The sequence below is a fragment of the Hyaena hyaena genome, unplaced genomic scaffold, assembly GCF_003009895.1.
Source record: "Hyaena hyaena isolate Hyena2069 unplaced genomic scaffold, ASM300989v1 scaffold_118, whole genome shotgun sequence".
Classification (NCBI taxonomy): Eukaryota; Metazoa; Chordata; class Mammalia; order Carnivora; family Hyaenidae; genus Hyaena; species Hyaena hyaena.
Genome location: NW_024080751.1, coordinates 647188 through 716242, shown reverse-complemented (window position 1 = coordinate 716242; position 69055 = coordinate 647188). Strand labels below are relative to the sequence as shown.

General features: G+C 64.1%; 1 protein-coding gene across 1 annotated transcript; it reads right to left on the bottom strand.

Moving 5' to 3' along the window:
• Nucleotides 1-18126: 18126 nt before the first annotated feature.
• On the bottom strand, nucleotides 18127-67134 carry KCNQ2 (potassium voltage-gated channel subfamily Q member 2). The gene is made up of 17 exons (XM_039237078.1): nucleotides 66839-67134; nucleotides 49899-49989; nucleotides 49041-49167; nucleotides 48513-48688; nucleotides 47696-47821; nucleotides 44689-44799; nucleotides 43870-43965; nucleotides 39289-39383; nucleotides 38058-38087; nucleotides 34870-34938; nucleotides 31705-31734; nucleotides 27816-27869; nucleotides 24508-24731; nucleotides 23872-23980; nucleotides 23446-23577; nucleotides 19298-19421; nucleotides 18127-19058 (listed from the first exon to the last, which is right to left on the bottom strand). Exons 1-17 carry the CDS (start codon nucleotides 67132-67134, stop codon nucleotides 18354-18356), a joined length of 2595 nt encoding a protein of 864 aa, XP_039093009.1. The 3' UTR covers nucleotides 18127-18353.
• Nucleotides 67135-69055: the final 1921 nt, after the last annotated feature.

Sequence of the window (69055 nt, the reverse complement as noted above, 5' to 3'; positions counted from 1 at the left end):
TCCTCAGCACAGGCCTCGGCCGGAGGACCAGCAGGGAAGCTACGCCCCTGAGGGCCGAGGTGACTGTGCGTGGCGCTGGCCCAGGTCAAGGAAAGGCTGAGAAAGCTGGGGTCCAGGCAGAGGGCTTGCGGCTTTCAGCTTGGCCTGGGGGTGTCCCCCAGGGTCCCGGCCCACAGGGCTTACGAGCTGCGCGCCTGAGCACACAGGGCCCCCCCGCACCACCACCCCAGGCCAGGCGCTTGCAGAGAACAGCAGCCAGGGACGCTCGCGTGCCCCCGAAACGGTGGTGGGCGCGGCCACCTCCCAGCTGCACCCCTGCTAGAGGTGTCAGGCTGACGTGCTGCCCCCTCCCCACTGAGCGCCAAGCCCGTGCGCAGCTCCCCACACCTCCTCAGTCTCTGGAGGCTGACGGGCTCCTCCACTTGCGCCCCCACCCGCGGCCGCCTGCTCCCCAGGGCTTGCCGAGGGCGCAGACGGACTGGGGGGCTTCGGGACTCACCACGGGGCTGCGCCTGGGAGGGACCCCCTCCCCTCAGTCTGGGGTGAGCTGGCGAGGGGCTTCCGTGGAAGGAGGTCAGCGCCCTGAGTGCAGGCCCAGAGGGGGGACCCAAGGCCCCCTCGCGCTGGTTGGGATGGGGGAGGACAGCCCAGGATTCGGGGACAGCGGGGCGCCCCCACCTCTCCAGCCCGGAGTGCTTGCAGACTCAAGCATCCGGGGCGACCGGACCAGGGGCAAGGCAGACGGCTGGGGCCCGACAGCTCGTTTTGCTCACAGGTTTGAAACAAACCCTTGCCCGGAGCCTCGTGTGGACCCCAGTTAATTAGCCGAACGTGAGGTTTTGCCCGAGTCCAAGTCCGAGGAGAAGGTCACGCCTCCCCACCCCACGCCCTCCCTCCTCCCCTGCTCTCAGCAGAAAGTCAGTCCTCTTTCCCGACCTCATCCCTGACCCTCTGGGGCCCATCCTCCAGCCCACAGGCTGAGCGTGTTTCCATGGCAACCTGCACGCGCCTCCCACTGTGGGCTTTGGGGGGGGGGGCGCCTGGGTCTCCCCAGAGAGGGGAGCAGAGGGAGGCCCCAGGAACTAAGCCCAGCCTCCCTGGGGACTGAGCCTCCAACCTGCTCTTAGCCACTGCATCTTCTGCCTCCTGCTCACGACCTCACGTGTTCATCCCAGAGGGAGCCTGGAAACAGGGAAACTGAGGCACAGAAAGAGTGGGGAGGACTTCCCGTTTAGCAACGCCCACAACCCCTTCCGAGGGAACTGGCAGTCTCCAGCAGAGTGTCCCCGGGACAGGATGGCGGCTACCGGCGCTCCGAGCGAGGGTGCTGGGCGGGCCTGTCTCCTCACCTGGAGCCCCTTCGGGGGCGATGGCTGCGCTGCCCAGGCAGCATCTGCCACCTGGTGTGGTGACACTTCTGTCTGGTGGCCGCTCTGGTGTCCCGGTGTTCACCTTGGACACTGCGGCATCCCGGAGAGGCTGACTCCGTGCAGCTGGACCGGCGTCAGGGAGGGTCAGCCCCAGGCCTGGCCGCACGGACACCGGGGTCCCCTGTGTGCCGGGCACGGCCCTGCCCCAGCCTGTGCCTTCACCCACCTGTGCGCACCCAGCGTGACAACTGACAAAGGGTCCTCCGGGCCCCTGGATGTCCTTCCCGGGGGGCGAGGGGTAACTGTACTGTTTCGGACACACACGGGCCCTGCATGTCAGGTTTTGATAGCAAAATCATTATTTCTGATGCAAATTTCTCAGCCCACAGAGATTGCTGGAATGTGGCTGAATAAAAGTGGGGGCCATCTGTGCTTCCAGAATCCCAAGCCCCCGCCAGCCTCTTCACTCTTCTTCCTCCCTCCCTGCCTTCCTTCCTCACCCTAGAGCAGCCCGCTCACCTCCAGTCCTGGGGGCAACCTCATTTCCCCAGTGGCCCTTGACGTTTATCAGAGAAAGAAGGAAAAAGTGGGCATATGCCCGTGCACCCAGCGATCGGAGCATCTGGCCTTACCTGGTCTCAGAGAGAAGCCCAAGCCAGCAGCCAGCGCCCGTTGCCCGCTGCCGGACCCCAGCCACACCAGCGTCCCACACCCCGGCCTCCTCGTGTTTGCATCTGGGAGCCCAGAAAGTGAGGGGAGGGACGCTGATTGTTTCCTCTGTGAACCCAAGGAGGGAGGTGGGGCTCCTCAAGGTGGGGGGGTGTGCAGAGTGCGGAGGGGGCTTCGGGGAGGCAGGCTGAGCTGGGAGGGAAGCTCCTTCCGTGGGCTGCCTGCTCTCCCTGTCGTCCCCTTCCCCAGCGTCTGATTTGGCTCAGGTAGGACCTCATTTAAGTAGAAGCCCATCTCGGAGCTCCCGGGGGACTCGGCCGGTTAACCAGCTGACTTTCGCTCAGGTCACAGCCTTGCAGTTCATGGGCTCAAGCCCCAAGTCGGGCTCTGTGCTGACAGCTCAGAGCCCAGAGCCTGCTTCGAATTCTATGTCTCCCTCTCTCTCTGCCCCTTCCCTGCTCTCTCTCTCTTTCTCTCTCAAAAATAAATAAACATTAGAAATTTTTTTAATTTAAATTAAAAAAAAAAAAAGAGTAATAGCCCATTTCATGTACCGGAGCAAGACGGGCTTTCCCTCTAGGCGTTTAGTGCGAGGCCTCCCTGCTGGAGAAGGCAGATGCGGACCGTCAGCTCTGGAGAAGCACTGAGGTCCCACCCCAGGCTGCTGGCGGGAGACCCTGGCCCAGAGGACGCCAGGACCCCGCTGGCTCCAAGCCCCCACGTTGCTAGGAGGGGCCTGGGGTCCTGCAGCGCCCCCGGGAGGGGAGCTTCTGGGCTTGGAGCCGGCTGGCCGTGCTGTGGTCGCCACCGGCCCTGCACGCACCGCCGGCCGGGGACTGGACACGGCTGCCCGGGCCTGGTCCTTGTCCTGAGGGCGCGTGTTGGACCGAGCTGCTTGGAGCGTTGGCAGGAAAGATGGATAGACTGGAGAGTGAGGGCCCTCCTGGCACGATGCAGGGGAGGCCCTCGCAGGACTGCGGCTCTCGCGGCGCAGGGCAGCACGGTCCTGCCGGCCCTGGGGGGCATCGGGGCGGGCGCCCAGACACCCCAGCCTTTGAGCCCTGGCTCCCAAGCTGGCAGGTCTGCAGCCGGATGCCTGCCCACTGCCACTGTGTGGGGCCATCACCCCAATGTCCCTGTGCGGGGCTGTCACCCAGGCCTCTCCCTAAAGGGACAGGCCCATCTGCCCTTGACCCAGCCCCTCTTTCAAACGAGGGGTCCTGCAGCCAAGGCACCCCTCCCGCTGGGCTGCGCCTGTGGGCTTGGGCACCGCGGCCCTCACCCCAGTGTCTAAAAAGGCACATAAGCTATTGACCAGATCACGGCTCGCTGCCTGGAGAATAGAACTGAGTCACATGCTAAGCAGCGCGGCCCCTCCTGTCCGGGAGGTGAGGGCCAGCCCTTCCTGCGGCCACCCACGGGGGACTTGGTTTCCTGAGGCACTTGCCTGGCCGGGGACCCGGCCTCGGCCTCCACCCGGCAAGGCTGGGTCTTGCCGCCTCATCAGCCTTGTTATTTCATCCTGTTCTATTTCCTCGATGGAAAGATGACCGAAGATTTGCTTGGTGTTTTCAAGTTATAAAACCCCCAGGTGAGGCCTTGACCATTTCCACAGAGAAGCAGGACTGGAGTTCTCTCCCGCCGCCCTCACCTCCTGCATCCCGTCACCGGGTGGGAGTCGGAGCCACCCGGCCCCTGCAGCCTGCGGGGGGGGGGGGGGGGCGGGGGGAGACTCCGCCAGCCGGCAGTGCAGCCTCAGCAAGCGCTGGGCCCTGCCTCCCCCTCGCCTTCCCTACAGGCCGGCCCGGGCTGGCCTCCTGGCAGCCTGGCCTCCCTAGGACAGATCTGCTCCCCACACACAGGCAGGGGTCGTGACCTCATGAGACTCCACAGGCAGGGACTGCACCGAGAGGCACAGAAGGGGCGAGCCAGCCGCCAGCCGGGCCACAGCCTGGGCCTCACACCTGGACACTCTCCCCTCCCTGGAGCTCGGGGGACTTGCCTGCAGAGCCTCACTCTGGGCAGTGGCAGCGGCCACTTAGGTGCCAAAGAACCACTTGGAACGTTCTGTGTGGCTCTTAACCCATTTGTGGGACCAGGCTCTGAGCTCTGTGCTCTTCTCTGACTCGGGGGTCAAGGAGATTCAAGTCTGGGGCCCCTCTCTCAGCACCCGGACCGCACCCAACCGTCTGGAAGCCCAGTGGTTCATCCCAGTGCCGGGTAACGCAAACACATCGAGAACTCCCAGGTGCCAAGTTGCAGGAGTGACCACGAGCGGGGGTCTGTCTCCAGGATGCCCTGTCCCTAAGGCGCTGGCCACTGGGTGCTAATGCACTGGCACCCACTGCCACCACGGTCACTGGGCGACGGGCCCCAGGTTTGGTCTGAGCGCCTGAGCGCCAGGCAGGTGCCAGGTGCCGTCGTGCGCCGGGAGAGGCGGCCTGACATGCGGGACTGGGTTGAGTCTCTGCTGTCGGCCCCGCCTGCTGCCGTGATGACCACCTTCCTGTCGGCACCTTCAGAGCCAGCGCAGTACGTGCCCAGATGACCTGAGCAAGGCCACCAGCCAACCAGAGCCAACGACGTCACGGGACGGCAGCGGCGCGTGGGTATCGCACACGGGCATCCAGCAAGCACAGCGGGTTCTGGGCCCTCAAACAAACCCCAGCAGAGAAATCGCACAGACCGTACGCAGTGCACACGCAAGTAGAAATTGGTGACAGAATGACACGGTGAAAACCCCCAAATATCCTCACCCTCCAAAATAACCCCACGAAGGAGGAAGTCTCAGGGGAAGTTTGGAAATATTTTGAGCGAGAATGAAAATGAAAAACGCCGACCACAGGGCTCGAGGGAAAGCTGTGGTTGGGTGCTTGGCCCCGGGGGACGGCAAGCCCTCAGGAGAGCAGGGCGAAGGGGCGAAGGTCAGAGCCGAAATCAGCACGACTGCAAACAGTCAGAGAGAGAGGAGGAAGGCGGGCATTGAGGCCCCGGGGGGGGGGGGGCAGGAGGGCCCCACCCCGTCTCGAGGGGCCTCCAGCTCCCCAGAGGCACAGACTACGGGGCGTCCCGCTGAAGCGACGTCAGAGCAGCCCCGCGCGCGGAAGCTGGAGCCTCCCCGGAGAACTCCAGGCCCGAGGGGCCGCTCTGGAGGCAGGAGTAATGTCGATTCACAGCGTCACTTCCAGAGACAGAGTACGTCCCTCCCGAGTCTCGGCCCCCTGACACTGCCCGACGCGGGAACCAGATGCCGTGCATGCGCCAGCGCCCGGGAGCACGGGGTCCCGCAAAACGTAGAGCCTAAGATGTAACACAGCATCACGGCCTCACATCATCCCGGGCACAGCGCTGGGAAGAGGAGGCCACGCGTCGCCTCAGTGGATGCAGACAAGCGTCCTCGACGAGAGCTTCCAGCAACCCGGGACCGGCCTGGCTCTCCAGCTGCCTTCACGGCGCCCCGCTCCGCTCCGTCTGCGCCCCCGGGGGCCGGGCCCTGTGCATCCCGCGATTTTGCATTTGCGTATCTGTCGCTGCACAACACATTACCCCGAAACCTGTGGCTTGAAACTATGACGACGAGGGGTGCCCACTGGCTCAGTCAGCGGTGTGTGCAGCTCCTGATCTAGAGGTTGTGAGTTTGAGCCTCGTGGTGGATGAAGAGATTACTTAAAAATAATAAAACCTTATATGGAAACTAACTTGACAATAAACTATTTGTAAAAAAAAAAAAAAAAAAGGTTTCCATAATAAAAAATTAGAATATAAAACAATAATAATAAAACCTTAAAAAAAAAAAAAAGCCACAGTGACTAGCATGGTTGTGTCTCACAGTTTCTGTAGATCGGGACTCTGGACAGGACCTGGCGGGGACCGTGGTCTCTGCCCCCCGTGTCCAGGGACTCAGCTGGGGCTGGGAGCATCTGAAGGTTTTCCTCACAAGCTGGCGACTGGTACTGGCTGTCGGCAGAGCCCCGAGCTGCCGCCGCGGACTGGGGCCACTTCCCGTGGTCTCCCCTGCGGCTCTGGCTGGGTTTCAGAGGGGAGCGTCCCGGGGGAGAGCCAGAGGGGAGCCACGATGCCCTCACTGTCTGGCCATGGGACTCAGGCAGCATCACTTCCGTGCACCCAGGTCACCGGGGACAGAGTGTAGCCCCCACTACGGGGCCCGGGAGGTACCCTGGTGCAGCCGCTGGTAGACAGGATCACCTGCCCGTGGGTTTGTCCCGTGGGAACGCACCTCCTCTCTGTAAACCTGTCTGTGCCTCCGGCCCAGTCAGCGTGCCCGGAGCGTGGTGGGTGCTGGCCGGGGCTCCCGGCCTCGGACAGTCCCCGGAGGGAGCGTGTGTGTGTGTTGGGTGCAGTGTCCCCTCCCCTCCGAGCATGGACCTCGCCCTGTGGAGGCCACAGCCAGGGGCGCCTGTCAGCCGCGCCCACAGTGTGTGCGGAGGGTGGGTCTCACGTACACGGAAGGAGGGACTCAGGGCTGCCCCGCAGATCCTTGCTCTCAGGCTGTTTTTAGAGTTTGGTGGGCAGGGCTCCCCAAGCCCCGGCTGGCCTCCCCTGTGCTCTCGGAGGGAAGCCTGAAGCTCCCAAGGTGGGTGCAGGGACCCCCTGAACCAGGGAACCCATTCACCCACCTTTTCCCAGAAACGCTCTGTCCCACCCACGTCTTCAGGGCCGTTGTCTGTGATGTCACTGACACTCATGCCCAAGGGCAGAGCCAGGCAGGCCCCGTTCAAACCCGCTCTGTAACCTCCTGGCCGGCCACGTCCGCACTCTGCCGTCCCTGCCCGGGCGCCTCTGGCGACACTCAGGTCCCTCTCCTGAATGGGGAGGGGGCTGGGAACACAGGCCGAACAGCAAACGGAGAACAAAGGCGTTGGCGGGCGGGGAGGGCTCGTCCCCAACGCTGAGCTTGTCCCCTTAACCAGCCCCTGTGTCCCCACGCCCCCCACCGCATCTGAAGCAGGAAGTGGGGGAGGCGAGGCTGTTGGGGGGGAGGGTCCCCTCCTAAGCAACTCTGCAGGAGCCGGGGCGCTGTGGGCACCCCCACCCCGTGCACTCACGTCAACCCGTCTCCGGCCCCGGCTGGATCCATCTAGGGGGGCAGGACTCTCCCCGCGGAGTTGGGAGGCACAAATCTTGCGCCTGCTGCATACACAGCAGGATCCAGGAGGGGCCAGCGGAGAGGAACAGCTGCGTTAGCCTGCAGCAGGGAGGGGAGCGGGTGACTGTGGCTCACTGGGCACCCGGGGTGCTGGCCCTGGCACAGAAAGGAAAGCCCCCAGCAGCCCTGAGCCCTGGAAGGCGGTAGGGGCTGGGCGCTGACACGGGGGTGGGGGAGCACCAGGGAAAGTGACCCAGGACCAGGGCCCATCGGGCAGACTTCATGGAGGAAGCAGCCCTGGGGCACACCCCGGGCAGGCGGCCCCCCATGTGCTGAGGCGGTGGGGCAGGGTCCAGGCCCCAGGTCCTCCTCCCCCAGCACTGGGTCTGCACCTGGGGGGCCTGGGGCTCCAGAGCCTCCCCTGCGCAGGGCAGGCCACGGGCAGGGTGGCCCGCTCACATCCTCAACGCCTGAGCGGCTTGCACACAGGCCTCTGCGCAAGCAGCAGGGAGGAAGTTAACACAAACCAAGTCCAGTGCAAATGTCAGACCAGCCGTGGGACGGGAGTGAGAGGCTCTGAATGTCCAGGAGAACGTGGCTCCGGGGGGCGTTCCTCCAGCGCCTGGGCCGCGGGGCGCCGCCTCCTGTGAAGCCGCAGGGGAGAGACAGCCTCAGGCCTTGTCGCCTCTGGAGCAGAGCCAGCGCCCAGTCCAGGGAAATTCCGGAGAGCCTCCCTCTAAGAGCGGGGCTACAGACGACACCATCAGGGTCTGCCGAGTCCAGACCCAGAAGACAAAAGCTAACAGGTACAGAGTGACATCTGACCCAGAGGTGACAAACCGAAACCTGAATTCGCTGCCCTGGGTGGTAGTTGGGTCATGAGGAAAAAACCAAAGGTATTGGTGGACCACAAGCTGCCCAGGACTTAATATGGCTGCATCACAAGAGATCTCCTACCTGGAATGCAGGAGGGGACAGGGCCAGTGGCCTGTGCAGGGAGGTGGGCTCCACGCCGAGGAGGGTGCGGGTGACTGAATTACCACAAGGCGGCCATGGCGGGTGTGAACACTTGGCCCTCTGAGGTCAGTGGACAGACCGGGGCAGCAGAGGCCGAGGGACCACCAGTCTCGGGACAGACTGTGTCCCAGGGCTGACTGTGTCCTGGGTCAGAGGATGGAGGTGACATCCGGGGAAGGGCCACAAAACCGCCGCCAGGACCACACCCTACTGCCCCCGAGCTCCTCCGACCTTGAGCTCTGTGCGTCCCTGAGCCTCCGGAGGAGCTGGGGACAGAGGGTGCGTGTGGCCACGGCTCCTCAGTGCCCTTGACGTCCCCTGGCCGACCGCTCGCCCCAGTGGGTCCCACGCAGGGTGGCTCCAGGCGGGGAGGCACCTGGGATAGCCCGCATCTCCTGAGCCGCCCGCCGCTGACCCCTTCCTGCCCAGCCTGCCTCGGGCCACTTCCATGTGGACGTGTCGGGAACAAGCCAGGCCAGATGTTACACCTTCCTCTGCACAGAAGGAAAAGGCCAGTATCTTGAGCTAAACGATTTCATTTTGAAATTGAAAATGAAATTACTTTTTTGCATCTTATAAAACCAGATAATGGCTGCAGCCAGGAATGAATTCCTAAGGACCCAGCAGGGCGTGGCTTCCAGGGCTTTCCTGGAGTCCCCCCCTAGCACGTGCCCAGGGACTCGGGCGCCCAGGCCAGGGACAAGCAAGGGACCCGGGCCTGGCTGGAGGGAAGCCCTCAGAGCTGGCGGGGTCCTCAGAGCACAGGATAGGAGAGAATGAAGGGGCCACATGTCACCCATAGGATGCAGGTCCAGACAAGGGAGGGACCCTGAGCAGGGCACTGCGGGGGCCCCCAGGAGGAGGCAGGCATGTTTTGGGAGGAGGGCAGAGGCAGGGAAGGGCGGGAAGGGGCAGCCCAGGGAGAGGAGCCAGGCGGTGAAGGCCCCCAGGAAGCTTGAGGTATGACAAGGCTGAGTGGAGACTCTTCCCCTGCAGGCACTAGGGAGCCACAGAAGGCTTCAGAGTAGGGAGTGCGTGGCCAGAGGGGCAGAGGCCTTGCAGGAGGAGACTGGGGCCGTGAGAAGAGGAGGAGAGGGCCAGCCGGGTGGAAGGGTCACAGAAAACCTCACAGGACTCGATGAGCAAAGGCACCCGGACAATCCCAAGACTCCCCGGCCTGGCTCAACAAGGGAGCCCCCGATCCCAAGGCCCCGCACGCCCACCCTGAGGCCTGCTCAGACCCACAGGACCTGGGGCGCAGCCGGGGGTGCGTGTTTCTATAATACAGGACACCTCGGGGGCACTCTGTCCAGGAGAGGGGGTGGGGCTGGCTGGTGCTGCGAGGAGGTGAAGGGCGGGGGGAGGCCCGGCCCCCAGTGGAGCGGGCAGGAGGGCACGGTGCCCATGGGGGAAAGAGGGGGGAAAAGGGTGCAGCCCCTCACACAGCCCCCTCTGGCCTGTGGACCCCCCATTCCACCATGCTCCCCATAATGGTGCTTTCAGAGGAGAGGGAGCCGGAATCTTGGGGTGCTGCTCCCCACCCCCCGGGGCTCTGCGGGAGCAGAGCCGGGCCTGGAGCGTGTGAGCAAGGTCAGCAAACAAACCCGAGCTCCTTCTCCTCATCCACTTGCTCAGGGACCCAGCTGCGGGCCGTCAGGAGAAGGTCAGGGGAGATTTGTTCCGGGAGCTTCCAGAAAGTGAGACTACAATAACAGGTTTGCGGGGGAGGGGCAGCTCCAAGGTCAGGGGACAGGCTTGGGTGGATGCCCCGTTCATGCCCCGAACGGTCCAGGCGGCACTAAGGACCCAGCGGAACTGCTGACCCAGGGTCGGCCGGTCGGGCCAGCCTGTGACCACCCCCCCAAGCCAGCGCTGCCCACTGGTCTCCACAAGGACCCCCTCCTGTCGGCTGCTTCATGGGCGTTCCAGTCCCGTCCAGATCCCTGGAGCCCTGCCTCCCGTGTTGCGCGCGCACACACACACACACACACACACACACACACACGCACACACACACACACACACACACACACACACGAGCTGGTGAGGTGGCAATAACCCCTCGGCCAAGGCCACCTGGAGACGGGAGCTCTCCTGGCAGGAGCGCACAGCTGGCCTCATTTCCGGGTTGTGTCTGACCTCTAACCTCACTCACAAGTGGGGGAGGGGCAGGGACTTCACCCGGAGTGAAGGTTCAAGAATCCCAGGCAGGAAGCATCAGTCCTGGCCTGGCCGCAGGGCTGCGGCCGGCTCTGCGGGGGCCCTCCTCCCGGTGCACGCTGCCACCTAGCGGCGTCCTGGACGCTGTGGCTCCAGAAAGGGCGGGGGGGGGGGGAGCGCTCCAGGGGGCTGCGGGCAGCGGTACTCGCCCACCGGCCGCCCTCGAGCCCGCGCCCACTCACTGCACCCACCTGCACCCATCCTGTCCTTCCGCTGACCACGGCCCCCCGGCCCCCTCCAGACGCTACGCACACTCCTGGGTGCCCTGGGGACGACATCCTCCGACAATCAGAGGCGCCTGCAAGGTGCCCTCGGTGTGGTGGAGCCCCAGGTGGAGGGTGGGGTCACAGCAAGCAGGGGCGGTGGGCTTGTGTTTGGGGGCATCAAACATCCTCAAAACCTCGTCAGCCACTTGGCGTTGCTGACGTCGCTACAAAATCGTCTTCTGCCCCGTGAGCTTGTCCGGGGCCGGGGTCGGGGGAGAGAGCGAGGTGTCAGGACTGGGGAGGCGCCTGTGGCGGACGGGCCGAGCGAGACCGCCAGCACTCCTGCCTGCGCCCCACAGTTAGTCCCCACAGGAGGGAGAGCTGGGCCCCCCAGGGGTCAGAGCCCAGAACCCCGAGGCCCTGCACCCCGGCCCCCAGCCTCTGGCCCATGAGGACCCCCTCCCTGTGCCCCAGCCGCAGCACGCCCAGCCCACAGCCTCGGACGCCAGTTAGGAAGCCAGCTGCCCTCACCCCTGCCCCCGCTCCAGACTGCCCAGATCTGGCCCAGCCACCCGCAGCCGTCCCCGTCGTCCCCCACGGTGCCGGCCCCAGCGTCCAGCACCGGACAAGGGGACCCCTGAGCCCAGGAGACAGCAGGAGGCAGCTCTGTGCCTGGCGTACTGGGTCAGGGCCAAGGACACGCAGACAGTCTCGGAAACAGAGGGCGGCTCAGCTGGGGGCGGGCTCCCCTGTGAGTTCCGACGGCTTTCCCAGGCAGGCTCGGACCACACGGACCACACACCGGCCCCCGACCTACCTCTCCCGCCGTGGTTTCCTCCTGGGGGAGTGTGGGGATCTGTGCTCCCGCTGCACTGGGGGGGGGGGGGGGGGGGGGGGGGGGGGGGGGGGGGAGGAAGGGTGCGCACCGGCCGCTGCCGGCCTGAAGCAAGGCCGTGCCGCCACGTGGGCCGGGTGCGGAGTGGCAAGAGAGGCCTGGGTATGTGGGGAGCAGCAGGGACTGTGGGCACCCCCTGCCCTGCTCTTCCCCACCCTACTCTGCGCACCCTGTGGTCTGGCAGCCGGCGTCCACCCGGGCCGGTGAGCCCTGCAGAGGGCAGGACCTGGGCTGGCTGGGCCGCTGGGAGCTGTGGCCGGGCACGTGGCTCCCAGCACAGAGGCCACATTCTCTGATCTTCCCTACAGATCGTGGCTGGGTTTTAGCCAATGGAAGGAAGCAGAAGCTGTGTCCCTCCCATGCCATATTTGTCATGAAAGACAGATGTGAGTCCATCCTGTTGGACCCGTGGTTACTTAGGGCTTCTCTGTTCTAAAGAAACTGAGACACTTCTTGGCACGAGAAATGAGCCAAAGACCACTGAATGCAAGGGAATAATGACCTTCCTCTCCCGTGGCCACGGTGGGCGATGGGGTGGTCACAGGCGGGCTCCTGCCGGCAGGGGGCCGGTGTGTGAGAAGGTAGTGAGCCCCCGCCCCGAGCCCACAGGGGGCTGGGTTCTTCACCCAGAGCTGCAGAGAAACCTGGGCAGAGTGGATGGTGCTGGCCGAGGTGCCCAAAGGCCATGCAGTACAGGTTCTGGGGCTCCCGGGACGGCTCTGGAGCCCACGGCCTCTTGGCGGGGACGCAGCAGGACCCTGGTTGGTGCTGAGGGTGGACAGAGACAAACCCAGGCCAGCAGACGGGAGCCCAGCTGTACCCGGAGCCAGGTCTAGTTCTCCCCAAAACCCAGACACCTCAGCCCAGAACTTTCTGGAAGTCTTGCAGCACAAGGGCCACTGGTTGGTGGCCAGGCCTTCCAGGACCCTCCCAGGCCCCACTGCCACAGGGCCAGGACGTCCGTGAAAGGGCCGTGAGGACCGTGAGCCTCGAGCCCCACTGAGGCCGGCGAGTCCGGGGCCCCATCCAGACGGGGCGCTGCCTCTAAGGCCCGTGTAGCGGCTCCTGCAGCGCAGCCAAGCCCGGGAGGCCCGGGGACGGTCCCGCGGGGTGACTCCGGAGGGCGGGGGCGGCGTTGCTGGAAACACTGAGCTTGCCTCTGTCTCAAACCCGACTGGAGCCGGGCCCTCACCTGGACCCCCTGTCCCACTGCACCCCCGCACCTCAGCCTGCTGGGCCCGCGCGGGGGCCGGGGTGCAGGAGGTGGGGGAAGGGAGACTGGGAAGCCGCCAACAGCAGGCCCTACGCCAGGTGCCAGCAGCAAGGCCCACGTCTGCACGGGATCCACGTGCATGGGGCCCACGCCCGTGAACGCGGCCCATGTGCTGGGACGGCCCAGAGGGCTCTCAGGCCCCAGACCCCGGCTGCTCCTGAAGGCCCAAGGGAAGGGCCACAGGCAGGGGCCTCTGCGGGCTCAGGCCCGGGTGAGGGAGCGTGAACTCCTATTGTCTTAAGCCACGACCTGCAGCCCTTTGTTATGGCAGCAAAGGACACTGACAGAGCCCAAGGCCTTGACCCTGGGAGAGTGCGAGTCCCCCCACACCCTCCCATGGGAGCACAGTGGCCTCACGCTGCCTGGCACCTTGTGAGCAGGGCCACAGGCCAGCGGCCCCGAGACGGCAAGAGGAAAGAGGCCACACACAACATGCAGGTTGAATCACTGTGTTTTACTAAGTGCACAGTCCCTGTGGCAGTAGAACTTTCTGGAACTTTCCACATGCGCCCCGCTGCCAGATCCCACCCCTGCAGTCCCGCTCTCAGGTACAAGTGTCAACCTGACAGTGAGTTGAGTAAGTCAGCATCTCGGTTGGTCCATAGAAAACTGGAGTTCATTCCCTGGGCATCTATCCCTAGAAAACGGACAATGCACAAGTCGAGGGTCAAGTGTGCGGTGGTAACACATTCACGAGAAGAAAAGGCCCGGCGGCTATGGTGCGGGGGTGCATACGAGTGGTCAGGGTGTACGTCAGTACTGAAGGCATTATGAGTATTCTTTGGAGCAAGGACAAGTGTGGACAGCCAAGGCAGCGGCGTGGGTGAGAGCTGCGGGGCGGGCACGGAAAGGGGCGAGGGAGGGCCCGGCGGGCGTGAGGCTGGTGCCAGGTCCGCTGCCCGCTCTGCGTCCGTCTGTGGAGCTGGCGGAGAGGAGGAGGCAGGGTCCTGTGTCGCTGCCCGGCAGACGCCAGGGGGCCTGGGGCAGCCTCAGTGAATTTCCGTCAACGTGCATTAAGGCAACAACATTATGAAACCCAGACAGAGGTGGGCGTGGGGGGGGCAGCGCTGTGGGCCTCTCGCCCCCCCCCCCCCGGCGCCTGATCTGCCTGTCCTGAGGGTCTCCCTGGCGTCCTCTGCCAGCCAGGGACACCCATGCAGGTGTCCAAGATGAGAAGTGCCTCTGAGAGGCTGACGGAGGGTCTCACCTTCCAGGGAGCATCTCTTCCCTTCTCTCTCTACCCTGTTTGCTAAAGCCTCTCTGCCTCCAAGAGCTCCTCCTCCTGGGGTCTGCAGTCAGCCCCCACCCCCACAAGACGGCACACCCAGTGACCCGTGGTCCCCGCTCGTGCATGCTCCAGGGACCATGCAGTGTCCTGGCCTCGGCACCTGGTTTTCCCAGTTCCCTTGGAGAGAGGAGAGGTACAAGCCCCTAAATCCCACCACACCGCCTCTTTCAGGAAGCCCTCCCTGGTTGTCTCTTCTACTTTCTGTTCGGCATGGGCCCAGTGGAGCCTGCCCCTGGGGGCAGCCACACAGGCTCCCCTGGGTGCTAGAAGCAGGTAGCCCCTTACTTCTGGGCCCCGTCCAGCCCTCCCGCCCCTCACCCAGCATTGGCACATTCAAGCAGGTGGCCTGAAGACCCGCTCCGGGGTCACAGAGGGCAGGTCTGTCCACACCAGCACCGAAGGCAGTGGAAGACCACTCAGGGCAGCGTCAGGGAAGGGGCGTCTGATTCTGAGCCAGCGAGCATGGAGCCGGGGGGGCCACCTGGGGCACGGAGCCCCTCCTGCTGAACGGCCCTGCTCGGCTGCAAGGGGCCCCTAGACCCTCCACGGGCTGTGGAACCATCCCTCTGCACACCACGCTCATGTCAAGGGCTGTGACACCAGAGGGTGGGGACACTGCTGTCACTCTGGTCTTGCAGCATGACATCAAAGGCAAACGCCTGTGCCGCACTCTGTACACTATTTACAATTTGGGGTGGATACGAAATAGATATAAATAATCAGCATTTCTACAAAGGCCTCCCAGGAGCCCTCCACGCATCTGGGCTTCAGGAAGCATCTAGAAAGGTCTCAGGGCCGAGTTCCATCCACAAACAGCAGAGGCAGGGGCGCCCCCTGAATGTGAGAGCACCCCCCTGCTCCGTGTTAAGGTGTTGAGCTGTGAGCCTCGTACAAGGGACAAGGTTAGCCGACCCCGCCAGGCTGGCGTGTGTTCTCGGGGCTCGGGGACCCGGGGCGGCCACAGGGCAGGCCCTGCTCTAACCACATAGCCTCTACAGAGCACCCTCTGCAGCGCGGGGTCCCAGAGCGCGGGCACCTCTCCAGCCTCCAAACAGGGGCTTGAGGTGAGTGCCCCCAGTGAGTGTGGTGCCCAGAGCGGGCACCTGAGGGAGGCCTCTGCCACCTGGCCAGGGCCCCTCGGTTCTCCAGGGAGGCCCAGCGAGGCCATGGCTCGTGAGTTTTCGTGGATGAGCATGGTGTGCCGGGCTGGAACGTGCCAGTGAGGGAGAGGGCAATGCCCATGTGGCCAGGGAGGCAGAGAGAGCCGGTCAGGGCCCCAGGGTCACAACCGGGCACCCTGGGCCTCCCCAGCCCAGCCCAACTGTGTCATGGCATCTGTGACCAGAGGCTCTGGACAGCGGCTTGGCCCGCTGACGTGAGGGGCCTGGGACCCTGAGGGCTCTGCCAGGGCCACCTGTCACTCACAGTCGTCCATTCCCCGAGCTTAACGCAGGCAGGTCCAGAGAGAGGCCAAAGGGCCACCGAGGTCAGAAATGCAGTGTGGGCACACATTGAGCAAGTGTGTGTGAGTGCATGCGTGTGGGTGTGCACCCACATGGTGAGCGTGTGTGCGTGTGCACGTGTGCGTGCGAGCATGTATGGATGAGCATGCATGTGAGCTTGTGTATAAGTGTGTGTGCACTATGTGAGCACGTGTGTACACATGTGGGCGTGTGAGCTTTGTGTAAGTGTGCACTTGTGTACACGTGAGCATGTATAGGTGAGTATGCATGTATTTGTGAGCTTGTGTTTGTGTGTATGAGTGTGCACATGTGCGTGTGAGCATGAGCATATGTGGGTGAGCTGCACGTGTGAGCTTATAGGTGTGCACATGAGCACGTGTATACATGTGAGCATGTGTGGGTAAGTGTACAAGTGTGAGCTTGTGTGTAGGTGTGCACATGAGCATGTGCGTGCACATGGGGTTGTGTGTGCCAAGCTGTATCCCTGTGAGCGTGCTTGTGTATGTGAGTGTGCGTGTGCTGCACGCACACAAGCGTGTACGTGGGCGCAGGGGTGTGTGGCGGGGGTGGGGCGCAAACTCCAGCCTAACAAGCACTCTCGTCTTGGGAAACCTTTGCCACATCTGCCAAGGATGACGATGCCCAGCTCCGTGCTCCCACCTCACACGCCCAGCCGGTGCTCACGCCTCCTGCGAAGGCATCCAGCCTTCTCCTGCGATGCCTCCCTGACGGCGGGACCCCGGGGCAGCGGACGGGTGCTGTGAGGGACACACTCACTGCTCAGGCCTTGGTCTAGGTGCCCCGAGAGGAAGCCCCTAAACCCATCCCCCGGAGCTATGTGCCTCCTCCCTCCCCAGGGGCCGAGCCTCTCAGTCTCCTGCTGTGCCCCCCCCCCCACACTGGCATCGGGGCGGCTCTGCTCTGCCGACGGGGAGTAGTCTGAGGGCAGCTGCAGCTCCGCCCGTCCCCAGGGACGCTCGGCACAGGACAGCACTCTTTCTCTCAGGACAAGGGGCCCCTCCTCCCAGGGCCTGGGGCCTGACGGGGTGGGTCCCTGTCGCTGCTGACGGGCCTCTAACTCCCTCAGGGCCTCGAGACCGGCCTCCAGCCAGAGCTGGTGCCATGGCGGCCTTGCCCGGCCCAGGGGCTGCCGGCTCCGGCCCTGCCTGGCGGTCTGCAGCCGGAGCCTCGGTGACGCGAGGGTCACAGGCGAAGGGGGCTCAGCCCAGTGGGAGGCAGCGATGGGAGAGGCCGCCTGCCCGGGCCACGGCACAGGGGCCACGCCACATAGGCCGCTCCGAGGCCCGTGTGTCTGCACTGGCAGGGACTCTTCTCAGCAGCGTGAGGGAGAGCCAGGGGGGCTCCCGCGGGGCCTCCTTCCCAGGCCCCGTGGCAACTCCAACGCCTGCCCTCCCGGAGGCCGGGCCTTCACAGGGACAGAGGCTTCCAACTGGCAGCCTGGACCCTCCACCCTCTGGCGGCTGCGCTGCCAGTGAGTTGTGCCCACGGTGGGAGCCGGGGTGTCCTGGCCAGCGGAGGGGCAGGCACAGAGCCCACAGCACCGGCCCCCGCCTGGTCAACTGACGTGACTCCCTAAAGACCTCTGAGCCCCAGGCCCCCACGTGACCCTCAAGCTCTTCTCCGAGGACAAGACAGACTCTTGCCAACCACTTCTGGTCCGAGTCACGACGGGGCCGTCCAGGACCTAGCGCTTTAGGGGAAGTCACTCCATAGTGGGCTCGGCCACGCCCAGCCCCACCGTACCCAGGGATCACGGCCTCAGACAGAACCAGGTGCCCAGGCCTGCGGTTCCAAATGCCCGCTGCCCCCCCCCCCACGGACTGCTGAGGCTGGCTCAGAGCTACTGTCACTGGGCCAGGGTGCCAACCACAGAGAAACAGGGGCCGCTGCTCCCCGAGGCTCAGGCTGGAGTTGGGCACCCTTGACTCCCAGGATACTAAGAAGTCACAGCCAAGGGAGCAGTCAGTGCAGAGCAAGTGGGTGGACGGCCAGCCGCAGTGGGGACGAAGCAGGCGCCCGACAGGGCGGGGCTGCTTCAGCTCCACGGGGCGGGGGAGCACCGACTCTCGGGGGGGGCTTTGAAGAGTTTTCCTGGGGGTTAGAGCATCCCCTGGCCCTGGGTCCTGTCGAGGCACCAATGGGGGGCAGCGAGGCAGGGCCCCAGGGAAAGAAGCACGTGAACCCGCTCACCTGACCCGCCCGGCCCTGGGACCTAGAAACACGATCCGGCCCTGGGCGGTGCCCCCGACCCCCCAGCACGCTCCCGGCGCACGGGTCTCTATTTCAGTGCTGGCCGTGGCCTGGTGGCCAGTGTGCGGCCAGAGCACAACAGAGAACATCGGGGAGCCCCTCCCCAGATCACCTGGGGCTGCAAGAGCCCCCAAGGACCCCTCCCAGTAGCCTGTGGAACAGGCCCCTCCCCACGGGAGCCCCTCCCCTGCTGGCCCACAGCTCTCTGGCTGGCCACGCAGGAGGGAAGGCATCATGCCAGGCCTGCGGGACAGAGGGCCAAGCCCAGGCTCCCTCCCCACCGGGCCGCAAGGCCCCTGCCCCTGCCCCTCCCTGCCACCCTCACCCAGCCCTGCTCCTTGACCGCACGCCTCCTCCCTGCCGCCAGGGGTCTGTCCTCAGCCGTCAGCCCCGCTCACAGCCCAGCCGACAGTCCGCAGAGAGGGCGCAGCCGGCCTGGCTGCCCCTTGTTAGAAAATAACTTGTGCCAGACTTCGCTCGGCAAGACCACGGCGCCCCCGCCCGTGCCGCTCGGAGGAGAGTCCCGTCTGCAAACCTGGAAGGCCAAGAGTCAGGGAGAGGCCAGCGGGCGGCCTCACTTCCGCGGCCCGGCCCAGCCCACGTCGCCGAAAGGGCCCTCCCCGGTGGCAGAGCGCGGCGGGGGCCCGCACGGGGTGCAGAGGTCCGAGTCTGTGTCCGACTCGCCCTCCGCGATGTAGGGTCTGACTTTGGCGCACGGTGCGACGGCCGCGTAGCAGCTGTGGAGGCCGTCCAGGTTCTCCTTGGACTGGGAGATGCTGAAGCCGCTGAAAGAACGTTCCAGCTCCTCGTGGTCCACGGACGGGATGGAGATGGACGTGTCGCTGCCCCGCAGGGCGCCTTCGTGCCTCAGGGACTCCGTGCCGGCCCTGTTGCCACCGCTGTAGGCGGACAGCGAGCGCTCGTGGGCTGGCGGGGGCGGGATGCGCACCAGCGAGCCGTGGTCACCCACGGGGGAGGTGCCGTGGCCCTGGCGTGGGTGGCATTGCTGCTGCCACGAGGTGGAAGGCGGGCACTGGGCCGGGGGGCCGGCCAAGGGCGCCGAGAAGTTCTTCTGGCCCGTGGAGCTGGCGGAACGGATCAGCTTGATGATGCAGCCGTCCCTGTCCCCGTGCTCACGGCTGTCCTCGGGGCTGTGGTAGGGGGGCGCGGGCTCGGGCTCCTTGGCCCCAAAGTACGCCTCCGTCTCTGTCGGGGGGATGCCCATGCGCTGCATGTAGATGTTCACCAGGAAGTCCAGCTTCTTCTCCATGGACAAGACCTGGAAGAGGGGCTGCTGAACAAGACGCGGCGCTCCCAGGAGGCGGGGGGAACCGGCTGCCCCCGCACGGGCCTGGAAGCAAACGCACCAGGAGCTCTGCCCGACGCCCCCCCCACCAGCCTGTGTGGCCTCTGGGCCACCCTGCTGGCCACCGTGGGTCCACCCCTTGGAGCAAACCCTCCAGCGGGAAGGAAGGGCCGTGTCCTTCCCTGGCCCCCGGGGCTGGAGGACTCTCCTACCTGCTTCTCCACCTTCCCCAGCCGGCCCATCATGCTGGGGTCCTCGGGCAACTCGGCCTCGGCCGGGCCCTTGGTGCGGTCCTTGTCGGTGATCGCTGGGCCCCGCCCCACGATCTGGTCCACTCTGCCGGGAAGAGACCCCACCCCCCAGCACGAGTTCAGGAGGGTGCGCCAGGGCCCGTGGCCCCTCCTCCCGGGCCAGGCCGCGGCCCCCAGATCCAGGTTCTAGGCTGGGCCCAGAGCCGCTGGGGGGGCAGCAGGGTGCCGGGGCAGGTAGACGCGGGGCGCCTGGTCTTGCCCTGCTCTCCGAGCCTGAGGGGCTGCTCCGCGCCCGCTCTGTCCCAGCGGCCCGCACATCAGTGAGGAGTAAAGGGGTTCAGGCCGCCCACCCCCACCCCCGTGCCCTGCCCCCTCCCCTGAGCTTTACTCCTCCACAATGTGCCTCAGTCAGCCCGGAGGGGTCTGGGGAAGGCGGGGCTCCACGTCTGCGGCGGGGACAGAAGCAGATGATGAGGGGCCACAGCTCCATGCACACCGGACAGGGAGGGACACAGACCGACACAGGCAACCACCAACGCACTGCACGGGGGCAGACAGAGCCGCTGCCGACCGGAGAGTGTGCTTGCTGGGCGTGTGTGCACGCGCGTGTGGGATGGAGAGCACAGCTGAGCTCAACTCAAAGGAGGCCACGGGTCACGAACAGCAACAGGAGGCAGGAGGTTTCTATCGGGAGGAGGACGTCAGCATGGTCCCTGGCCGAACAGAACGGGCCACCGACGGGCTGGGAAGGGGCCGCCGCGGCGGCACGGCTGCCAGCTGGGAGCCCAGGCCCACAGGTATGCGGGGGTCCCTCGGAGACAAAGACCCAGGCTGTCCACCAGCCACTGGGTCGGCCACTCCACCCCGCCCGGCAAACAGCACCCCCGCCGGGCCGGGCCACGCGGTCGGGAGCCTCTCCTCAGGTCTCGGAGCACAGGCGGCCACGTGGGCCGGCCGGGGCCACCTCTCGGCTCCCTTCCTCGCCCACAGGCTGCTCTGCCTCTAAAGGGGGAGCGGGGCTCAGGGGCGACTGCTTTCTTTCTGTTGCATGAAGCGGAAGAGGGGTCCAGGCTTGCGTCAGCCACGATGCGGCCTCATGCTCTGTTTGAGCTCCATGCTTGACTCATGCACCAGGGACCGGGAAGGGCTGGGGGACAGCGGGGGGCCCTCGGGCTCCAAGCAGACGCCGGTGGAGGAGAGGAGGGAGGGGGTTTCCTGGTGTTTCCAAGCTCAGCGCCTTCACCCCTGCCACATGACGGGCCCCCTGGGAGCCCGGCCGATGCTGCCAGGGTTTGGGAGAGGGGCCTGAGGGGCCCGTGCCGGCCCTCCCCTCAGCCCTGGTAACCCCACGTGCCCACACCGTGCCTCCTGCCCCTTCTCTGTGCGGCCTCTGGCCGTGGTGGTCCAGGGGCCCCGGGGGTTCCGAGGGCTGCAGGGCCTTCCCAGCTCACGGCTGACACCCAACCCCCAACTCCCTGCACAAAGCCCAGGACGGGCTGGCGTGTCAAGGCGGGGGGATGTGGGCAGAGCAGGGGTCCAGCAAACACTGCCGGAGGCTGCCCTGGGTCAGGTCTGCTCCCCAGGAACTCCTCTCTCACAGAGGCACCACCAGGATGACGTGTCCAGTGTGCTGACACCCAGCACACGGGGAGGACGGACCACGCACAGCCGTCCCTCCAGTGGCCAGCTGCACCCACGTGCCAGCGTCCCTGCCGTCCGGGGTGCTCTGGGGCCCCTCTGCCCTGCGCTGCCGGCCAGCCAGGCACACGTGTCTTGGCCCTCCTCTCTGGCCCCGGGGGCTCTGCTGTCCCTCAGCTGACCGGCCCTGCCCGAGGGTGACAGGTCACGGCCATCCTCCGTCTCAGGGAGACAAGAAGCTCTGGTTTGAATCTGTCGCTAGAGCAGCCGCTTCTGTGAACTCTGCACCTAACTGTGCCCTCCCGCCCTCCCCTCCCCTCGTCGGCCCGACTGGCTTCCGTATTCTGTTCTGCCTGCTGGAAATGAAGCAGCGAGCTCTCGCACGTCCCCTTGGCGCCTGGCTCGGGGCTGGCTCGGCGGGGACTTTCCTACTAACTCCACCCTCGGGTTCCAAGGCAGGAGAAGCAACAACGGCCTCCTCAGATCCATGAAGCAGCCCAGGTCAGCCCCGCTGCGGGGAGGGTGCAGGGGGCTGGGGTCACAGCCGGCCGGGGGACCCCTGGCCAGGCAGACATCACCTGGGATGTCCATGGAAAGGAGCCCCCCATGGAAAGCTCCCCCAGGACCCTGACACAGCCCCCCCTGGGGCCCCCCACCCCCGATGCCCCGTCAGGATGTGGGCCAGGTGCTGCCGTCATGTGGCCTGGAGCGAAGGGGGCTGGCCGTCCCACAGACACGAGGCAGGGAGGGCTAGCATCCTGACCTAGGTGAGTACTGGGGTGACTCTCTCGGAGGGGCCGCGGGTCCTTTGCTGGGGTACTTCTTGTGCCGGGGAGTTGAAGGGGGTGGGGGGCCCACAATCATATCTATCCTGGCGAGAAAAGAGACACCACCAAATGCGTCGTGAAGCAGCAAGGAAGGCGCTCGCCTGACCTGGGAGGCGCCGAGCAACCACAGGGCTGTGCCCGGGCCTGCTGGGCGAGCAGGTGCCTGCCTGCACGAGAGCTGCCGCGGCCGGGGCACAGCGCCAGAGGGCGCCGGCGAGCCACGGTGGGGCCCTGCCAGCGAGGGCGTCCCAGCTCCTTGGGGCGGCCGTGTGCTCTGTTCTCCGGGTCAGAATGGGGTGGGGGGTGGGGAGGACAGAGGAACCTGGTGAACAAAACCGGCCTCAGTGAGAGAGAAGTGGAACAGGCCCAGCGGCCGAGCCACGGCAGTGTTCTCTCTCACACACACACACACCTGTGCACGTGCACATCCACGCTCTGCACACGCGTGTGCACGCACGGGTTTGCACACACTGCACAGGTACACACTTACTTGGCTGTGCATAATTACACACACGCACGCACACGCACATCACATACGCATTCGCTCACATGACGGCACAGGTCTAGCTGATGCCCTGGGCGGGTGGGGGGGAACGGTGAGCAGCGGACTTCATACCCTCCGCCCGTGTTGAGGACAGGGTCCCCCCAGCTACCTGGCCGACTGGAGCAGCTCAAGGCACAGGAAGATCCGTCCCTGTTGTGTGGGTGCAGGATGGGCACCCTGACCCCCCCAGATGAGGCCTTCACTACCGACAGGGCCTGAGGGGCTGGCTGGCCCCTCGGACTGTCCCCCGACCGTCCGGACCTGCTGCAGCCAGGGCCCCGCTTCCGGGACTCACCAGTGGAGTTAGAGGGACCCTGGGCAGGGGAGGGGCTCTACTGGCTGAAGCTTGTGACCCACTTCCGGAGAGACCTCGGGAACAGCTGTGTGGGCTCCTCACAGACACCACACACACGTGTGTGCATGTATCCGTGCCTGTGCACGCATGTGCGCCCGGGCCCGGGTCCATTTGCAGCACGTGGGTAACCCTGCCGCTGCCACGCCTCACACGCCTCGCACAGGGGGCCCTGCGAGGGACGGGGATGGACAAGCCCCTGTCCTGGAAGAAGAGGAACCTGCTGGCAGGTCCGTCTCCTGAGAGAACTACCCTCGCCCCCACCACACACGCACACTACTGTGCGCAAGTGCACACGTGCATGCGTGGACCCACTGCACACACGGCCCAGCACACACAGAGGCACATGCACACGCCACACACATGCATAACGTGCGCACATACGTGCACACGGGCACATGTACACACATGTGCACACACATGCACCTGTACGTGTGGCCACAGATACCCACACCTGTGCACACGTGTGCATGTGAATGCGCACACACATACACGCTTGCCCACCGGAGCAAGGGCAGGAGGGCGAGAAGGGAGAGACAACAGAAATCTTACAACAGACAGACCACATGAGGACACGCAGGAAGCCCACGGAGGGCCGGCACGGGGCCAGAGAGGAAGGCCCCGGAGGTGGCGGCAGGCAGCCCTGACCGCCTCGGCGAGCGGCATGTGGGCCCCCACGTCGCCCCACGCCAGCCATGGCCCCGAAGAACCGGGCTCCACGGCCTGGGGCGGGGGGAGGGGGTCTTGCCTGGACTGCAGGTTCTTGATGCGGGACAGCATGTCCAGGTGGCCGGCCGAGTACTGCTCGATCACGTCCATCACGTCGTACGGCCGCAGGCTCTCCTTGAACTTCCGCTTGGACACCAGGAACCGCATCACACTGGGGGAGGGCAGCTGTGAGCCCGGGCCCCCCAGCACCTCCGAGAACACGCACCGTCCCGCTCGCTGCGGCCCTCTGGGCCTGTCCCCGTCCCTCCACTACATAGGCCCCCCTGGGGCCCCTCAGCTCCCTGGAAGCCGCCCCCGGTAGCCTCCGTGCTCTGCACCCGAGACGGGCAGGTGGCCCCTCATGCCACGGGGGCCGCAAGGCACAGGCATCTTGCCAGAGCACGTGCCCCCACACCAGCCCCCAGAGGCCCCACGTTCCAGGGAGAGCGGCCGCCGAGCCCCTCACCACACGGCCCGGATGCTGACTTTGAGGCCCGGGGTCAGATCTTCGGTCACAAACTCGCAGTTACAGCTCTTGTTGTCATCCGCAGCGTCCTCCCCGGGGAGGCTGGCTTCTGGGCGGGGGGGGGACGCAACCGTGAGGGGAGGAACCGTGCCCAGAACAGAGGGGCTGCCTCAGAGCAGCACCCCGATTCCCCGGGAACCCACCTTCCGGCCCACCCGCTCCCCGCGGCCTAGCGGCCCACAGAACAGCTTCAAAGCGGACAGAAACAACGGAACATCAACCAGCCACAAACAGGCGTGAGGCTGATTCATGGCCTGGCGTGGGCGTGCAAGCACACAGCACGTGGCTGGCTTGTGTGAAAAGTGTCGAAGAGGCTGATGCACACAGACAGCAGCCTGGCGGTGGCTGGGCTGGGCGGGGCCTAACAAGTGCAGGTCTCCTCTGAGCCACAGAGTGTGCTAGAATGAGAGCTGAGTGCACTAGCTGCCACCAAAGTGCACAGTGTAACGTGGCCGACCTTACGTTACGGGAGTTTCACCTCAGAACAAAGGGTCAAGGGCTGCTCGAAGGGGCTCCGGGGCCCTGGGTGGTGCCTGGGGGGCAGCAAGAGCCCAGGCAGACGGTGGCCTGACCCACCTTCTGAGTTCTGTCGGGACGCAGCGCCCTTGATCCGGAAGGCCTGGCGCGCCCGGCTGCGGTCCCCGAAGCTCCAGCTCTTGGGCACTTTGCTGGGACTGTCCTCCAGACTCTGGTCGGCGCTGGGTGACCGGCGGACGGTCTGGGCCTGCGGGGACCCCTTCCCCTTGGCCGCCACGCCCCGGGGGCTGGAGAAGACACGGTCTTTCAAACTGACCTTCTGACTGCTCCCACGAGGACCAACAGGGGCGGACACACAGAAAGACAGCAGGAGAAGTCACTGTGCAAAGGGCACTCACACCCCAGCATCCGCTCACAGCCGGCGCCCACACGTGCACACATGGGTGCCCCCGGGGCCCCTCAGTGCACGGCCTGACTTGGGGGAGGGTACAGTGGACTCTTAAATCACTTTGGGTGCTACAGAAAGGTGCTGGACATTCTCCACACTGTCCGATCAGGCCTCCATCTCCACGGTGACACTCAGGGCGCGAGGGCCCCGAAATGCCCTGCAGGGGTGGCTTTTCCCCGGGAACCTTCTCTGGTTTCCCTGCCTGACCCTCACACCCCATGATGCCCCAGGGTCTGGAGGAGTGAGGTCTTAGCTGACCCCGGGCCCTCTGCCAAACCCCGGAGCCACCGGAGGGAGGTCTGGTGCAGGAAGCACAGAAGTGTGAAGTGTGGAGGGGCGAGGCCTCCTGTAAGGCCTGTCCCCTCCCCTGCCCCGGGGCCAGCACAGGCTCCCGCCACACACACCCAGGCCGTTTGGAATCTGAACGGCCACGGTTCCAGGGGCAGGGATGGACGTGCCACAGGGCGGGGGCCACCATGACGGCCAGGGGTCCTCGGGCCTCCCTGTGGAGGTGGATCTGACACCCTCTGGGCAGCATCCAGGAGACAGGAGTGGGTCCGGGGTAGGTCAGGCCCGGCACCAGGTGGCCACTCACTTCGTCCCACTGGACAGTTTCCACGGTGGAAGAGCGTGGCTCTTGCGAACCGTGAACCCGCTTACACCCAGCACAAGGGCTGTGACAACCTGCAGAGAGGGACCCGGCGGGACCTCTGCTGCCACTGGGAAGCCGCCATCCCCTGCTGACCGTTCAGACATCGCCAGACCCGACTGCAGCTCCCGTGGGTCAGCTGCCCCCATCGGCCCCAACCAGGACCCACAGCCAAGACAGGTCCCTCAGACGGCGCAGACGTGACTGGCCACGGAGAAGAGATGGCCGCTGGCCTGGTCTACCCAACCTGGACAGAGGAGTCCCAGCCGGCGTCCCCTCCCACTTCCCGGAGCAGCTGAGAGCACCCGTCTGCCCGTCCGCAGAACAGGGAAAAGGGAAGAAAGGAGCCCCTGAGGGCTGGAGGCTGAGCTGGGGTGTGGACCCCTCTCAGGGTGAGCAGACATCCGCTGGCTCACACACTGGCTACGAGCCCGTAACCGCTATGCCCAGCACAAGGCCAAGGCCAGACGGGTGCCGAGGGGCGCCCACATGCAGGCTCCGTGGGGCCCCCTGCACAGATGGCCTCCTCCCTCCCAACAGAGATCGACAGCTGGTCCAGGGAGGCCGTAAGAAGGGACGGCCCCGCTGAGCCCTCAGGAGCCAGGCGCCACGCCACCATCTTGAGGACAGAGCCACAGGAAGGCCTCGCTGTCCCCGCTCTTGGGAGGTGCAGAGCGGGGTGGGGGACATCCTGCCAGACGGATGAGGCGGCGCGTGGACGCCAAGACCGCGCAGCCTGGTGCGAGCAGCGCCCGGCCCCCAGCCGCGCAGCCCGCCCACGTCCAGGCGCCCACCTGGTGCTGCAGCAGGTGTCGAGGGAAGGGCTGCCTTAACCTCACAAGCCAAGGACAGAAGCAAGCCAACACGGGCCGGGGCTCTGGCCACCTGCTCTGGCGGAAAGAGCCCCGGCGAGACCGCCGTGTGTGTGCAAGGGTGGCTTCCTGGCATTCACACGGGACAAGGGGAGCAGGTTCGGGAGGCTCTGGGGGAGAAAGCCAAGCCCCAGCCTTTTCCTCCCCCGCCTGCCGCCCCACAGCGAAACCCTAAATAGCCAGGGGGCGAAGGGGAGGCCCTGACCGACACTGGCCACGCCTGGGTCTGCACAGCGGGGGCCCAGCTCAGCGGGGAGGGAGCCGGCATCCACAGGGAGAGCTGCCCCCACCCCACGCGCGACCACAGATGCCCAGGGTCAGTGCGGACGCTGACGGACATCCAGGAGACCTGCACACGGTGAGGCTGAGCTTGGCCGCGGCTCCTGGACTGTCCGTGGGCCCCTTCGCCCCTTCTGGTGCCCCAGCAGCCTGACCACAGCCCCTTCCCCAATGGCCCAGCCTGTGGCCAGAAGCACCCTGGACACAAGCTCTGAACAAGTGGGTCAGCTTCTGCCGGGGCCCAAAACCTCCGGTCCTGGGGCCGCGAGTCTCCCCCAAGCGCCCCCTTGGTGGGGAACTCGAGGCATGCAGAGATGCAGATGCGCGAGCATGCCGCCGCCCTGGGGGCCCTGATCCTGCCGCACAGCCCCTCCCCATGCCCGCCGCTCGACACCAGTGCGTCCAGGGCCAGCACCGCCGCATGCAAGAGGACAGGCGAGCGCACACCCACGCGCCGTGGGGCTGCGCGCTGCGCTGGTCAGGGAGGGGGGCAGGCGGGGGGGCGGGACCCACAGCAAGCAGGACAGACGCTTCCACACACCCAACAGCAGACGGTGGACCAAGTAGAGGTGCGGACAAGGAGCCCACGGTGCAGAGGGCGTTTCCCGTCCGCCCGAAACCAGGCCTGTGGTGGGAAGGGGGAGCCGTGGGCCTCCGGCTTTCCGGCGCGTCTGCTGTGTCAGGGCCCCAGGGAGCCCTGCACACAGGACGGAGCTGCCTCCCGAGGCGAGGCGGCCGGTGAGGAGTGGCCGCCCGTGGTGCGTAGTAGAGGTGCTAGACTGGCGAGCCCCGGAGGGAAGGCTCACCGGAGAGCGATGAGGACCCCGCGAACCACCAGCGCCCTTCCTGGCCCCAGAGCCCCTGGCCGGTCCCCCCTCCTGCGTGGAGCAGGGCGTCGTTTGGCTTGGGGACAAAAGCATCTATGCCGCCAGCACGGTCACCGGTCGTCGTTTGGAATCAGAGGGGGCCTGGGGCTCCACTGCAAGGGGCCGCAGAGGCCGAGCTGCCAATCAGAATTGGGGCCTGGGGGGCCGGGGCGGGGCGCCAGCCTGTCCCTCGCTCATCTAGAACCTCTAATAAGCAGAGTGTTTGGAGCGGGAGAGGAGGTGGAGTAGAGCCGTGCAGCAATGGTCGGTCCGTGCGACACGCCCCGCGGTACCTAGAGTGTCCAGGGCAGCATCCACACAGGGACTCTCTGCACGGTCTGCCTTTACTGGAAATGAGGAGAGCACAGTTAGTCCTGGGCACGCCCAGAGGGGGCCTGGGCCGGGCGAGCGGGCAGAAAGCACAGGGAAACTGAGGCACCGCGCCCACCCTGACGCAGCTCTGGGCTCAGGGTCCAGCAGCAGCACTTGGGTCTGAGCAACGACAGTGAGGGGGCTGCACAGAGAGTCTTCCGCCGGCCTGGAAGAGAAAATAGTGCCCTATTTTTGGAGAAAAAAAAAAAAATCCCGTTTTTTCCTCCAAAAATACCTTTTCCTTCCAGAGTCAGAGTTTTGGACCATGTCTTTTTAAAGATGTATTATTTTTTGCTATATTCATGCCAACCAAAAAATAATACATGGGGAAGACTTTGCAAAAGGCTTGTTCTCGATGGACAGGATTCCAGAAAGCACACATTTTAGGGAGGAGGAGCGTGCACTCTGGCGTCACAAACTGATCACTGAGGCTTCACCGAGCCCAGCCAGCTGCCTGCCAGGAGCGGCCTCAGTGTGTCCAGGAGGCAGTGGCTGCCTGTCCCTGATGGGAAGCTCAAGAAAGCGGCCTTGGGAGCATCGCCCAAGCCCATCCGTCTGGGTGTCAGTGCTGAAGCCCTGGGCTGGGCTGGGCTGGGCTGGACCTGCCGGCAGCTCCAAAAAGGCTCCGCCAACGGTCCGCGCTCCCCAGGAACCTCCCCGAAGGTCCCAGATCTCTCCGCACTAGATCACGCACAGTTTTAAGCGAAAGTGAGAACACACAAGAATCTTTGGTTTTCCTGAGGCCGCCCTCCCTGCCCACCCCTGCAGCTATCGCCTGAGACAGCTGCTCTCAAACTGAGGACCGAGGAACCAAACACGCCGACTCCCCACTCACGGAACCCAGCCCCAGGCGGGGGCGCCCAGCGTCCCTACAGGACCCCCCAGTCCCGAACACTTAGCTCTTCCCACTGGGTGAGCAGTTCACCCTCCTCAGGGCACTCTGCTGACCTGAGGGCCGAGGGCCATGGCCCCCCGAGCTCCCTCCCTTCTAGAGAGGACTTCCTCCCTGTGGGGTCCTCTCAGTGAAGGAACAGGGGTCCAGCTGTACCAGCAAGTGCTCTCACGTCCCAGGGACTCAGTATCCCCGGGACCCAGACCCCCCCTACCACCTAGCAGCTCTGTTCGTAGCAGCCCCTCAAACGTGGGGCAAATGTTCCCGCCCAAGGCGCACCCTCACGTCGGCCACAGTCCCACTGCAGCTGAAGACTGAGACCCCCTGAACCCCTCCCTGCTGGGGTTCCCAGGGCCTGCACAGAGCCTTCAGCCCCCACTACCTGGAGGCTCTGTCCAGGGAAAGAGGATGATGGGGGGCTGGTCTTGGCCTCCAGTCCCTCAGAAGGACCCCAGCTTTGACCGACCCCCCAAACAGCTTTGCTGCCTTCAGAACTCCCAGCAGAGACGCCAGCCTTGAAGAGCCCAGCACTGCCTGCAGACATGTTCCCGGCTGCACTGACGAGATGGCCACCCACCCCCCTGCCCGCCCACCGCCTGCTTCCTGAGCGCCTGAGCCTGAGCACTGGTTCTCCAACCATGTGCAGTAAAACCTGAACAGGTCACATGTGGACAGTGGCTCCCACATGGGACAGTGCGCTCAGAGAGCCTGACCGGAGCTGGGGGTACCCACGGCTTCCCTGCACACGGGGCCATGGGCCTGGGGGCTCAAGGACCCACAATCCAGGCCCATTCCTTCAGGGCTCAGGCCAGCACTGGGGTTTCCTGCCCACAGCAGCCACGTGTCTGAGCACGGCCAGCAGACAGCAAGGGTCCAGGAGGGGTGGGCAGGCACGCCCAGGGGCCTGGGGGGCAAGTGGGTGGAAGAGGAGCCCACAGACACTCACCAAGACCAGACTGAACAAACAGGCACTCGGACACAGCACGCTGCTGCCTCGACGAGGAGGGACCCACACAGACAAGGGGGCAAAGCATCTGGAGGCCAGGGGTCTCCTCCAGGCACAGGGGAGGGGGGCAGTGAGAAGTGGGAGGGGGTGGGATGGGGCAGATCAGACACACCCAGAGCAGCACAGCCCGAGACCCCGCGGCCTGCCCCGCACCCTGACCCGGGCTCAGACAGCCTTGGTCGGACATCAGCCCAGCCAAGGACCCCAACACAGCTGGGGCACGTGCCCATCATGAGCCAGGACTGGAAGGGGGTCTCATGGCAGCCGAGTGAGGGTCCCTGTGCCCACCCATCCACCTGCCCAGACCGGTTAGTGCCAGCAGGGTCCTGGCATGCAGGTGGCAGGCACAGCCACTACCTCCCACCGCCGGGCAGCAGGAGGGGCTGGGGGACTGCGCCCCTATTAGCATTTCACGGAACAGGGTCCCCTTGCCCGGCAGCCCTGGGACAGGCCCACCCCGTTGGGGGCCCAGGTGGCAGAAGAATTTCTTGCATTCCTACAATGCTCTGGCTGCTGAAAAGGGGATCTGTGGCCACCCCGGGCGAGGGGACAGAAATGCTGCCCTCCGTCACCTAGCTGGCAAGCATGTGTCCCAGGAGAGGCCCTCTGTCCCCAGGGCCTCAGCCCAGGTTCGCCAGGAGGGCTGGGCCAGGCCGGCCCTCGGGGAAGCCACTGGGTCACGGGCAGGCAGGGACACACGGACACACAGGGAGGAGACAGAGGAGCAGTGTGCGGAGAGCAGGGAGGGGGGGCCACGGAACGTGCCGGAGAGCCCGGGGGAGGGCTCCCGTGTGTCCTCACCTTGAGTCCTGCTTTCAGGGTCAGCCACCTCCTCCCCAAAGACAGACGGACGTGAAAGGGGCCCAAGAAGGGCAGTGACAAGATTAAAGGCACTTGGGGGGGCAGGCAAGAGTGTCCAAATTGGGGGGAGGGCAGGAGAGAGAGAGAGAGAGAGAGGCTGAGACGAGAGTCGTGGGGGGGGGGGGGACGAGAAGGCGCATGAGGCCGGGGGGCCTCGCATGGACGGGGCAGAGCTGCGGGCCCGCCTCCCCCGGGCTCCGGGTGCAGAGCGCTGACCCAGCAACAGCGGTGGGGACCAAGGACATGGGGGGCAGTCCCCGGGCCCCCACACACTAGGCCATGCTGGGCACGCGCTTCCCCTGGTCCAGCACCAGCTTTCTTAGCCTCTCTGAGGGGCCGGCTGGGGGCAAAAGCAGGGCCGGTTTTCCGTCACCCCCTTTGGGGGGTGTCGGGGGAGAGGCGTGCGCTCCCCGGTGCACAGAGAGGGTAGGGCTCAGCCTAACTCGAGCGGCCAGCTGAGCAGCCTGCGGTCCAGAAGGGCACTAATGGAGGGGCTAGACTGGCGGCAGCGTGTGGACGGGGTGCGGGGCGCGGGGTGGGGGGCGCCCCAGCCTCAGCGTGGGGATATGCAGGCTGGGCTTTGTCCGACTCGGAAGCTATGGAACAGTCTGGACCCTCTGCTCAGCACAAGAAAACAGCAGACTGCTATCAGCCTTTCTCTGCCCCCAGCAGAGAGGGCGCTCGGAGGCCCCACACGCGGTGGGGGTGAGGGGCCCGTCTCTAACCTGCCTGACTGCAAACCAGAAGGCAGCACCCTCAGGGGCAGGGCAGGCACACACTCAGAGCCAGGCTCAGTCTCCCCCAAAGGCACGAGGCAGGGAGAGGGCGTCTGGCTCTGCCTTGGACAGGGTGCTCACCGAGGTCCCCTGCCTTAGGGCCAGGGTCGGGACTGGGGGTGCTGAGCACAGGCAAAGTGATTTAAGGGCCCACAGCATGGCCGGCAGGGTCCAGACACACAGTTGCACACGTGGGCACAGGGCCCGCGATGACGGTGCACAGACACGGAGGGGCCAGCCCCGCTCACAGCAGCAGGGGACAAGCGGGCACTGACCTTGGAGAGGGCTCCGGCTGAGGCTCCTTCCTTTAAACAGAAGCGACAAGACTGTTAGCAGCAGGCTGGCCGGGGGACCCCATCCCACGCAGGGTCCAGCGGGTGCCCCCAGCCCCACCCAGCCCCCACCTCAGGCCCGCCTGCCCCGAGAGCCCCTGGAGGGCCCAAAGAGGAAGGTCCTGCAGGTAAGAGGGAATTCTGGAAGTGTTCGTAGCCCCACGTTAGGGGCTGCGTTTTAATGAGAATCGCCAACTAAGTGAGTACAGATGGAAATGCCGGAGAATTCCGGCTCCATGGTCAACATCCAGCTGCTCCAGTTCTGGCTCCCATTTCTGGCTTCATGGGGTCACTCTTCTCTGTGCTGTTTTCCGATGGAGAGGCCACGGGGCCATGCACCCTGCCCAGGGGTTGATTACTTCCAGGGCTGACACTCATCGCAAACTGAATGGAAGGTTGGCAGCTTGGACCTTCCTTGGCTGATTCTCGGGACGACCACAGGTGACCCCGAAGGGGCTCTTCGGGGGGTGCCCAAAGTCCCGGCAGGACAGGCACCACCCTGCTGTGGCCAGCAGAGCACCTCGTGCCAGAGGAGGCAAGGGGGTGCCAGACCTGCCGCAGCCCGGTGACGAGGCCTGCAGGGGCCTCCGCGGGAGCCCAGCCGTGCCCCATCCTGCAGCCGCCCCGGAGCTCAGACGCCGAGAGCTGCCCGGGTTAGTCTCCTGGGACAGTCCTAACAAAGGGCCACAAATCTGGTGGCTTAAAACAACGGGAATTTCTCTCTCACTTTGGAGGCCAGAAGTCAAAAATCCACGTGTCCGTCCATAGCTCCCCGCCCAGTGCCGGGGGGGGGGGGAGGGGGGTGTCCTTCCTGCCTCTCCCAGCCCCTGGGCCCCCCACCCCCACCCCTGAGCTTGTGGCCAAGTCCCTCCAGTCTCTGCCTCCCTGTCATACAGCTTCTCTTCTGTGTCTGGTCTTTTCAGGACACGTGTCCCTGGGTCTAGGGCCACCCTAATCCAGGATGACTTTAAGTCCTTAACTACATCTTCAAACCCCCCTTTCCCAAATCAGGTCCGTTCAGGGTTCCAGGGTATGGATATCGTTCGGGGGCCACCACTAAACCCACTACGGTCTGTGCCCTAGCACCCCAAATTTCATGTCCCCCTTACACCCAGCACCCCAAAGTCTCAACCCACGACAGCATCAGCCCTACGTCGAAATCTCAACCAAAGCTCAGTAGCTCAGAGAGCCTGGAATCACAGGGTCTCAGCCACCTGAGCCGGATGTGGGGGGACGGGTGTGGTCCACACTTGGGTAAAAGTCCTCTCCAGCTGGGGACCCGGAAACTCTAAAAACCAGGGATCTGCCCCCAAAACACAGCAGGTCAGACAAGACCATACAAACAGGGAGACGCTGGAAGAATAAAGGGTCAGCAGTACCCAAGGTCTGAAACCCAGCGGGAAACCCTCTCAGTGACAATGGCTCCATCATCTCGGGGGCCCCAGCCAGGCCCTGGCCGCACCTGCCCCACCGTCTCCCTTCGCCCTGAGGGCCCCGTGTGCTTGTGGCCAGGGGACCCCGTCAGCCTGCTTCCTGCCCGGACTGCCAAGCCCTCCTTCGTTCAGTCTGTCTGTCCCTGCCGGCCAGGTACGCCGGTGGCATAAATTTCTAAAAGCCACGTGGGGCCCCTGTATGTGTCGGGGGACAGACACTTGTGCAGGAGGGCTCCCACACGTCTCTCCAGGGCGACCCGCCTCCACTGCCTTCAGCCAAGAGAGCTTAGACCCGCCAGTCACACACGCCGGGCTCTCCTGCCAGGCTGTCCCCACCCACACCCTCCTTCCAGAGTGCGGCTCCTAACTGTGTCCCCTACAGTGTGGACGGGCCGTGGCCCCAAGTCCACTGGCTGCTCTTTGCTCTGCTATTCCCTCAGCTCCCCTTCTCTGCCCGTTTATCTCCGAGCAGTGAGGACAAGTCAGGCCACGTCTTCCACGCCGGCTTCAAGTGTCAGAGTTCACCTTCCACCCAACGCTGGCACCTCAGTCTCACTGTCTGCCACTTCCTGACAAGTGGCTTTCCGTCCGTAGCCAGCGTTCCCCATTTCCACGCAGACGTCGCTAGGAGCGCATGTGGCACCCTCCTGCAGCTTGTGTGCGGACCGGGCCGTGCCCGCCACGCCCCTCGCTCCCCCGAGCTCTTCCCGGGCCCTCTCTCACGGCCATGCTTCCTCCCGGCAACCTAGGCCTTTCCGGTGTCTTTTTCTGTTTCTTCCTGACTGCCCTCCCGTATCCTGTCCCACAGCTGCTCCCACACCGTGGGTACCGCGGCGGCTCCTCGCGTCCCCGTGCAGACCTGCACTCATCTGCCAGGCTCCCCGACACATCACAGAGGTGCTCGCTGGAGTGGCCGAGCTCCCCTGAGGCTCTGGGAGGGGGCTGGGGGGTCCCTCCTGCCTCTCCCAGCGCCTGGTGGCCCCTGGCATCCTGGGCTTGTGGCCACATCCCTCCCACCTCTGCCTCCCGTTGCGTGGCTATCTTTGCATCTAGGGCCCATGATAATCCGGAATGGTCTCACGTTAAGATTCCTCACTTAGTAACATCTGCAAACCCTTTTTCCAAATAAGGCTGCGTTCATGGGTTCTGGGGCGCGACCTACGCTCGGGGTGGGGGGGGGCCACCACTAACCCCGACGGCTGGGCTGCTCCACCTCCCTGACCGCTCTTCAGAGGCAGCAAGCCGCTCGGGACAGCCCTCTGCGTGGGGGCCCAGGCGGCCGCCCCTCTCCACTGTTCTGCCAGGCCAGGCCTCCTCCGCACACCTGGCTCTGTGCCCCGCACCCGCCTTGCAGATTCTGTGATCGCGAGAGAACCGGCAGGCGCCATGGTGTGCGTCCACCCGCTGCTCCAGGGAGACGTGGCGATGGGCTCTCCCACCGGGGACTGGTGCACCAGCCACGAGAGAAGGCCCTAGCCCCACACGGAGCGCCACCCTCTGTGCCCACCCCCAAACCAGCCACCCCCTGGGATCAGAGCCTCAACCAGGTCAGCAGAAGCGGAAAGCACCAGGCCCACCAGGTCCGTGGCGAGCAGCGCCGGGGGTCTCCTGTGCCTGCCTGCCCCGAGCCGAGGACCCCCTGCCCCGAACCCCAGCCCAGGCGCCCTCTGCTGACCTGAAGGTGAGCCCAGATTTACTCTTGAGGTTCCGAAGCAGCTCCAGCTGGTTGAGCGGCGGGATCAGTCTGTGGCGAGAAGAGGCGCAGTGAGCTCCTGGCCGCCTAGGCCTGGGGACCCTCACCCCTGCTCTCACCAGCGTCCACTGCACACACAGCCACCTAGGGTGTTAATGCTGGGGGCATGGGTGTGGCCGGTCCCAGGCAGAGGGAGGGGACAGCTCCCTGGCAGCAGTGGCCGTGGGGGCCACCTGCACTCTCTGGGCTGCACCTCTCCCGGGGTCCTTGGCACTGGAGGTGGGCAGCGACCAGCACGCAGAGCAGGGGGCAGAAAAGCACCCAGGCCGTCCACTGAGAGTGTACGGTGGGTCCAGAAGGGCACTCGAGGACAGGTGGGGGGCCACCGACCCTCCCCTCTCCCTGTCCAACCCCTGGCACCCCAAGAGTCAGTGCCATTGCACACAGCACCGCAACATATCTCCGGCCCCAGATCCCTCCCTGCAGAGCCAGGGCAGGTGCTGGGGTCACGGCAAAGGGCTTTGCTGGGCAAAGAGAAGCCCATTCTGGATGGGCTGCCTGGACAGCTGGAGGAAAAGGCCCTGGACTGGCTCTGCTCCAAGCCCCCTCCTCCCAGGCCAGGCCACGCCCACCGCAGCCACCGGGCAGCTCCAGGCAGAACTTCCACAGGAGCCGAGGGGGTAGTCAAGTCCTCACCTTGACACCAAGACAGAGATCTCTAAATCCTGCCAGGTTCCTGGGGGACCTCCGGCCTTCCCCACCTCCAGCCACAGGACCAGGGCCAGGGGGGCTCACCGGGCTACCCCAGTCCCCTCCCAACGTGTGGCAAGTTCCGTGCCTCCTCACCCACCCTCTCCTGACTCAGGAGCTCACCACTTTCTGCCTTCACACACTTCTCCTCTCACTGTAAGGGGGAAATGCCTTTGCTCCTTTCTGACCCAGTCCCCACCTGGCTGTGACCCCCACCCCACTCTCTCTGACCCCTCCAACACATTCTGTGACCCCCCCACCCCGCTCCGTGACCCCCACCCCGCTCTCTCTGACCACTCCAACCTGCTCTGACCCCCCACGCCGCTCTGACCCCACGCTGCTCTGATCCCCTCACCCCACTCTATGACCCCCCCACCCTGGCCTATGACCCCCCACCCTGGTCTGTGACCCCCCACCACACTCCATGACACCCCCACCCTGTTGTGATCTCCATTCGTTCTCTCTGACCACTCCAACCTGCTCTATGACCCCCCAACCCCAGACATCCCCACCCCACTCTGTGACCCCTTACCCCACTCTGACACCCCCACCCTACACTGACTCCCCACTCGGCTCCATGACCCCCTACTCAAGCTCTCAGGTGGAGTTCCAATTACTCCTTTAAAACCAGGCTTAAAGACCCTCACCCAGCCTCAGCCCCTGTCCTTTCCGGCCCAGATGCCCCTTGGTCGAGGATCAGCATCTGAGACTCTACTTGGTGTGCGGAGGTCAAGACTGCTTCCGGCTCAGCCTGCAGCTGCTACCGGGTGTGCTCTGCTCCACCTCCTGAGGCCTGCTCTCCCTCCTCCACCTGCAGGCCTGGCTGGAGCCCCTCCCCACCCCCACCCACCTTCACATGATGCCACTCAGTGGCTCCCCAGTGCCTCCCCAGTACAAGGACGGCTGGCTGCCCTGACAGCCGGGCCCCTCCACACCCCTCCTTGCTCGGCCACAGCTCCTTGGGTGGGGCCTGACCTTGGTCTGAGGTCACAGCCTCAGCTGGCTCCGAAGGGACATCTGGTGAGCGCTCTCTCTCCCCTCCCTTCCCCTCCCCACAGGGCTCTCCCAGTCCCAGTGGGTCAGGACAAAGCAGGAGATATGTGCACAGTCAGGCTGGCTCACAGCATGGGCACAGTGGAGGCCCCAGGACTGGACGTGGGGACCAAATTGGCCTCCCCACTGTCCCTCAAGCACCCACCCCTGGACCTGGAGCAGAGACCCTGGACAGCACCCCCCACTCAGCCCCACACACACAGGTCCAAGTTTAGGGACACACAGATACACAGCTAGGACGTCATGCCTTGGACACACAGCAGCAGGGGACAGAACAGAGAGGGGCAGGTCACGGGCAGGGACGTGCACGCAGCACACAGCCCCGATCACGCGGAGGGCGGTCGTGGAGGACGCAGGAGTAGGGACGTGAGGGGGCTCCACAGCCGTTGGGGGCCAGGGGCCAGCTGGACAAGGTGGACAAGGGAGGAGAGGGGCCTGCGGCAGGGAACCCCAAATGCCCGGGCAGCCCGGAGCCCCAGGTGACAGGTCAGGTGGGGCGGGGTGGGGGGAGGGGTGTACACCAGCACCCTCACCCTCTCATCTGCGAGAGGCCTCTGGGGTGGACATGCCCATGGGACTTGGGCAGGCTGGCCCTGACCCCACAGCAACCCCCTTTCTGGGAACGTTCTAGCAGTTTCCACACAGGACACCACAGGCAAGAGCTTCTGCCAGGGGGGCCCCAGGCTCCGTCTACACACGGAGGGGGGACCCTTGGTCCGCAGGCCTGTGTGCGATGCCCCACCCATCCCACGGGGAAGGGCCTGTGAAGACCCCGGCCTGTGAGGGGGTGCCGTTCCCTAGAGCAGCCCAGCACCCCCGCTCTGGGCAAACGACCCCCTCTGCTCCCTCCAGGCAGCAGTTAAAGGTCAGCAGGAGTGAGGCGCGACAGCCCCACCCCCACCCCGTGCAGACACGGCCATCGAGACAGCGCACGTGATCCTCCCACATGGTCCTCTGGGTCCAGGGAGGGGGCACCCCAGCTGGGAGAGCGGAAGCCGTGTCCCCCTGCTCTGTGCTCCGCACACAGGGCCTGGGGGGGGTGGAGTTGCAGGGAGGGAGGGACTCAGCTACCGAGACAAGGCAGGAAGCAGGACAGAAGAGAGGAGGGACAGAAGACAAGGCAGGACAGACGGATCCAGCCCGAGGAAGCAGCTGACAGTGGAGGCGGCCGGTCGGAGGGGGAACCGGGCTCCAGGCAGGGAGGCCATAAGGGGACCAGGGCAGCGCCTGCGCCCGGCACTGGGGACACACGCTGGGCACGGGTACAGGGGTGCAGGCCAGGGGGCCGGGGGGCCGGGGCGGCCCTGTACCGTCCCAGACAGAGAACGACCACACCACACACGCTGTCCGTCCCATGCATCTCCTACCTGGAGGCCCCGTAGGATTGAGTTTGCGAGCTTTCAAGTGTTTTCACACACACACAAAGGGAAAAGAACGGAAATTTTAAAAGAACGGGATAAGAAAAAGAAAATTAACCAAATGGTCGAGGAAAGTGGGGGAAACAACAGAACAAAGAAAATTAGCACGAGGGTCAGCCCGCTCAGGCCCGGGGACGGTGCCGGGAAAGCCAGGGCCTTCAGAGCTCCTAGGGAGAGGGAGCATTCCAGAGAGTGCCCGGTGGCGCGGCTGCTGAAGGAGGGGCGGAGCGCGGCCTCTGCCCACGTGACAGAGGGGGCAGCTGTACCCTGCCTGGACATCCACACTGCGGGATCCTCACAGGGCCGCCACCCCACCCCAGAGCCCCGCCTGGCTCTGCAGCCCAGCCCACTCCCCCCCTCCCCCAGCGAGGGCTCCTGGGTGGACACCTGAAGGGGCAGGTAAGGGACATCCTAGGGCTCCAAAGCCCCCCTCCCCGACTCAGTTCACCCCCCAGGCAAGACTAGGCCAGCAGGGCAGTGTCCGCCTCCAGGGTCCCCAGCCTCAGACCTCGTTCTAACCCAGAGCCCAGCACAGACAAATCCTGGGGGTTGCTGGGGACTGCCAGCCACCCGTGACAAGTGTGGAAGCCACCTGCTAACGACTACTCTGCCTCCTGGGCCACAGGCTCTGCCTCCACCAACTGCCCCCAGCCAGGGCTTCCCGGCCCTTCTCTCCCACCAGAGGGCGCCCCCAAGAGTCTGTGTGCTGCTGGGGGCACCTGGTCTGACGGCCTTGACATGGCCCCTCCCCCACACAGAGGCCCTGCTCTCGCTGAAGGACAGAGGGTCACGGTTACCCTTCACTTCCAAAGCTCTGGGGCCCGCCCTGGCAGGGCACTACGCTGGGCCGCGGGCCACCGGAACCAGCCGGCATCGACCTCCGAGAGCTCTCGGGAGGAGCCCATCTTCTCAATGCTCACAACATAACGTGACCCACAGCAAGGAAGGTAAGCAAGGGGTGGATGGAGGTGAAAAATAAGAACCACGAGCTATAAAACAAAGAACAAAATTAATACTGCAAAATAAACCACACACAGAACTCCATGAAAAGTACATACGTTCTTTAAATAAAAGAAGAAATCAATTAAAATAATGAACAACCAAAAAAATGGGGTTTCAGGACAAACAGAGGATGCAGAGCCGGCGGCGCGGCCGGGGCGGGCCCGGCGGGCGGCGGTACCTGTACATGGGAACGGTCACGGTGCGCTCGTAGTACTGCCACGTCGAGTGCAGGTCCGTGCGAGACAGGTTGGTGGCGTAGAACCTCCAGGCGGACTGTGGACCGGAAGTGGGTGAGGGTCAGACCCACGCCCACGCCCCCGAGGGCCTCGCCCCTGCGCAGGTCCACCCGGCCCCAACGCGGCCTCAGTTTACTCTCTGTAGGAGCGGCACAGGCCACCACAGCTCAAGCTTGCAGCCAGTCTCCTGTGAGCCTTTCGTCATCCGCCTCACCTGACCCTTGGCGGTTGTGACCTGTCCTGGTGGCCATTCCAGCACTCCCCAGCCCCGATGGGGACATCACCCGGGGTGTGGGCAGGGGTGACTGGGGAGCTGGGGGGCAGGGGCAGAGCCAGGGACCCACGCCTGGCCTCTCCCCAGTGCAGTGGCCCAGCCTCAGCCTGGCCTGGGCTCTTGTTCCTTTTTCTTTTAATTGTGGAGAAATACGCAGAACACAAAATTCACCGTCTACGAGTGTGCAATCCAGGGCAACAGGTCCGCTCACACTGCCGTGCAATCACCCCCATATCTCACTCCACATCCTCATCCCCCAAAGGTGCCTGGGTCAGCGTGCAGGCACCTGGCATCACCCGCACCCGACTCAATGGCGTCCCTGTCCTGGACGCAAGCACACAACACGCGGCCTTTCGTGACCGGCTTTTTACATGTCTTCAAGGCCCGTGCACATTGTAGCAAGTATTAATTCTTTCTAATGATCGTATAACGTTCAGTTGCACGAAAATACCGTATTTTGTTTGTCCGTCCGTGGACATCCAAGTCATTTCCACCTTTTGGCTGCTGTGAATCCCACTGGCGCAAATGTATGTGGAAAAGTTTTTGGCTGAACACCTGTTTTCGGTTCTTTTGGGTACATACCTGGGGGGGTTGCTGGGTCGTAAGGCAGCGCTTAACCCTCTGAGGGACCACCCAGTGCTCTCACGCGGCAGTGCCCCTGCACCCCCACAGCAGTGCGCCGGGCCCCCATGCCTCTACATCCTCGCCACCTCAGGGCTCCTGACTTGCGTTTCTCTGATGATGAACGACACTGAGCATCTTTTCACGTGCTGACTAGTTGCCTGGGCGTCTTCTCTGGAACCGTGTCTGTCCAAATTCATTTCCTAACCGGTCTTTTTGTTGTTCAATTGTCAGAGCCTCTTATATATTCGGGATACAAGAATCTGACCAGAGATAGGATTTGCAAACACTTTCTCCCGCTCCGTGAGTTAGCTTCTCACTCTCTCCATAGTGTCCTTTGACACGCTACAGTTTTTAATTTTGATAAATTCCCACTTACCTATTTTTCCTCTTCTGCTTGTTCTTTAGGGATGAGAACTAAGAAACCAAAGCCATGGGGGCTCTACACCTATTTTCTTGTCGTGATTTTGTAGTTTCAGCTCTCAGATTTAGGTTTTTGACCCGTTTTGAGTACGTTCTGCAGGAAAGTAAAACTTCACTCTTAAAACTGGATCATCAGCAGTCCCAACGCCATTGGCTGAAGAGACATTCTTTCCCGCTGGATGTTTGCAATGTCGTTTCGAAGCTTGTTTTGTGGCCCAAAATGCGGTCTATCCTGGAGAAGACTCCCGGGTGCTGGTGGGACGTGGGGGGCAGCCCTGGGGGCACCTGGTCTTCTGCGTCCCTGTCTTTGTAGCAGGGCCCGGGCGCCTCCAGCTCCTCCTGTACAGGCGTCTGGGTCGCCCCGTAATTCTGTCAGGTGTTTGCACACATACTCCGGGGCTCTGTCCCCAGTGTGGACACTCTACCCGTCCCTGCGGCCGGACGCTTGTTAACATGTCATCACCTTCTTGGTCTCTTGCTTCAGGGTCCACAGCCCTCCCGGCCCGCTTCGGGCCACCACTCCCCCACGGGAGAGCTGCCTGCGTTGCTGCCCCAGCCTGTTGCTGTCCTTGGGTCTAAGATGAGTCTCCACAGACAGCACACCGCCAGGTACGTTCCACTTCCACCCTTTCGACTAGGAGAGTTCAGTCCACCTGCATGTGAAGTGATTATGGACGGAGACTTCTGCTTGCTTCTGGCCCTTCGCTGCTGCCTCCTTCGGCATTCACTTTTTCTGAAATATCATCTTGAGCCTCTTCCCTTTCCCTCTTCTGAATTTTTAGGCATTGTTTTCGTAACGACAACCTCGTGGATTACGAGCGTCTTACGCTCACAACCGCCTAGTCTGAATCAGCGCCAGCTTAGCTGCCACAACGCACAAGAGCCCCTCCTCCACCCCCCGGGGGTGTTCCTGTTACATCTTTACACACCGCATGCCAGAAAAAGGGATCTGTGGTCACCTCAATGCATCTGTCTTTTAAATCACGTGAAGAAACAAAAGATGAGTGACAAGTCAAAAGCATACCAAGACCAGTTTTGACATCTGCCCGGCAGTTAACTTCTTACCAATGCTCACGGCCCGGGAGCTGCTCCCGCTCTGAGAAAGTTTCCAGGCCAACAAAACAAAGGCAAAGCCCTGTGCTGGCCCTTCTGAACAAGGCAGGCTTTGCCAGCAGGCCACGCCAGGGACGCCCCAGGGCACGGGCAGGTGGGGGCCTTGAATGTCACACGCAGCCAGCAGCTCTGTCCTCAGGAGCACACCCTCCCCTGGCTGTCCTAAGATTCGGATTCAGCTCCTGAGCCCCCAAAACAGGGTTCTGACAGGTTTGCTAATATCTGTGCCTTTAGCACAGGAATGAGGTGCTAGAGTTCTGTCCCCTGCTTGTTTCCAGTGAAATCCCTGGTCTCTGAACTTCAATCCAAACCCTCGACCTGACTGTGGGCTCCTGAGAGAGAGGCTCCGGACCCCTGCTCCCGAAGCCCGTGCCCTCCCTCCCCACCCACTACCTGCCCACCAGTCCCGGGGACTCCCTAACAGGCTCTCTACAGCTCGGGGCCCCCATGCTGCCCCCTCCTTGCCTGTGAGGTTTGGGGCCCAGTGTGCTCCGTGTACTCATATCCTCTCCTGCACCTCTGCGCCCAGCCAGGGCCTCACCCCTCCACTCCGGACCCCTGGCCAGCCCCTGCTTGCACCTGCCCTCAAGGGCTTACCAGCTTCCCAAACCTCACACTCCAAACCTGAGCTCAGGACACACACTCCTGCTCTTCCCAACTTCAGTCCCCCTAGACGTTCCTGCCAAGCCTGGGGCACCTCTTCCTGCCCCCCCCCCCGTGTCCTGTCCCTCCTGCCCTCCCTCTCCAGGCCCCTGTCTGGACGCACTCGCATCCCGGATTCACAGAGGGCACCACGGCACCTCGCCCACCTGCGGGGACCTCGGCACAGGGCTGGGTGCCTCCCCTCCGTCCTGCTGCTATTCAGAGCCTGCCCCGGGCACTCGGAGGGAGGCTGTCCATTCCCTCGGGCAGGGGCCACTGTGCCAGGGCCCGGTGCAAAGGCAACGAGGAGGGTACTGGCCCAGGCACCCCGGCTGCCAGGACTCAGGCCCATCAGAGGCCTCAAGGGCATGGAGGGCGCTGGGCCTCCGCTGGGGCTCCCCCCGCTGGGCTGTTCCTCTCTGGGCGCCAGGAGTCACGGCCGGGTGGGACCACTCCTAAGCAGCAGCGCAGCCGTCCCAACCCATAAACCCGAGCTGCGAACTGCGGACCCGCCACCCGTCTCCGGAGGAGGATCCAGGGACTGCGCTCCGACCACCCATCCCGCGAGACAGCCCCTTCCCGCGAGACAGCGCCCTCCCGCGAGACAACCCCTTCCCGCGAGACAGCGCCCTCCCGCGAGACAGCGCCCTCCCGCGAGACAGTGCCCTCCCGCGAGACAGCCCCTTCCCGCGAGACAGCGCCCTCCCGCGAGACAGCCCCTTCCCGCGAGACAGCGCCCGGTTGCCGCTCGTGCACCCCGACTCCCTGCAGCCCCGCCCACAACCTCCGCATCTGAGGACGCTGGAGCCTCGCACGTGAGCTGCCCGAGTCCTGACAGGGGACGGGCACCCAGGACACTCACGGGGGGAAGCGGGACAGGCATGCGGCTGCTGAGGAGGCTGCCCGGGAGGAGAGGCGGAGGGTGCCCTTCTCCTGCGTGTTACTCAAACCTCAGCGCCACAGGCACGTGCGCAGTGAGTCCGTGGCCCCTTTTGTCATTCTTTATGCTCTTTTGCACTTAAAAAAGTAGCCACTTGCAGTTTTTACAGTGAGCGGTGAACACACACACACGGCGTGTACACGCAGGAGGAGGCTGCACCCCCGGAAGACCACAGCCTCCCGGGTCCCCTGGCGCCCACGGGCTTTGGAGGGGCCCCTCGGGCAGCCGGCTGCTCAGGCTCGGGAGGCACTGCTGGACCCCGAGGGGCCTGTGTCCCCAGCGGCGGGACGGGCAGTGAGACACCACACCTGCTCAGCAGGGCGGCCCCCCCAGGTATCACTGCAGGTACTACAGGCCTTAGGCATCTGCACCCGGCTTCCGTGCCCAGCGTGTTCCTGCAAAGGAGCAAGGACCACGCCTGTCCCCGGGCAGGGGAGACACGGAGGCGAATCAGCCCCACCCCACCTCCGCAGCAGCCGACGACTCCCGCATGGGGCCACCTGGACTCACCTGGATCAGGCCCGCTGCAGGGTTTCGCCTCTTCTCAAAGTGCTTCTGCCGGTGCTGCTCTTGAACTTTCAGAGCAAAGCCAGACCCCAAGATGCCCTGCAAGTCATCAGGGTCAGGCTGCAGGGGTGTGGGGGGGACCACAGCCCCCACCCCACCCTGGCCTGCACACCCTGGAGGCCTCACAGGCTCTGCCTTCCTCCCTCATCACCCGGGGACCACACTGGGGAAAAACACTTGGATTTAGGGTAAGGGAAACCTCCAGCTTGCAGGAGCATCGCGGGGCCTGCCGGGAACACATCTGGGCCCACAGACTGCCCTCCCTCTCGGCTGCCCTGCGCCAAATCCAGTGCAGCTCGAGCTCTGCGTGGCGGCCACCTGCGACAGCTGTGTCCCCACCAGCCACCCCTCCGCCCTGTCCAGCTGTGGGTGACAGCAGAGCCCTCGTCCCTTCTGCAAGGGCCCCCCGGAGACCTGACAAGGCAGCCTCAGCACTAAGCACTGCCCTTGCTCACGAGGACCCTACTGTCAATCCCATAGGGCTAGGAGGGACTGACAGTGGCCACAGATGCAGGGTCCGAAGCCATAGCTTGAGGACGAGCAGCGTGCTCCCACGGAGCATTATGGAAGCCACCAGCACCCTGCCTGCGCACCCGGGAAAGCGTGCCTCTCATACCAGACCTGCCGCCTGCAGCTCCGGGCGCACCAGGGACCCTGCTGGGAGCCGTGCTCCCATCCCATGCGCCCCAAGTGGACAGGTGTCCCGAGCTGCGTGTGGTCACCTGGGGGCCTGCCAAGGTAGGAAGGGGCCACAGGACTTACCGCGGGAAGAGCAAAGAAGGAGACGCCAATGAGGGTGAACGTTGCAGCCAGGAGCCTCCCGTTCCAGGTCTGGGGGTACTTGTCCCCGTAACCGATGGTCGTGAGTGTGATCTGGAGGACGGCAAGTCCGGTCACTGGGCCAGGCCTGGCAGCGGCCGCCGTGGACGTGCACAACCCTGAGCTGGACATTCTTCCTCAGCCCCCAGGAGGCTTACAGGCAGCGACCTCCCACACCCCTCGGGGCAAGCTGGAGGCATGGGACTGCGCTCCCACACAAGGCCCAGAGGGCAAGGTCCCTGTCCCCGTCCTTCCCCGCCCCCACGACAACCACGTCAGAACTCTCCAGATCCTTTCTCTTGCCCTACGTGCCAGGGAAGGGTGTCGCCGGAAGTCTGTTCCCTCTTCTCATGCATGAGGGCAGAATGAGCAGAGCAGCTTCCCCAGGATGGGGCAGGGGGAGTGCGGTGGCTCTGGGCTCAAGGCCGGGCAACAGCCAGGAAGTGCGGAGTCGGGCTGGACGGATGTGCTGAGCAGGAGCTCCAGGGGACAGATGACGGGGACTGCACGGGGACTACGTGGTGAGGCATGTGGAGGTGACATAAGCTGAGGCCAGAAGAACAGGAAGGGTCCCCAGAGGTGTGGCCAGAGGGCAAGTTGCCCTGTTGCCCAGCAGGGAGGGCAGTGCCCACACAGAGGGGCGCTCCAGCACACAGGGCCCGCTGCCAGTGGGGTGAGCCCCAGGTGGCCCCAGCAGACTTGCCGACGGGGATGGGCTCATGCTCCTGGGGACGGGCACCTCTCACCACCCGCCTGCAGCCCCTGAAAGCCCTCCCTTGGGCTCCAGTGCACAGAGCCCACCCTGAGTCTGGGACACAGCACTGGTTAAATGGAGGCCCCAGGGGCAGGACCTTCTGAACCTGTTTACATGCAGCAAGAAACGGATCCAGGCAAGGGGCCACCATCCCCATTCCAGTCTGTGTAGAAAGTTCTAGGTAATGAAGAAGGGTGGCCAGGAGTGAGTGTGGGCAGGAAGGGGACCCACTTCTCACCATAAAGCTTCCCTGGTGGAAGCCTCACCTCATGTGAGGATTATAGTCAAGATTTTCAACATAAACTAAGCGTATTTTTTAAAGATGGGAGACACTTCAAACCACCACTCTCTGCAAAAACGCCAAAGTTGTGCAAAGAAGCCCAGAGGGACGGGGCTCAGGGCCAGGAGGCAGGAAGAAACCTGAAGTCCACGGGGCCACAGAGTGGACTGTGGACCGTGGACCCGAGCTTCTGCAAGCCCTCGAGGAGGCAACAGACCTTCTTAAAAGCACCACAGTCCTCACACAGAGAGAAGAAATCACATCACACAACAAAGAACCTTGAAAGTGAAATTAAAATCAGGCAGGCAGACAAGTACAGCCGCGGACGCCGCCGAGGGGCCGGACAAAGCCAGTGAGGAGATCGACAGAGCTAAGAGGACACATCCTGAGGCCCGTCGGGCCAGGAGGGAGGAATGAGGTGGCTCACGTGCACAGGAGGACCCCCCACACCCACCCACAGTCCAGGAGCAAGTGGGAGAGGGTCCCGCAAGTGTGGCTCCCGGCAGCAGGAGGGCGTGGGGGTGGGACCCCGCACACACTCAGATCTGAGGAAACTCTCGGAAAGCCCTATGTCTGCTCGTCCAGAATGAGGGCAGACGTGAGGGGGGGCACCGGGGTGGGCCTGGGCTGGACGCAGGTGCAGAGACTCCCCCAACCCTGGCGAGGGCACCCCAATGGCCGTGCAGGCCTGCAGAGAAGAAAGGGGGGCTCAAGAATGAGGAGCACGGATGGGGCCCAACCTCACTCTAGCACAGCACGGAGTGAATAATTCACGCCCAGAGTTTAAATCAGGAAACAGCAGCAGAAGCAGGCTGTTGGGAATCCGGAGGCAAACCCAGAGAAAAGCCACAGGAGCCCTGCCCCGGTGGGTGGGGAGGGGGTGCTGGGGACTGCGCTGTCCTGCAACACACGCACAGTATTTATTTGTCATGTTTAAGCACTGCTTTGATGAAACACTTAAATAGGAGTTTCAGTTCAATTCTTCACGACGAGAAGCCCACGAACAAGGCTGGGGGCGGGGCGAGCTTCATCACCGCGCTGGCCCTCGGCCCGCCCCGCTGCTTCCCGCTGGGGGGCCCGGCGGACTCCAGGCCGCGCGGCAGTTGATAAAATGATATGGACAAAGTGCGTTCTCACTTAGATGCGGGTAAAAGCTACACATTCCTTTTCCCACTGGACCTGAAGTACCTGCCCAAGGCCAGGCAGCCAGTATGTGAGGAAGGGGGTCTGGGGTCCCAGGACCCTCCACGCATTCCTGGGCCAAGCGCCCCGCACCCTCAGGGCACTCCAACGCCCTGGGGACATCCATGCGTTCGGGCAAGGAGCCAGGCCAGGCTGCATCCAGCTAACGGTGACAAAGCCCACACGGCATGGCCCGGACACGGGGCCACCCCACCGAGGGTAAAAGGGACCCTTCAGAGGGCGGCCCAGAAACAAGCGGGTGACGGGAAAGGGGTGCTTCAGGGGCCTGGGAATTAGGTGGCCGTGAGCAGGGGCCGTGGGCCCAAAGGCTCTGTGCCTGCCCCAGGTGGGGCAGCCTGGAAGGGGGGCCCAGGAGGGCCAGGGGCTCAGTTTCCCCTTTCCAGACTCCTCATATGACAGAAGGACTGTGCCCTCCTCCCTCCAGCACAGAGGCCTCACACATGGTGGCCAGTAGGGAAGGTGGATGACCAGGCAGGGCCGGGCACAGGCACCCTGCGGGCGGGGCCTCTCCGCCTGCTGCGCAGCCCGGACAGCCTGCTTCTGAGTGGCCAGCAGGTGGCCCCAGAGAGACATCTGCAGCCAGAGAGCCCTGGTGACTGTCCATGCCCCGGGGGCAGGAGACACATCCTGGGGGTAGGGGCCCCCAAGGAAGGCAGTGCCAAGAAAGTGTGTCCCCAGTTTGAAGGACGATGACCCCAGCAGCCAAGACTCACCAGGCCCCACCAGAGGGCATCAGCGTAGGTGTCAAAGTGATCGTTCTCGCCCTTCTCTGCCAAGTACACCAGAAATGAGGCCAGGATGAGGCAGAGGAAGCCGATGTACCAGGCAGTCACCAGCTCCTGAAAGAGAGAGTCACGTCCCAGGCGTCCGGCCCCAGCAGGCACCACGCCCAATCCAGCTCTGTGTCCCCACGGAGCCCTCAGCAGCCCAGGCTGGCACCTGCTTGGCTGCGTGGCCCTGGGCACAGAGCCGTTGCGGGGGGGGGGGGGGACAGCTGGGTGTGGTTCCTGTGCTGTGTGGCCCCTGCCCTTACACACCTGGAACCCAGGAGGACGGCCCCTCAGTACAGCCCAGCTCGCCCCGTCCGCCAGGCATGGGGAGCACCCCCGCAGTCCGGAGGCGTTCCTGCTGGGGACCCGGGACTGCGGAGAGCCTGCCTAACCTCCCCGCGCCTGGAGCAGGCAGCCCCACTGCCCACTGGCGGCTCTCCTCAGGGACCGACAGCTGCCCAGTCCCCCCTCAGGACTCAGACAAGGATGGGTGGGAGGCTGCTCAGGCTGGCGGGTACGGCATGAGCCTCGTGGGGGCTTCCTGGGATGCGGGGCAGCTGCTGTGAGCCCGGAGGGGACGGACCCAGGCTCACCCAGCAAGCACAGAGCAAGCTGCAGGACAGCTGCTCTGGAGAGAGACCACCAGACGGATCAGGTCACGGAAAGACACCTCGAGAGAGGAGTATGGGCTGGTTCCCAGCTGACCCGAGCTCCTGGGCTCCATCCAGCAGGGCCTGTGACCCCGCGCCCCAGCGCTCACCTTGCTGTGGGCATAGACCACGGAGCCCAAAAGCTTCCAGGTGCCACCACGCCGGTCCATGCGGATCATCCTGAGGATTTGCAGGAACCGCAGGCTCCGGAGCGCCGACGTGGCGAACACGTTACCCTGGGAGCCAGCGGCCAGCACAGCGATGGAGGCGATGAGCACCATGATGTCTGCGGGAGACGGCGCGGCTCGAGGCGGGCCCGGCACCCACACCCCCGTTTCTGGTGCAGATGAGGGTGGGGCCCCCGGCCACACAGACCCGCGGCAGCGAGAGGCGGCACCGTCATCCACCCCGGCCAGTCCTGCCCCCGTGCCCTCCTCCCACCGCCAGGCCGAGCTCACCACAGGCTCGGACGCCAAGAGGGCAGGTGGAAGAAACTTCCAGAAGGAGCCAGGCCTCAGCCTCAGCCTGCCTCCCATGCCAGTATGCACTGAGCTCTTCCCCAGGGCTGGCCGCCCCCCTGCACGCACACGTGCACCCCGCTCACCGATCACACGCACACACACACACACTCCGCTCACCTATCACGCAAAAGGGCTTCCGGGCAAACTTGAGCCGCCCCCTCCAGCCACGGTACCGGCAGCAGCAGCCGGCAGCCCAGATCCGCACGAAGTACTCCACCCCGAACACCACGATGGTCACGATTTCCTGCAGGAAAGGCCGAGCTGAGCCACCCCCCAGGCCTGCGTCAGCGCTGGGACCGGCAGGCGGAAGTTCGCGTGGGGGGTCCCAGCCCACACGGGCCTGGGGTAGGGGTCCCACTCTCTGGACCTGGGTCAGCCTCCTCGGGCCACCCCTCTGTGCAAACAGCAACAAAGACTGAACTGTGGTTGCCATGGCGCCCACCCCTGCCTGTCAGTTGCTGTCAGCTTCTCAGCCCCCGCCTCACACCCACGCCTGCCAGGAAACACCCCCCACCTCAGGGCCAGGGGCCACCTGGGCCCCCAGGCTCCAGCAAGCGGGTGGGAGCGGGGTGGGGGAGTGGGATGGCTGCCAGACGCTGTGGGGACGCAGGGAGACTGTGTGTGGGGAGAAGCAGGTGGGGGCACCGTGACACTCGTGCCCAACACTTCGAGATCGTTAATGTCAGGAGGCAAGGCTGGGAGGGACCTGGAGCCGGAAGAGCAGGGGCCGCGGGGGCGGGGGTGAGAGGTCTCTGCGGGGGAGGCCAGCCTCATGGGGGGGGTGTCTCCAGGCTCATGGGGGGGTAAGTATCCAGCCTCACGGGGGGGGGTAAGTCTCCAGGCTCATGGGGGGGTCTCTGCAGGGGAGGCCAGGCTCCTGCAGGAGCAGGTCTGGGGGTCAGGGGCTCGGAGACACGGGACGGGGGACAGACCGCGACTACAGCGTCCGCGGCTGCGCACCCCACTGGGGCTCACCAAGATGTAGAGCGCGCCCTCGGAGCTCTTCTCGTACTCCTTGATGGTGGAGAAGACGGACAGCACGAGGCAGGAGAAGACCAGCAGGAACCTGCAGGCAGGGCGGCGTCAGCGGCCGCCGCGGAGGGGCCAGGGCGGCAGGCGGCGCACGAGCGCCCCCAGGACTCCCGCCCCAACAGGCCTGGGTTTGGGGAGGTCCGCGGACTCCTGGGGGGACACCAGCCGCCCCGTGGACATCCCTCAATAAGCTCGAGTCCTCCTTGTTTGTAATGTCCCTTTCTAGGCTCAGGAACGGAAAGCAGCACCGGCCCGGGGCCTTGGCCGCAGACCCACATCCTGGCCGCACGTGGCAGGTGCGCAGACCAGTCAGTTCCCACGAAGTGGAAGCAGGAGGCCCCACCCGACACCAGCCAGAGTGTCCGGCCAAAGGCTGAGGGTGGGGTCTGAGGGGACAGCGTGCCTGAGGCCAAGGACTGGGTCCAGGGCTCCCGAGAGGCACAGAGCACAATGTGGGAAGCTGGACAGGGGCCCGCACGCCACACCCCTCCCGCGCGTCACTGCCACCCTGCACTCGCCGCGGGGAGAGACCACCAGCCTCCCAGATGGCAGGAGGAGGCTGCTGCGGGGTCCGCCCAGAGCCCAGCCCCACCCCGACCCCCGCGGCCCCGGCCGGCCCCCTGGCCGGGCTGCGCCGAGTGCACATGCCACCAAGACATGGGGCCTCCGGGCAGCCTGGCCCCACGCGCCCTGCAGACCGGCCGCCACACGCAGAGATACACGGCCCTCCCGGGAGCGTGGCTGGCGAGGGCGCCCCCGGCGCACGCCCGGCCCCTGAGCAGAGGCACGGAGGCAGATGACGGAGGCAGAGCCGGTGCCCGCTGGCACACACAAACCCATGCGAAAAAACAGTCACATCTCAAAACCACAATTAATTTCCTTTCCTCATTAGACAATTTATTCAATTAACTGAGCCCTGGAAAGAAACGTCCAGCGAGCTCATGTGTCTTACGTTTATTCGTAATTCTCTGCCGGGTGGTATCTCCTCCCGACTCAGTCAGTGGGGAAGCAGCATTCACACATGGAATGCCCCTGCCAGGGATGGGGGACCCCGGAGGCCTGGGCGATGGGAGAGGCTGAAAGGTCACCCGTAGCACGGAGGGCACCCAGCCCAGCTTGGCCCGGTGCAAAGATGCAGGGAGCCCAGGGGAGACGTGAAATCTGGTAGGCTTCCCTGAGGAGGCGTCCACAAAGGTGAAGAACTGGTGGGGCCAAGAGGGGAGAAGGGAAGAGCAGGTGGGGTGGTCCAGAGAGAGAGACGACGGGGGCCCACGACTCAGCAGAGGGCGAGTCCAACCAGACTAAAGAACGGGGCCTGAGGGGCCTGATTCCACTGTCACCCGTGAGGGGGACTCAGAGTCCACATCAGACTCACGCTGTACAAAAACATTACCCCGAAGTTAACGAGGGAAGGCCCGAGTCCCAGAGCAACCAGGCCCTCTCAGCCGCTTCCCGAGAGCGGCTCTGACCGGCTCTTGGAACATTCCAGAATGGCCTGGCTGTGCTCTGTGGATGCGCGGCCCTTCCCAGCGGGCAGTGACTGCGATGTCCGGGGCCACACCAGCAACTCAGGAGAGGAAAAACCGGAGGCCGGACACGGCCAACGTGCCCACCCCACCTGGTGGGCAGGGGCCGCTCCGAGGAGAAGCTGCCCGGTTTCTGAGGTTTCAGAGCCCACGGCCACAGGCGGCATGGGGTCTGCACACCCGGGAAGCGGGGGGCACCTGCCCGCCCGTGAGGAGGAGGGAGGAGGCAGGCAGCCGCAGCAGAGCCGAGCGGGTCCCCGTGGAGAGAGGCCGCCCGCCCGCCCAGTCTCCTCCACAGACGCAGAGCCGCCCCTGCTCCGCAGCGGTCCCTGCAGGCCCCGGGCAACGGGACACACCTCTTTCCAGGCATCTTCCTGTCTGTCCGCAGGCGCCTCGGTGACCAGGGCGCCCTGCCAGGCACAGCCACACTATGCCCGCCTTACACATAGGGAAACTGAGGCACAGGAAGCTGGTAGGGGTTCCGCCTCTGGCCGTCTGGTGCCGGAGCAGTGTCCTTGGTGATGGGGACACTCGCGTGGGGTCCAGCCCTGGGGAGCCTGGAGGAGGGGCCAGCTTGCACACGGGGCCGCCCTCCTGCACAGCAGCAGGGGAAAGTGACCAGAGCCCCAGAGCCCGTGGCGGGGCCACTGGGCGGCAGCGGCTGGGGCCCGGGGAGGCCTGGAGCTTCCTGCAGGGGCTAAGAAGCCTGCAGACGGCAAGGGTTCCCAGCATCCTTCCCACCGTCCTTTGCTCAGTCCGGCTCCGGACAGCTGTGGGGGGAAGGGGCCCTGTTCCCGCCCCTCGCCAGAGGAGAGGTGTGCGCAGGGGAGACCAGCAGCCCCACCACAGCGTCCCCTCACGGCACGCCACACGCTCCGTGTCCCCCCCAGGCCCCGAGTGTGGCTCCCGAGGAAACGTCCAGGTGGAAATCTGTGTCCTCCTGGCCCGGCACGGCTGCTCGGCTTCCTCCCAATGGGGCAGGTGGCAGCTCCAGCCGCCCCGCAGGCCCAGGTGGGGGAGCGCCTTCTCCGGCCCTCCAGTCTGGGAAGCATCCAGGCTGCAGGGAAAGAAAGGAGGGAGGAGGCTTCCCTGGTGCCAGGACGGGGTGGTTTCTCTGCAGCCCGAGAATGGTTACGATCGCGAATTCTCCAGCAGGGGTTGCCAAGGAGACCAGTAACTCAAGCAGCCCCAGATTCCAGGGGCCGGGATGGGGGGGCAAGCAGGGGGCGCCAGGGTGAGAAGGGACCTCAGGCGATGTTCAGGAGCAGCGAGGAAGCCCTGGCTGGAACCGCGCCCACACTGGCGGCCGGCCTCTGCGCCCCGGGTCCCACAGCAAACGGACTGTCTGCACCCGGCAGCAGGAGACGCACAGACAGGCGTCAGGACGGACACCTGAGCCACAGCCTGAGTTCTGAGCAAAGACGCGCCAGGGTCCTGAGTGCTGGGGTCCTGACGTACGGACAGCGGTGCAGGGAGGGACCCAGAGCAGACAGGACGTGACAGGAGAGACAAAGGGTGGTGGAGGCACTCACGTCGGCCAGAGGGGCCCCTCCTGATGGTCATGTCGCGGGGTGCGCTGTGTGGGTGTGGCTGGGCATGTACGTGTGCACACACGTGTGAGGGCGTGCAAGTGTGGGCATGCGTGGGTGTGTGCGTGCTTGTGGGGTGTGCGAGTGTGCACGTGTGAGCCTGTGGGTGTGTGGGCGTGTGCACATGTGAGTGTGTGGGTGTGTGCCCGTGTGGGTGTGCGGGTGTGTGGGTGTGCGCGCACCTGTGCAGATGGCTGCACACGTGCGCTCCGCCTGCCCTTGCACCTGAGACAGAGCGGCAGCCCCCACCTCGGGGGAGAGACTCCTCTGTTTCCGCTCCGCCTCCCCCTCCACACCCTCACCCCATCTGACAGCAGGGAAGCATTTATTTTCTGGAGAAAAACAACAGAGCTTCTGCCGCCTCGTTCCTCATTCCTGAGTCACTGTTGTGGGGCCAACAGGGAGGGCCCCCGGGTACAGGCGGGACAGAGCCCCCGCGGTCAGGCCCACCCCAGACCCCTTCGCGGCCTCCAGACTAACTCGGGGGTGGCTGGAACCATTAACCTCACCTGCGTGTTTAGTGAAATCACATCTAACAAGGGAAGAGCAGGGATGGGAGAAGGCCCTCAGCACACCAGCCCCTCCAGCCCCCAGGTGGGGAAGGGTCTCTGACATCAAGCCCCACCCCCAGGCTAGAATTCACCGTGAGTCTACTATGCGCCAGGCCGGTGACAACCCTAAAGGCAGAAAATGTTCTCACCCATTTAGCAGGTAGGAAAATGGAGGCTCTGAGGCAGCTTGCTGTGGCCCTTCAGGGTGGAGCCTGAGCGCCGTCTTCCAGTGCAGAAACCCCCAGAATTACGTCCATCCCCGTCAGGCTGTGCCTCCCCGGGGGCTGGGTGGCCCAGAAGCCCAGCAGGGCCCAGCGATGAGCGAGCTTCCGGTGTGAGGCCGAGCGGGCTCTCCCGTCCAGACGGGCCGCGGGGCCTCCCGCTCACCTCGTCCATTAGGGCTGCAGCCGGCACGACAGCCCGGAATCTAATTCCCCCTAACAGACTGCTGTGCCTGCCACTTCCAATCGCCGGCAGTGACGGGGCCGGGCCGCTGACGGCCGCTCCAGGCGTCAGCCAGATGTGAAAAATCACTCTGAGATCCCGCCGGCGCTGGAGGGAGGCCAAGGCCGCACTCCTGAGACCCTCTTCTGGAGCCAAGGCTCCCCGATGGGTGCAGCTGGCCCAGCCCGCCCCAGTCCGGCCGGCATCGCACCCCAGCCTGCCAATCAGAGAAGGGCAGCTTCTCGGGGGCACCCACCTGCACCCAAGGCTGGGCGGAGGCGCGGAGGGGCACTGGCTCTGTGCTCGGTCAACGCCTCGGCTCAAGTAGTCCCAGACCTCAGAAGGTCCAGCCCCTGGTCTGACACTTGAGTCCCCCACGAACAGCCTCGGCCCGCCCAGGCCCCACCCCCTCCACCAACTGGTGCCCACGGCCACTCCACGGCCACTGCTCTCACATAATGCCCTTCCTCTCCCAACACCCAGGACGGGAGGGTGCTCTCAGGGGACCCCTTGAAGCCCCCCCACTGGCCAGTGACCCCAGGATGGCCAGGGTCCCTCCGAGGTCTCTCTGGACGGGGGGCCACGCAGGTCAGGTGTCCTTCCCTCTCTGAGCCTCGCTCCCTACCATTCACCCATCAGAAGCCCCAAGTTCACAGGGGCCCCCAGTGCAGACCTTGTCCCCCTGAAGAGCCAGCACCCTGCTGAAGCACCAGGCGCCGCAGGACTGGGAGGTGTGCAAAGGGACTGCGCCCAAGGGGCCCGGGCGGAAACCCAGTGGCTCAGCCCACAGTAAAGGCCATTTCCCCAGGTGCCCCCTGCTCGACCCTGGGAGACTGGGGTAACCTGCTCCCCATTACCACCTGGCTCACACAGAGCAAACCCGAGTGGCCCCCCCACCCCACACCCCACCCACACAGGTCTGCGCACCAGTCCCTACCTGGGGCTCCCCCTTTGCACTCCTAGGTCTTCTCCACCTCCTCACCCCCACCCTTCTCATAGACAACGGTGACCTCCTCCAGGGTCACAGCCTCCAGTCAGAACCCTTCTGGAAGTGTCCCTCCTTCCAAAGACTTCATCTTGGCTCCATCCAATACACCCCAGCCACGCCCATGTCCACCCTGCCCCACTGCAGACACCTGCCACCCCCACCAGAGACCACAGGAAGTGTGCTTCGCTCCCTCTTGTCTATTTGTCAGCCTCCCCAAGCCAGCTTCCCTGCCTCAGGGCCTTTGCACACACTCCTCTTACAGTGTGGTGCTTGCACATCCACCACAGGGCTGCCTCCTCTTTGTCCCCAGGTTTCTGACAGGCCGCCCAGCCCTCCTACACTGGTACCCTCTGAGCAGGAGTCCATTCATTTCCTCTCCTGGACGCTCTGCTGGCCCCTGAGTACACAGCCAGAACCCGCACACAGGTGGCATGAGCATCCTGATCCATGACGGCCAAGATGACCCTCCTGAGGCCGGATCCAACTGGAGAGCAGCCCGCAGCCCCATTCACACAAGGCTCAACGGTGCATCATGAGTGATCTCTTAACACCACTGGAAAGAGCTAGAATGAAGGGGCCCACAGATAGGAGGCCTGTTTCCTAGAGGGACCCAGGGAGCTTCTGAAGGCAGAACATGGGGGTCCTGAGGCCAGGAGGGGCTTGGCCATGTCTGGGAACCCATGACGGGGCAGATGTGGCTCACTTCCAGCAAGGCCAAGCCCCCCAGGAAAGGATGGAGATAACCTGTGCCCATCCACACAATCACGGGGAGCCTGGTGCGGAGCAGGGTGAGGGGCTTCCTGAGACGGCCAGCACTGCCGTGGGTGTGAGCTCTGGGGTCAGGACACGGTTAGCAGAACCTGTAATCTGCTGAGGAGACATCAGCTTCTGGGGGGAGGTGCTCAGCAGGGGGTCAGCTAGGACCACACCCCACACAACATCCCACGTTCCCTGCGTGAGCACAGGGACCCACTCGGTGCCTCACAGACCTGCCCCCACCCCACTGCCCCCTGAGGTTGATGGGACAGCCAGGCCGGCCTCCCCCAGTGTCAGTCTCCCCCAGGCTCTTCCTGAAGAGACTCCAACTGGCTCTTGGGCTGGCCCACCCCTATGCTCCCGTGGCTCACAGCTCTGGCACGCTGGTCCCCTATAAACGTTCCTAGTGAGTGTTCCCTTGGACTCCACTCACATGCCTCCAGTGACAGAAGGCTCACCCACAGGCAGAACCTCTTTTTAACATGCCCTCTCCTGGCCAGTCCCAGTCCTACCCCTGGGAGCCCACCAGGCATGTTCATGAGGCCCATTCTCCAGGCCAGCACCCACGTCACTGTCTCATCCCAAGCTATAAGCCACCAAGGGCCCAAGGTGAAGGGAGACGGGGACTGGGTCACCTTGTCATCCACCTCAGGGAGCACCAGGAGCTCTTAAGACAGGGACAAAGCCCAGTGCTCACCGAACAGGCACATGCAATTCCAGAGGGAACCTTCACAATACATCGTTAACGTGGAAAAGGGTTAGAGAAGTCTGAATCCTATCTTATTTCAAGAACGCATAGAACGGACACAGACGCCTGAAAATAGTTCAGTAGAGACAAACCTTCTTCCTGTGTTTGACAGCATCTGCCCAGCTCCCTACAATGGGCGCGTGTTACGTCTGTCGTCGGCAAAGATAACAGACCATACCCAACGGTTTAAGAAGCTGTTGGTGCCCCTCACTCAGGTAGGGTTGAAACACCTGCTTTCCGTCCATGCTGTGTTCATTCAGCTTTTGGCTAATTAAACCACACACACCAGGGAGGATCCTCTTGGATACACAGGCAAGAATGCTAACTAGGAGAGCCACAGTGGGTCAAGAGGATCCGGTGCAGCAGGAGATTCACCAGGACTGGGCGAACCGGGAGTACACTGAGGTCATCACCAGCAGCATCAAGAAAATCGTGGACTTGGGGCGCCTGGGTGGCTCAGTCGGTTAAGCGTCAGGCTTCAGCTCAGGTCATGATCTCATGGTTAGTGGGTTCGAGCCCTACATCGGGCTCTGTGTTGACAGCTCAGAGCCTGGAGCCTGTTTCAGATTCTGTGTCTCCCTCTCTCTCTGACCCTCCCCTGCTCACACTGTCTCTCTCTCTCTCTATCTGACATTTTTTTTTAAAATTTTTTAAACAAAATCACGGACTTTCTCAACTCATTTGATATGTCTTGTCATTCAAAACTTGCGACACTAAACGAGAAATTGACAGCCCTCGAACGGAGAATAGAGTACATGTGCCGCACTGCTGCTGGGAAGTTGCTCTACAGAACACAGGCCTCCGTGGGACCGGCTCCAGCAGCCTCAGCTCCTTCCTCTCTCCTTAAAGAGCAACAGGGCTTATTCTTGTTTTCCCTTTTTCAAAAGTGTGGCCTTTGGGCTCTGCCACGTAGGTCGGTGTGTGATGTGGCACGTGGGAAGAAGTCCAGGGGACCTCTCGGACACATTTGTCGAACTGTTTGTCAACGTATTTGAGGCGTGCGCAGCCAAACACCTGGGGCTCTTTGTTAAAGTCCTCCCCACCTTCTCTCTCTCTCTCTCTCTCTCTCTCTCTCTCTCCCTCTCCCTCAATTCCCTTACAGCTCTCATTGCCTCTGCATTGGTTCGATAAACAGTCTTTGTCTCCTTTCCACCTTTGCCGGGGGGTGGGAGGCAGTCCTGGCTGAAACACTTACGCCCTGGCAGGGTGGCCACCAAAACTGTTGTTGGTAACCCAACAGTTTCTTATCCTTTGGGAGGGGAGGAGGGTTGAGGCCAGGCCCCCACTTGGCTTGAAGGGACATTTTCTGAATTTTCTTTCTGTCACTTAGGGTGTCTTTGCCTCTCGTATTTCCCTAATAAACTCCTCAACTTTAAAAAAAAAAAAAAAGAGGAATGCTAACTAGGAGGAAAGGAGCGCTGGGAGCACAAGCTAAATCCGGAAACGAAAGTAAGTGGTCCAAGTGAGAAGGGACGGTGCTCATGCAGGCCCCCCAGACCCTTCCCCAGCACCAGCCTGGGGGCAACCAAGGCCCTCACGCCCCACGGGCCTTGGCTGGTGCCCGTGAGAGGCCAGGGCAGCGGCCTTCTGTTCAGCACCGTGGCCAGCGCCGTGGTCAGCACCGTGGCCAGCACCCTCTCCTGCCCACAGGCCTGGGGCCCGCCAATCCGCCCAGGGAAACCCACCTGCCTACTTCTTAGTCCCGTCTGGGACCTAAGCTCCAAATGCTCTCCTGCTACGCCCTTGCGCACGTGATGAACAGCACACTGGGTCAGGCTCTGCCCTCCTGCAGGAGGCTAAGCCAGGCCCTGCCTGTGGGTGAACAAACTGCCATGCACCCAGCAGGCTCCTGTGGCAACCCGTTGGCTGCTGGGCCGGAAACGGCACTTCCACACCCTCTCCTGGTGAACTGGCTTCTCTGTGCTTCCGCAGTTTGTCACCACGTCCCCCCAAACCTGGGGTCCCAGGAGAAACTGGCCTTTTCCTCCTACGAACCCGCCAAACATTTTTTCCAAGCCTAAATGGAAAAGCAAACTCAGAAGCTCTAAGCTCTCTAGTTCTGTGGACAGAAAACACAAAGCAGCCAAGACCTAGGGGCAGGGGGTGCGGCTGGGCAGGGGACAGCCACACCCTGCAGGCCACCAGGGACAATCCAGGGGCACGCCCTCTGAGGCCCGCTCACTTGGCACCACCCATCCATCCGATGTGATCAGCCGGCCTGCCACCATCACAGATGATTAAGGGACATCCAGGGACACTGTTCCCAACGACTCCCATTAGGACTTTCTGTACATTTACAAAATTATTCCAAGTAATCCAAAAAAATTAGAGACCTAATTTTATTCAAGCTGGATAACCAGTAAAGCCTAATGACACTCAGCTCTAGAGCATATCCTGGAGATGAAGGTCAGGCTTGGGGCTGGCCCGGAACACATCCATCCCCATTTCCCCCAAGTGGAACAGCTGTGGCCCCACCCCTCATGGCCTCTGCAAGGAGCCGCCAGGAAAGGCACTAACCCTGCGCTCCCCAGAATCCTCCCCCTTCAGCCAACCCCAGGTGCCAAGCAGTGGGGCCAAGGTTCTGGGAAGCCTGTGGCTAGGGGGGAAGCCAGCCCCTTCCACAGGCAGGTCACTTCTCCCAAATGTGGGGGCAGCTGGAGAAAGTCATGGCCCCTGTGGCCCAGCACCTGCCAGGCCTGAATCCTGGCTGCCCCACTTACCATCAAGTGGCCTTGGGTCCTGACCTCAGCATCTGGGGGCTGACTGACAGCAGGTGTGTGGAGCACCTGAAAACAATCCCGTTCCCATCCCCGCTCATCGTCCTGGAGACTCGGGGAAGGGTCAGAGGACCCCCTTTCCGAGACCTGACTGCCCCTGTGACTGAGCCCCACAGCAACCAGAGCCAAGAGGGCAAGAGGAAGGGTCGGGTTCAACCCTGCACTGAGGCCAGGGTCCCCACAGGCCACAGTCCCCTCTCTGCACCAGGAGAGGTGCCTGGCAGGACTGGCAGTGGACCTGCTTTAGGGACAAGAGGCTCCTTAATCAGCCCTCAGGCCCACAGCCAGCGCCCGTCAGTGTGACTGTGCCGGCCCCTCCTTTCCCACAATGAGCGCCAGCCCAGTCCCCTTGAGTCCCCCACCAGGACCCACCCTGCCACGCTCAGCAAGACCCTTGCCCGTACTTACTCAGAGCAAATCACTTTAGAAGCACCTTATTCTCCTGGAAATGCTGAGCGGACAGCTGCCCCTGGGGGACCCTGGGTCTGGCAGAGCCTCTGGAGTGTAGGCCCAGCTCAGCCGGAGCGCCCCCAGTCCAGGGGCTCTGCGATCCTCGGGGCCTTCAGCATGACCTAGACCAGCCTTCCCTGCCCCCAGCTCCAGACCAGTCCATCTGCTGAACAGCCTGTGGACCCCCTCCCCTCCGACTCTGTGGCCCTGCCTTTCTACATTCACATGAGGAACAGACAGTCTACAGGGAGAGTCGTCTCTGCCACTGACCCTCTCCAACACGCACCCGCCTCCCCAAGAACTAAAGGAGGCCAGCAAGCTCATTCCGGAGGTTCACCGCCAAGCCACGAGCAGCCAGGGCAGCAAGCAGAGAACAGGTCAGTGCGATGCATCACCACCTCGGAGGGTGGGGCCCGCACGGCTCACCGACAGAGAGAAGCGCGGGGAGGGCCTGCCTGCTGAAAGGGGCCCTGGGGGACAAGGACAAACCGGAGTCATTTCCAGAACCACTGCTTTCTTCAAAACCCTCCCCCCTGCACGGACGACGTTTTTCTTCAGGGTCTGCACGGCCCTCTTCTTTGTGCCTCGGATCCAGCAAAGCTGCTGGACAGGGTGGACAGGTGCCACGCAGCCACAACAGGAAGACACACTTCCTCCCGCAGCAACGGCCCGGCGCATCGCCACAAATGAGGCGCCGTTTTAAGAGGCTGCTGGAGCTGTCCGCACACGCTGCTGGAAGGCACCGCTGAGCTCCAGCCTTGCAGAAGCAAGCAGCCGTGCCTGGCAGTGTCTCCCACGCTCTGGGGACAGCGCAGTCAAAGGTGGGCTCAGTCTTGAGACCTACGCAGACCTAGGTCACCACATGACTTAGCCAAGGACAGTGGGGAGCTGGTCAGGACGCCCAGGTGGAAACCGGTGTCCCTGGGGGCAGTTCCTCCAAGTCCAGAGAGTCCACCTGTACAGTCCACCCACGATGGTGTTTTTCAAGCCAAAACCATTCTGCCTCCATGTCTGGAGGCTCAGGAGGCTGGGGATGCGTGCCTTCCGGCCGTGAACAGAGGACGTGTCCCAACGCCCAGGCAGCTGCAGAGCAAGCAAATTCCTCCAGGAGAATGGCCAGTCCCCCTGGACAAACACACAAGCAGGCATCTGAAGTGTCAGACGGGGCCTCACGTCTGTGCGTGGCCTCATGAACAATAGCCACAAGCCTCTTGATCCAGGCCCAGCTATGGACTGATGGGACTGAGGACTGGCTGTGGCTGGGCCGAGGGGCAGATGGCGGAGGGTGCTGTCCGGGACATGCTTGCTGGCCTGTCTCTGTGCAGGGCAATGCTTTTCACATTACTAAACCACAACCACAGAGGCCTGAGAGCCACGGCCATGAGCTTGGTGAGCACCACACACACCACATATCACATCGAATGACTCGCAGGAGATAAACACAAAGTTCTTAGCCCACGTTACAGACCAGGAGACTCGGCCCTGGGACGTCAGTGGAGGTAGACCCCAGTCAGGCAAGCCTAGAGCTGCTGTCCCCCGCCCCCCTCCCCCCCCACCACGCACCATCTTTCACCAGCACACGCCCTCTGGGCCATCTCCACCGGCTAGAACATGACGCCATAACAGTGAGTGGTCGAGTGACACACCAATGAGGAAGAATTGAGAGAGCATGACCTCACTGAGGGTTCACGTGGTGACATCTGCTACTAACGCACACCCAGCAACGTCCACCCAGGGATGATCCACCGTCTGTACTTGACAACACTCAAAATGAGCCACCTGTGAGGTACCCCAGCGCTGTCACAGTAACAAGAAACTGGGCACACGCCAGTGTCCCCCGTAAGCTCTGCTGCCAAAAGGGAACCGCCTGCAGCCCGGGGCCCATCCGCCATCCCGAGCCTCTTAACAGGACGGGTCCTGACGCCCAGGTCTGCCCCCGGCCCCCGGCCCCACCCGCCCTGCCCAGCCTCTGGAAGATGCCCCGTGGGCACAGAACTTGGGCTCCACGGGCCTGCCTGTCCTGCACAAAGGTTTGAGCCTCTGAGGGGTCACCCCCCCACACACCCAAGACCCTGCCATCAGTGCTTCAGTGAAACGTCCCAGAGAGCTCAGTCCTCTGGACGCTATCCCTCCCACGGGATGGGTGAAAAGCCAGCTCCCAGAGGCTACCCCGTGCCTCCCACAAGCAAGGGCCCAGAACGTCTGCCAAGTGATGGCCGTGCGGAGGCCCACAGCACAGGCAGGAGTGCACAGACCGATGGAGATTTGTGGATTAGCCCGTTAGCTGAAACATACTGGTAAAGCACCACCTTAAAGTACTCCATCCAGGGGCGCCTGGGGGGCTCAGTCAGTTAAGCATCCAACTCCTGATTTCAGCTCAGGTCGTGATCTTGCAGTTCACGGGTTCAAGCCCCATGTTGAGCTCTGTGCTGACAGATCAGAACCTGCCTGAGACGTTCTTTCACCCTCTCTCTCTGCCCTCCCCCGACTTCTTCTCTCTCTCTTTTTCTCTTTCTCTCTCTCAAAATAAATAAGTAAAAATAAAGTTTAAAAAAAAAGGAACTCCATCTAGTACTAGACTCGGTCTGTGCCTCTTGGAAGTAATCTGGCTTCAGTAACCTGATATTTTGGGGCTTAAGTTTTGTCAGGATCGGGTGGGCCTCTCACCACACAGTGGGAATCTGGGATCTCAGGGCCCACAACGCACAGTGGTGCCCACAACGCCAGCCAAACCGTGGCTCCTTCGGAGTCTTCCAACTTGGAATATTTGACTTGTACAAATTCCTAATAAAGCTGAGATTTTGTCTGCCTGAACCTGGAGCTGCTCAGCGCCGAGCCTCCCACCGGCCGTTGCCTTGCAGACCCGAGAATGTGTGCAGAGACTCTGCCCCCGGTGACCGTGGACACGGGGACAGGGGTTAAAAAGTGTCGTACCGCCACGGAGCCATCTCGCTTTCAACTGAGGGTGGGAAGTTCTGCAGAGGCGCCCGAGGTCTCCAGGCCAGCAAGGATGGTCTGGTAAGCCCCGGTTTCCCTGGAAACCACAACTCTCCTGGCATTCCCACCTGTGTGGAAATTTCCATAAGATTCTCCAAGTCCTGGTGGACACTTCCGCCCCAGGTCTATAGAGAGGTCTGCGACCAGAAAGCAGTTAAGAATACAGCCTTCTTCCGGAAACACAGAATGCCCAGTCAGCAGCGGAGGGACCCTGGCCACCGCGTCAGGGCCACACTCGACTCCCAAATGCAATCAGACCAAGGAACAGAGTGGCCAACACTCGGTCGGGATCAAGGCTGAGGCTCAAGGCTCCACCTCCCACCCAGGCGGCCCACCGGCAGCAGACGAGCGGGAGAGGACAGCAGGCCAACAGTGTGACCCCGCTCGGGTTAGCCAAGGCCACACGGGGGCCTGGAGCAGGCCCTGAGGCCCCGGCCCCCAGCTGCTGGGGAGCGGAAGACCACGCCGGGCCCTGCAGCCCCCAGCCCCACAGCAGATGCCATCTGAGGACGCGGAGGGCTTGGCATCCGAGCCCAAGAGAAAACAACTTGCAAGAGTAAGCCAGTCAAGTGAGCCTTCACGGGCTCAGCCCGGAGCTGTCCCCGGCACTTTCCACCCAGACTATTTTAAATGCAATTTCATCCTGGCAACTCAAAGTGGCTTTCAGATGTCAGAAAGGTCAAGCAGTCCGTACCCCCAAACTCTCGTCTCCAAGGCAGAGACCCCTTCCAGCCTGAGTGGGGCAGCTCTGCTGTGAACTCACCCTGGCCTGGCTTCAGTCTCCCCACCAGTGAGAACAGGCACCCCCCCCCCACCTTCAGCCACAGAGACGCCACCCTGAGATCCCCCTGAGGGAGTAACTGCCCAGCTGCCATCGCGCGTGAGGACACACCCCTGAAGGGTGGTCTAGGCCTTTCTGTGGCTCACATCCCCTTTGAGAAACTCCTGAAAACTCCAGCCCTTCTGCCTCGAAAACCCTCTTACACAAAGGTGTTCCCCCCCACCTCACCCCCACCCCTAGTCAGGGTTCTGTGAACCTCCAGGCGCTGAGACCACGCCTCGGGGTGAAGAGGGGCAGGCGGCGGAGAGGAGGGAGAGGACGGGGGTGAGGCGAGTCTGAGTGTCCCCTGCAGCTGAGTCTGACCCCTTCCCCCCCCACACACACACGCCTAGGGCCTCAATGCAGGGCCCCACCCAGTGCTGACGATACGGTCAGGTCCCCAGCCACCTCCCTCTGGACCCGCGGGCAGCCTGGGCTGCCCACCCAAATCTGGGTGGGCCGTATCGGGGCAGGGCCAGCCGGGGCCGACTGTCTATCCAGCTACGAGCAGAGGAAGGGACCGTCCAGGGGCCGTCAGGGCTGGGAGGGGTGGGTGGGAGCTGCTTCTGCCCAGGCAGGCCCCCACCTCGGCCGGTGTCAGATCCCTCCTGATGCGGGGAAGGTTCCCGTCACCAGAAGCACATCTCGAAAAGCCCCCACCAGGAACGAGTGGCGGCCACGGCCCCAGTCCCAGAGGCGCATCTTCAGAGGAAGCCCCTTCCACAGAGGGAAGAGGGGAACCCTGGCCTGATGCCCACCAAGCCGGGGGACCACAGGGCGGCCAGTCTCCCTCCCCACCTCTGACAGCCACTGGCCCCAGGCCCAGGGACTCCATGCCGGCTGGGACAGACTGTGCGGGCCTCGCGCCTGCCCTCCACCGGCTCCCCCAGGCCCCCTCAGTGTCAGGCAGGGAAGAGGGCCTTGAACTTCGCTTAATGAAACAAACCAAATGACGCTCAAACACGGGTCAATCCGTGCTGGGCAGGGGGATGCTAGGGTCACCGCACCGGCGAGTAACTCGGGCCTCAGACAGGAGACCAGGACCAGGGTGGGGCTGGGCCCCAGGCACAGGCCCAGGGACGGGGAGGACCCCACGCCTGGGGGCTTGGGGGCTGAGGAGGAGCTACAAAGCAGGCAGGAGACGAGTCACCATCTGGGGAGAGCCCACCGGGCCGGCCCTGAGAGAGCAGCCACCCCACGCAGCTCGTGTCCCCAGAGCCCTGGGAGCAGGGGGCGTGGTGCCCACTTCACTGCGGGAAGACCGAGGCCTGCGCGCTCCGTGGCTGCACTCAGGTGCTGAACCAACAGCTGCCCAGACCTCTGCTCCCTCCCGGCAGCGAGCGAGGGGAGCCCTCGGTGAGAAGCGGGACGGGGCTGAGCAGGCAGAGGGACAGGCTGCCCGGGCAGCGAGGACCACCGCCCGACGCCCCCACACGCTGCAGCTCTGCCCGACGGGGCTCATGACACCTGAGACGGACCCAGCACGGGCCCACAGGCACGACTCCGGCCTCCCTCCCGCTCGGCCTCTGGCGGCCGCCGTCTTTACGGGGCAGGAGGGGCTGTCTGCTTCAGGCCCTGGCAGGGAGGGGCCCCTCAGGGCTGGACACGGGGCCACACACAGGGGGCTCCCAGGATGTCCTGCCGCCCCCCCCCCCCGGCAGCCACATCACGGGTCGGGTGGAGGCACCCAGCTGCTGGGCTGAGGGGATGGGCTCTGACCACGTCCTGGAGGTCACCTCGGGCTGGGACCTGGATGACCAAAGCCAGTCCCACCAGGCAGGGAGGGAGGTGGAGACAGGAGGGACACTGGTGAGCAGACACGGGGCTCTTCCCGGGGTGAGCAGCCCACCTGAGTGTGCCTACATGGGAAGGCCAGTCCAGCTCCACCCGTCTGGACTCCCAGGTGGTCAGCACGGGGCCTGGAGACGGTGCCCGAGGCGCCTGCCAGGGCTGTGGTCTCCCCCCCAGGACTCCCTCCCCCCAGCAGCCTGGCACACCCCCTGGGAGTTCTCCCCCACGCCATGGAGTGTCCAGAGCACAGGCTCTCAGGGACACGGGGACACTCACAGGGCACACGCTCCTCTCCTCCCAGGGGGCACATGGACATGGTTTCCCAAGATCCGCCCCTCACTCCCATCCCAAAATGCCTCTTTCATACAAAATGGCCGAGTCCCGGCCCCAGCCTCGCTGGGATGGGAGACAGAGCGCCTGCTCAGAGACTGTGCACACCAACGGCACGGTCCACACGCACAGCAACTCCAGCAAATACCACACACGTGAACACTGGGGTGCACACAATGCCGGCCCGAGACCACTGGACCTGCCCCAGGAGCCAGGAGTTCCCTGAGCAGGGCCTGGGGAGACCAAGAGCCCCTTCCTGGGCCAGGGCTGGAGGCCCAGGGCAGCAGCACCCCTCCTCTGCGTGTCCACTCGACCAAGGAGGGGCCCCAGAGCCCAGGATGTGCGCTGCGTGAGACACATACCTGCGCGCCCAGCAAGCTGCAGCAGACGGGGCTCAGGGCTGGGGGGGGGGGGGCAGCTGGGGCAAGACAGACCACAACCCTCAGCCAAGAGCTGGGGGATGGAGGTAATATTTGGACACCCCTCCTCCCCATTCCAGCAACCCTGAAGCTCCCCCTAGGTGGAGAGTGAGCACTTGGGGGTTGAGGAAAGATGGGCCAGTCCCCTCCCCCAACCCCTTGCCCCCTTCCTTGGGGGAGTCTAGGCCGGGGGGGTGGGGGGGGAGTCCAGATCCAGTGGCAGGACCGGCAGCGCCACCCTCCCTCCCGGCTGGCCCTTTGTTCAGCGCAGCGGCCGTGGGGAGGGGCCTCGGGCCAAGGAAGGGAGGCTGGGGAGCCGCACATCTCCCCATCCTGCGGGGGAGGGGCTGATGCAACCCAGCCAGGCCGCTGGCGGCAGGGGGATGGCTCCCCGATACCCGCCTGAATGCCCGAGCCAAATCCGACTACCGTCTCCGCCCTTCGCTTTAGCCAAGGAACCCGGTCCCTCGGCTCGGAACCCGGCACCGGCGTGACCCACGCGGGCGCCCGGACACACAGAGGCCCCCCGACCGCCCCGCGCCCCCCACCAGCGCGCACTCACACGGAGGCCCCCCACCGCCCTGCTCCCCGCGCCTCGCGCGCCTCCCGCGCCCCCCGCCGGCGCGCACTCGCCCGCAGGCCCCCCACCGCCCCCACCTCCCCGAGCCCCCCGCGCCCCCCGCCGGCGCGCACTCACACGTAGGCGTGGTAGACGAACGCCCAGCCGCGCGGCCGCTCCAGCACGTTGTAGAGGAAATTCTGCAGCTTGCGGTAGAAGGCGTTGCGCTTGGGGGGCTTCCCGGCGCCCGCGCCTCCGGCGCGCGGCTTGCTCAGGATGCTGCCGCGCTTGGGGGCCTCGGAGCCGGCGATGAGCAGCGCGCCGTCCCGGGTGGAGTCGGGCGCGCCGGGGTCCAACCCCACGAAGCCCACCTTGAGCTTCTTTTCCCCGCTCGGGCCGGGGTACACGCCGCCGTTGCGCGACTTCTGCACCATGGTGCCGGGCGACGCCCCGGCGGGCGCGGGCTCAGCGGGCGAGGCGCGCGGGGGCGGGCGCGGGCCGGAGCCCAGGCCCCCGGCCCGGGAGCCGCATGGCCGAGGCAGCGGCGGCGGCGGCTCCGCGCTCCTGCCGGCCCGGGCCGCGCGCGGGGGACGCTGCGGCCGCCTGGCTCCGCCCGCCGCCTCGCCCCGCCCCCGTTAACCCCTGCGACGCCGCGCCTGCGGCGGGAGGGACGGGGGGAAGGGACCCCCCGTGCCCTGACGAGGGAATCCGGCCCCCCGGTCGTTCCTTGGCCAGACAAGCGCACCGCCTGAGCGCCCACCAGCTCTCCGTGGATCGGAGCGCCGGACCCAGTTGGATTCTTACCAGCTGGGCCCCTCGACTGGACGCCTGGGAGCAGGACGGAGGGACGGGCACCCCTCTTGCTAGACCCTCCGTGAAGGCCCGGCCCACTAGGAACTTAACGCTCTTGGGTGGGCCAGGCATGAAGACCCCTGGACGCAGGTCTCCTGAGTGTACAGGGAGGCCTCTGGAGACACTTCCCGAGGTCACCTGCCCTGGGCCTTGGAGAAGGAGCCCTGAAGGGAGGCAGCAGGGGAAAGGCGAGGGTTTGCAGACGCCCCCGCGGCAGGAAGAGGGGCAGAGGTGGTCAGAGAGGCGAGACCTCAGGGACGCGCCCCTGGGGGGCCTGGAAGGCCCCTGTGTGCCTGGGCTTTCTTCTGCAGAACGGACCTAGAAAAGACTTGCGGCTCAGGGGCAGGGGGGGAGCCCAGGGCAAGACACAGGCCCGAGGCCAGTGGGGGAAACAATGCCATAGTCCAGGACAAAGGAGGGCAGGCTCTGGACACAGATGGCCGGGAGTCCTCTTAAGGGCAGTCCGCAGAGGTTGCCTTCCGTAGCTAGGGAGCCAAGGTATCCTGGGAGGAAGGGGTCCTTCTAGAACCTGCTTCTGGGAAGCCAAAGGACCCACTCCTCGGCCACTTAGAGACCCCCGTGCACTCCACGCTGACGATCCTCACCGTGTCCCCTCTGGAGCCTCCCTCTGTACACCGTGGAGAGTGTCGGCTGCATCCAGCCTCTCCCCACTGCATCCAGCCTCTCCCCACTTTTGCCAGGCACCGAGGGGTCCACTGAGAAAGGCCCTGTGTCGTGTTGTGCCTCCCTCACCAGTGATAGGCTCATGCGCCAGCACCCTCCATGGCACCCGGCCGCTGTGCTGTTTGCCCCTTTCTTTCTATATTCAGCACCAAACAGAATGGTCAGTGCAGGCACTGTGCTAACTTATAAGTCATCTAGAATGTTGAGGATGGAGTGCCACTAATGTCCCTCATACACCTGTGCACACAGGTGTGTCCAGGGGCCACACTCTTGACCCCCACCTCCCTGCCTCTCGGTCATTACCTATGATCACCAGCACTCAGTCAGCGTGCCCCCAAATGGCTGCGGGTTTCTTGAGTGTGTGTACCATCGCTGAGCCCAGGCACAGGAAGGGGGAGCCCATCTGGTCACTTCACGGAGAGGGCAATGACCTAGACTCTACCCAGACTGACTCTGCTCGTTGGCCTCTGACAGCCCTCACTCCCCCTCATCCTGTTAAGAGGGAGCCCCAGGTTATGGGGTGCCTGCCACGCACGCTGGGCATGGTCCCTCCTCGGGGAGACCCTTCTCAGGGTTCGACGTGAGAGTGAAGTGGGCCAGTGATTAGGGTTGGTTCGCAGAGGACGAAGGAGTGATTTCCAGGTATCATTTTTGCAAACACATGAGCATTGAGTGGGAGCAATGTTTGGGCTCTCTGGTGTCCATCCAGGACATTAGGGGACTGGTTGCCTTCACAGTCTCCTGGGGGGGCCCCTCCCGCAGGAGCTCTGACAGTCAGGCTGGAGGGGAGCCTGCTGGGGACGCGCAAGCCCGTGTTCT

Excerpts from the sequence above, each read along its gene's own strand:
- KCNQ2 (XM_039237078.1), bottom strand. The coding sequence starts at position 67,134 with ATGGTGCAGAAGTCGCGCAACGGCGGCGTGTACCCCGGCCCGAGCGGG. Across the intron at positions 38,088-39,288 it reads GTGACCGTTCCCATGTACAG|CTCGCAAACTCAATCCTACG; the intron begins GTACCGCCGCCC and ends AACACTTGAAAG. Across the intron at positions 27,870-31,704 it reads CAGCCGGAGCCCTCTCCAAG|TAAAGGCAGACCGTGCAGAG; the intron begins GTCAGTGCCCGC and ends CCTCATTTCCAG.